Here is a 72,089-nt window from a genome sequence, read left to right on the forward strand (position 1 = left end):
TAAAATATGTCCTTTGCAAAATACATATCTGCGTTCTTTTGTGAATTTTCCTCTTGCTTAAGGTTTCTGTTAACCCACACACGAATTATATTTGAAAGTTCTAAGTTACAACTCACTTTTTAAACTTGTGGAATTGAATTAAAGTAAATGGTTTATTTTCAAAGTCTATAAACTCCTTAAGATGGTTTATATAATTTAAATAAAAATGTATACTTTTGGGGGGAAAGTTGTAATGTCTGAATTCTTCAAGTAATTATCTGCAAGAACAGCAACACCTTGAATTTATGTAAATTATCTTCCATACCTCACAAAGTAGTGGTTCAGTGGGAAAAACATTAATTAAGAATCATGAAAGCTAGGGGCGCCTGGGTGGCACAGCGGTTGGGCGTCTGCCTTCGGCTCAGGGCGTGATCCTGGCGTTATGGGATCAAGCCCCACATCAGGCTCCTCCGCTATGAGCCTGCTTCTTCCTCTCCCACTCCCTCTGCTTGTGTTCCCTCTCTCACTGGCTGTCTCTAGCTCTGTCAAATAAATAAATAAAAATCTTAAAAAAAAAAAAAAGAATCATGAAAGCTGGATTCAGGTTCTAATCTGGTAATCGACTTTAACTCGCTGTGTGACCATGGCAGGTCTTTGCCCCCCCCATTCCCCTCTACTCCCCTACTTCCCCACCCCCGCCCAGCTTCATTTTCTTCCTCCATGAAAAGGGGAAGGATGAAGGAGACTTTGTCTAAACTCCTAAAATTCCATTTTCAACTCTGGTCTCAAACTCACCATTTATGCAAGAAGAAGAGAGGTATTATTGCCTATCATTTTATAGAAGGCAACTACAAAGAAGGGTCCACTAGCTGTTGAGACGATCACGCAGCTCAGGTCTCCCAGTAGCTACCTGGCACTTTTTATAGGCATCGGGGACTTAATTAGAACTTCTGGCAATAATTACAATTATTGAATAGTGAGCCTGTGCATTGTGGAAGGATCAGATTCACTTTCACACCTGCAAACACAACTCATATTCTGACATCTACCTTAAGAGTCTCCTTTGTTGTCAGGGACTAAGGATAAAGTTACTGAATTATTCTCCCACTGAGATGTAGCCATTCCCTCCAGTGGTGGTGCTGAAACATGACAACAGGAAATTGCAGAGGGCCCTGGCACCACCACAGACCGAGGCTTTGTAATAGGAGTCTGGGCAGGGTGGGGCTAACCCTCCAAGCAGGACGCTCAGGGCTCCGAGGAAGCCAGCTCTGCCCAATGCCTTCTCAAACCCTTCGGAGGTCACGTTCTGCAACAAAAAACTGACCGACCCGTCTTCATTAGCCATGAAAGTTACTAGCAAGAGAAGTGAACACACACACGAATACGTATTGGGTGTTACTTAGAAGGATCATTCAAGTGCATGTTTACAAACTGCAGCCAAGTTTTGTAGAAATGGTTATTACTTCGACAGCGAAAAACCAGAAAGCGAATATGCCTAAAATTATTACAAGTTTGGCTTCTTTGACCATGATTAGTCACAAAGCCGCCCTGCGCTTTTGAGGTGATGAGTCAGCCCTGACGGGGTTAGCTGCAGTACTTGGTAGAATTTGCTCCAGCAGAGCTCAGAATAATTGCAAAATAACTGACCTGTGTGAACGATCGGCGTCGGGAGAGAGCCGGCAGAGGACAATGACATAATTAAACCGTGGAGACTCTTCAAGAGTCATTTCCTGTTTCTTTCTGTCCAACAGTCAATACTCATTCATCAGGATGTCTGGTCTTACAGGACGGCGGTGCGTGTTTGCTCACTCCATTAGAAGCGACTCTGGCAGGGTTTGAGAGAATGCAACATAACCGCATGGACTCTTTTTTCCCGTCTGCATTTCCGGAGTCTACCTAAACCGCAAATGCTCCAGGAGAATGCCCTGGCAGGGAACAAGCCACGCTCACATCGACCCCACCTCAGAGCAGTTCATGGTGACCATCAGGTAACAAAGTGGACGTCTCTATCCTCAGGTGCTAACAATCTCTTCAAATTACAGTCAGATGCCAAACAACCCTCAGACCACGGAGACCTGCCCGCATCCGCAATGCACCCACATCGTCTAAATCTCCAAAGTCCTCTGGCCCCCACCTGTGCCATCTTTGATAACCAGATTCACTCCGTAGGCGATCAAGGCCTGGGCTCTAGAACACTCACACCGTGATACTTACTTGCCTTTCTGTGTGCTGAGAGTTTCCAACAAGGTCTTTGAAAAAGAAGCAAAGCAAGTAAGAAGAACACCTTGTTCAATAGATTCATATGGCCAGTGAGCTCATTACTTGGGTGTTCCTCTGTCGGTAATTCCGAACAGTTGTAATGTTATACTCACATGATTCTTTCCTCTTTAATATAAATATAAATTTGGCTTAAATTCTATTTTAAAAAAAGACCAGAATTACTTGATGCTATTTTTTTAGTTGCAAAAACCTACTATTTCTTAAATCTGGCTTTTTTGGATTGGAATATACATATGTGTCTTATATACACATATGATATCTACAGGTATAATAGATATATAGATATAATATCTAATCCCTCTTAAAATAGTATCCAGATAGTAACAATGTTTTCACTTGCATGGTGTTTTGCCGTAAGTAGTTAAGTGGTAGCTCTGGGACTTGAACTCATGGAGATTTCACCACTGCTTCATGGGGTGTCCATACTATCTCCTCGAGAGCCGGGCTAGTATTCCCACTTACAAATGAGGAGACTAAGGCTCAGAGAGATTAAACGAACTGCCTAATGTCACAAAACTAAGCAGAGTCAGAACTAGAATCCAAGTCCCAGCTCTTTTCAATAGGAGGCATACGTGAAGATATTTACTGAAGCAGTATTGACAATAGCATAAAAACAGAAACTCACTGGATAATAATAGGAGAATCAATGAAAGAATATCCCAAAACAATGGGATATGATGTTGCCATAAGACTTTAAATAGTAATAGTTAGGATGATAGCTATCATATATTGAATGCATGCTTTGTGACGGGAACAGCGCCAGGCCTTTATGGAACTACCTAGTTTTGGGTTCACAATTCCATGAGACAGGTGCTAGCATTGTCTGCACTTTATACATGAAAACTGAAGTTAAAATACATCACTTGCCCAAGGAAACTCAGCTAACAAGAACAAGATTATCTGGCTCTAAAGCATGGTTTCTCAACTTTGGCACTATTGCCATTTGGACTAAATAATGTGAAGGTCTGTCTGTCCTGAGCATAGTAGGATATTGATCCCTGACCTCTCCCACCCCTGTGAAAACCGGAAGTGTCTCCAAACATTGTCAAATATCTCCTGGGGAACAAAACTGCTCCAGGTTGAGAGCTTCTACTCTAAAGCATAGGCTTAACCGTTATACTATATGCTGTGTCCAATACCGCCAGCCTTCCTACAGAGCATGGTGGTAGAAACAAATATTTATAAATATTAGATGTGTGTACATACAGAGGTATAAGTATGTATATTCATACATTCTCTCTAGATAGGTATTCATACACAGACGTAGTCATAGACAGGATTCCTTGAGAAAGAGGTCTGAGACTCTGATTTGGTTGCAGGAGGTTTGCGTGGGAAGGGGGGAGGAGGGTCAGGGTTCCTGGGAACCTTTCCTGTGAGGGAACAAGGGAAATAAGATTGGTCAGAGAGGGAGCTGAACTGCAGTGCAAATTTGCTGTTGAGACAGTTCTCTGGGGAGCTCTGGGAGCTGGGATGTCCCTTACACCTGTCGTGATTGACACAAGAGGGCCTGGTCTTTATCCACTCTCCACAGACCAGTTACTGGCCGTGGGCTATCCCCAAGGAGGGGTGCATCCTAGAGCAAGGTGGCTCTCCCTGAGACAAGGCTAAGGACAATTTCAGGGAAAGGACTCTCTGAGAGGACAAGAGCCACCAACACTCCCATACATGGGGATCCAAATCTCCTCCCTGTCCTGAAGTGGCAATCTGGGTGATTGCCTCTACGGATACATAGAAGAGTCTTTTTATTGTTTAACGGTAACTCGCTTAAAATACATAAGCATGTGGACCAAGATTGGAAAGTAATAAGCAAATGAAAATAGGAGCACTATGAATGATGATTGTTTCTCTTTTTCAAAGTTCAATACAAGGATATTGCCATCAAACTGGTCTTACCCTTTAAAAGAAGTGCTGAGATCTCGGAAAATACAATTCATAGCTTTAAAATGCCATCTATTATACATTCATACTGCTGTAATGATTCTTTTTTTTTTTTTTTTAAGATTTTATTTATTTGACAGAGAGAGCCAGCGAGAGAGGGAACACAAGCAGGGGGAGTGGGAGAGGAAGAAGCAGGCTCCCAGCAGAGGAGCCTGATGTGGGGCTCGATCCCATAACGCCGGGATCACGCCCTGAGCCGAAGGCAGATGCTTAATGACTGCGCCACCCAGGTGCCTCTGTAATGATTCTTGAGCCAGTTTATCTGCTGTATGCAGGTAGCTTCTAAGCACTTCGATGTGTGCTCACTTACTAAATCTTCTCAATAACCCTAAGGTAGAAATGTTTATTAACCATTTAACAGAGAAGGAAATTGAGTTTCCAAAAGGTTAAGACATGCAAGATGTACATATCTGGTAAGTGACAGAACGCAGACTTGAACCCATGTACTAGGACTCTGAGGCCCTTCCAACCCGGCTTTACCACCTGTTCACACGGTACCCCCCCTTGCAGCGGCAGTAACTTGTCTTCTCATTTTTCATTTCTTCTTTAAAAAACAAAGAGACGACAGAGTAAGAGAGCTATCACTGTAAGACTCTGCTAAAGGATAAAAAAAAATTGCCTTCAAATTCCCCATTTGAAAGTCTTTTGAGATGGAATGTCTTTTAGATGCCAGTGGAGATTGTAAGAGTAAAGTTATAGTATTTTCCTTTGACGAATCAAGTCTCTCTTCTGCTCTCAACACAAAACAGGAAGCTTTATAGATAACCTGTTTGAAGAATGATTCTCTCAGAGTCAAGGCTTCAGGGTCTCAAGAGACCGAGGACTCAAATCTGTCAGGAACTCAGAGGGAACTGCCTTCAAGCTAATCACTAGGGACCATTTCTCATTCTCTGGGGTGTTATGGAAAATTCAACTCAAATTCATTAGCATTCTGAAAGCTGATTATTTCACCGAAAGATCTTGGTGAATTTCTACATTCTTATTAAAAATTCCCAGGTAGGGGGGTGCCTGGGTGGCTCAGCCATTAAGCATCTGCCTCGGCTCAGGTCATGATCCCAGGGCCCGGGATCAAGCCCCACATCCAGCTACCTGCTCAGCAGAAAGGCTGCTTCTCCCTCTGGCACTCCCCTTGCTTGTGTTCCCTCTCTCACTGTCTCTCTCTGTCAAATAAGTAAATAAAATCTTTAAAAAAAAATAAAAAATTCCCAGGTAGGGGCGCCTGGATGGCTCAGTCGGTTAAGCACCCGACTCTTGATTTCGGCTCAGGTTGTGATCTTAGGGCTGTGAGATCGAGCCCCACATGGGGTTCCATGTTCAGCTCGGTTTCTGCTTGAGATTCTGTCTCTCCCTCTGCCCCACCCCCGCAAGGCCTCCCCCCAAATAAATAAATAAATAAGCCTTTAAAAAAAATTCCCAACCTCAAAAATGGTCCTTTTCTTCCCAGAATGGCCATGGCCTTTATGACAGCCAAGCCCTTAGAACCTGTCTCCCACTGGAATGCATATGGTACATGCCATGTGAACAAGGCCTCCAAAAGGGGCACAGGTTGGTCATCACAATGGATACTTTATTTGAAATGGAATGCATTTTGAAAATATGAAAAATAAATCACATCTCTCCAAAATCATTTGAGACATATTTACACAAATTACGACCACACTATTAAGTTCACAAATGTGACATTTTCTAAAGCATTTGGTACCTGGTGATGCTTGGTTTTTAGAAGCCGAGATTTGCTTATTCTAAAACTTTAAGCAGAAGACTGATGGTGGAATGTAGCGGACAATAGTTTTATATTTCTTCTCAAAATAAATACAGTGATCCAGAAGGACCACCTATTATCAACCTTCCCCAAGGCCTAACCGATCACCGACAGGTCACTTTAGAGCAGGTTTTGGTAGGTCTCACCAGCTTTTATGCTTTTATGCAGATGCTTCCAGAGTCCTTCTGCTGCCTTCACTGGACAGTCGTGCCCTCCCAGGAAAACCCTGTTGGATTCTATCCTCCATTTGGCAAATGTCCTGCCAACAAAGTCATAGACCCTTTTGCCATCCAGTCTTCCGTAAATCCAGATTGGCAGTTCAACACTGCAGATCAAAAAGTCACCCTTCGAACTGTGTCAAGCATTGAGAAAACAGATCTTTACAACCCCTTCGAAAGAATTCCACAATTAATACATCTTAGATTGCTTTAGGTCAACATGTGTATTTCTCTTGAAAGAATGGCTGATATACTCAATATCGAGCTCTATAATTCCCAAGTTTAAATTTCAGGCTGCGGCTGAGGGCAGTTTATTGGTAAAGCAAAAGCAAATTAGCTTGACATTTACAAAAGAGAAGAAGGAATGCTCCAGGGCCCATTTTCACCTACAAAGCTCTGAGCTCCATGGGATTGTTCCAGTCTCACTCAAGTCTCAAATCCTCTTCTCAGCCTGCCACTGCACAGGACACTGCAAACACTGGAGCCCAGCGAAAACCAGCTGGGACAGCGAAATCGGTCCCTTTCCCTGTGGACAGAAAACAAGCAATGTGCTTGAACTCACACACTGGCAACAAACTCATGTAGTGTCAGATTTAAAGTGTGGGGCCTTTAAGAGAAAGCGTTGGTGTATGAGAGCAGGAAAGAGTTAAAGCAGGCCTTTCAGCTTAAGCCAGACTTCCTCATGGTGTTTACAGGGGAAGGGAGCTCCCTGAAGCAATGAGTTGCTTTTCGTTTTTGTTTTTAACCTCCATCGGAAAAAACACGTGAAGTGAAATTATAAAGTCGGGTTGATTTCTACATGATGAGAGAATCCCAGCTTCCTCTATGACGGAAATGCTCACTTTGAAAGGGCCCTTTATAGCCATTTACTCTCTGACCTCAGCACTCCCTGTAGGGCACACGCAGATCTATGTGCATTTCTGCAAAGAAAGTCTGTCTAAGGAGCTTCATCTTGAGGCTTAGCTTGCCCAGTGGTACTTGTTCTCAGGAACAACATGAAAGCAAGGGAAGGAAGCACTGTGTGACGCAAGAGAAGCCACCTCCTGGATACTGGGAGTTACATATTTTTTTTCCTTCTTTCATTCATTTGTCCCAACGAACAGTGTCCGAGGCCTGGTGTCAACACAAGTTCAAGGACAAAAGTTCAGTTTCCAGATGGGGACATTTCTTTTCATGTCCTTGTCCATTCCTTTTCCAACTCTTTACATTGTGTTTATTTAGGGGGTGCATTTTCTATTGGACCTGCCCTTTCCTTTTTCCTTTTCTGGATTGAAATTATCATTTTTACCTTTTTCCATGAAGGTGATTTGTCAGGCCTCAAAATACCTTAGGTGGTTTGTATCATTTTCTTACAGAATATGGTAGAATTCGGCCACTGACACATTAAGTGATTTGCATTTATATTTTGTTTTGTTGAGTTTTGGTAAGCATGTTTTGTTTGTTCTGAAAAAAATGACTCAGCCATAATCATTTCAAAGGGTCAAACAACAAAAACACTTATTCCTCTCCTTTCCAATTTCTGAGATTTCACAGGTAAATACTAAGAAGGGTTCAGATTAGAGCGCCCCTAAGAGGGTCAACTCAATGTAAATATCACAACAGACCAAGGAATAAAGGCTGTGGAAAGACATGATAAGGAACCATGATTGGGGGGGGGGGGGGGAGGGCAGAAAAAAAATTCCAGCAGCCAGGAGGGAGCCTGGGCATATTTTTTTCAACAATACTACCTAGCCTATATATCAGCTTACAACATACAAATGCCTTTTAAAAGCCCACAAAATGCTAATTTTAAAAATATTTGGTATGGATTTTACTTTTTTTAATAGCACAAAAACTTGAAAGAAAAAACTATGGTTTAATCAGGGGTTATATGATCTGCATATATTAAAACAATAACACAAGAAGACATTATCTAAAAAGCACAGCAATTGTTCCAGAGAAGCCAAACCACACTCGACTTAAGAACTCTTCAGATTTGCTGTCGGAACTGCCCATCATGTGTGTGTGCCCATCCGTGTGTGTGTGTGTGTGTGTTTCTAACCTTTGCAGCATATTTTCATAACTGTGACTTAGCCACTGGAAGTGGGAGTCCCTTAAGTTTTGCTTGCCATTTGTCTGAGTTTTAGTTGTCCCCCACAACTTTTCAGATTAGAGTTGTGATCTCAAAATTTCATCATTTAAATATTGCACTAAAAAGTAATTTGATCTAAACTCCTTTCTAGGTCGAAGGAGAATAAAGACATCTCTCGCATGAAATTCCAGTTTCTTGACTACCTAATTTAGCAATAGCCTAATACCAACCATTCCAATTTGGATGCTGGAAAAATACTGATCAGGACTTTGTGAAACAGATAATGGAAAACAGAGATCATGAGTAAAGCCATGCAGATAGGAAGTGATTTTCAGCCCCAAGAGGATTTGGTATCAACTATGGTTCTTTTTAAGCTTAAGTAGCATCTGCCCTTGTGGACTTTGACCATCCTTTTGATTTGACACAGAAGAGGGTTTGTTCCACCTTTAAAAGCACATCCTTCCCCTCCCCCCCGCCCCTCAGAGGCCTGAACAAGTAGCTGCTAAGACAAGACTGGGTTGTTTTCTTACTGAAAATCCAGTGTTTATCCAGTCCTTCCTTTTTCAATTTCTGAGTTTAGCTAACCTAACTACAAAACATAGAACCCTCAAATTTCTCACAGAGCAATAAAAAGCAAAACAGTTTCTCTGACCAACATTATTTTCATATGAATACAAAAAAAGCTATGCGACTCCTAGTCCTTCGAAATATTTACAAACTGTATTTTAAACTATGAGATTCTAGAGTATATTTCTAGAATACAGTAAAGGGTCAGAAAATGTGGTTCAAGTAGAGTGTGCAAAGCTCCTGGAGAAGGGTAATCTCTAGTGTGGATAAGAGCACAAATGTTCTCTCAAACAAGCTGAATGGTTCTCTTTCCCCCCCACTGTGTTTTTTGAAATGCCTAATGCATTCATACTCAGAAATCACAGACATCTCCTTATTAGTCCCTTCAAACGGATGGTGTAAGCGAGGTTTTCCTGCACTACCCCAGCCCTACCATACGTTCATGCTATGCTCGTCCTGCCATCAGTTGGGTTATTATTAAATATTTGGAATTAGATATCATTACTATAAATTTCCTTTTAGAAAAGCAATTAGATTTTCATAGTTATACAACTCTGAACATTTAGCTTTTTTTAAACTTCTATTCTACAGAAGATATATCTCTAAGGAAAAAAAATCTCAAAAAAAGTAAGTAATATCACAGAGTTTAATTTCAACCACCTGGCATAACAATGAAAGTGTCAGACCTTCTGAAAATACCCTAGGAATAATGAATTCTTAATGCTTTCCCCTTCACCGCCCTTCTACTTTTTTTTCTTCTTTTCCAAGATTAGAATTTACTAGGGAATAGGTTTTTGAAAATAAAGTTTTTTGGAAAATGGCCTACATTCAGAAATGTCTTAAAATAAGCATTAAAAAAAACTAATAAATAATCATAAATCAAAATACATTAAAATAAAATTACAGTACATCATTGCTCCTAGAAGGTCCACCATACTGGAAGATCCTTTCAAAGGTTCATAAATAAAGCCTTCTGGACTGAAACCGTTTCCTGCATTGTGATGAAGAGTATGCAGAAAACTAAGAGGAATCTCAAGTTATCAGTAGGGTGATGTCCATACTACTCGATCTGGTGCGGGGTGGGGAGACTTTTGTTTTCGATTCAAGTGAAGACAATAGAAAGGTGCTCGTCCCACTTCCTCTAGTCCTCAAAACCTGGAAAGAAACGACAGACAATTAAGTCATTGGCTCAGAAGCCTCCAAAACCCAGCTCTCTTCGGGCCAGTCCGGCGGACAAAGCGTGCTCAGAAAGACACCGGGGTCGCTCCCTCGAGTGTCCAGACACAGTCGAGCGGCGCTGATGACACCGACAGAGCCAGCGGCGTTGCTGGGAAGCGCACCACCGGACCCGCGCGGGCCAGAGTGGGAGGGAGGCGGTCCGCGAGGCCTCCCAGCCTAACCCGAGTTCCCCCAACCTCCCCTGTCTGCCCGGCCTCTCCTAGCTCCAGCTTGCTTCCCTTCTTTCTACACCTCCAGAAACTTGTAACAACTGCTCGTTTTCCCTCCAAGCATCACACCCGTAAATTAGGCTTCCTACTCCTCCCAACAGCCTCCCGAGACCTACTCCTCAGAAAGGCCCTCGGTAGCCTGAGTTCCCGGGACCTTACCTTGTCTGGCCCGGGTGCTGCCCCCTTCAGGCAGAGTTGGAGGTGCTGCGGAGAAGCCGGTGGCCGTGCGGCTGCGAGAGCGGCTGTTGGTGCGAGTGCGGTAGTTGGTGTGGGTGCGGGTGCGGGTGCTGGTGCGGATGTGGATACGGGTGGAGCTGCTGAGGCTGGGGCTGGGGCTGGGGCTTGGGATGGGGCTGCGGCTGAGACTGTGACTGGGGCTGAAGCTGAGGCTGAGGCTGGGGTTGAGGCTGGGCTTGGGGTTGAAGCTGCGGCTGCGGGGGCTGCTGCTGGACCAGGTGCTGCTGCTTCTGCCGCGTGGACTTGACCGCCAGGATAGCCTGACGATTCTTGTACTGCACCATCTGAAGCGTGATCTCGGCGTTCCAGCCCTGGTCCTGCGGGCACCGAAAGTCGATCTCCTTGCCCTCGGCCATCACCACAGTGAAGTACATATACTTGCCCTTGCGCTCCACGCAGTCCACAGTCTTCATGTTGGAAAAGTGCAATTCCTTGAGCTTGACCGGCGGCTCGAGGCTGGCCACGGCTGGCCCTCCCGGTTGGGACGGTTCGGCCGGCCCCTGCCCAGGCTGTTGCTGCTGCTGCTGCTGCTGCTGCTGCTGCTGCTGCTGCTGCAGCTGCTTGGGCGGGATAAGCAGCAGCCCCTCCTCAGTAAGGATGCAGCACTTTTTCTTCCAGAGCTGCAGCAACCCGTCGCTGCGCTTCTCCAACACACCCTCCTTCAGCGCTTTGCAGCCACTGCTCTCCAACATCCTCCCGGCATAAGGAGGGGCGCCGCTCGGTTCGGCCTCTCCACTTCCAGCCGCCCGGGCCGGGGGCAGCAGCAGCAGCCGCGCGCCGTCCTCGCCCCAGCGGCTCCCGCGGCCGCCCGCCCGGAGCGCGCAGAGGAGGCTAACACGCAGGAAGCAGAGCGGCGGCGGCGGCTCGGGGTCCGGGCAAGCGGGCAGCCGCGTCCTGATGCGCCACAAGATCCCGGAGCTGCGAGCCTCCGGGCCTCTGCCGTCCTCTTGCGAGCGCTCACTGAAGGGCACTGGCCGGGCCCCCTCGCGGCGCTTTTGAATGGGCCATCCCCCCCACCCCCAAGTGACACCCAGCGGAAAAGGCGGCTCCTGGCGCCCGCACCGCGGGGAAAAGCCCAGCTCGGAAAGGCGCTCCGCCGCCGGCGCACGCCTCATTAACTTGGGGCCTTTCCAAAGCTGGCCGCGTCCACGCCCCCCACATCCCTTGCTCCGCCTCTCGCCGCCCACTCGCTTCCGCGCTCCTTCTCGGCGGTGGCTGCAGGGACCCGAGCCCCGGAAACTCCTCTCCTCCGCCCGCGGCGACAGCCGAGGGCGCCCCAGCTGCCCGGCGACAAATGCCGACGCCCAGAGGGCGCCGAGAGGCCATCCTACTGTGCCGCCTATCCCCGGCCCGCGGGACTCTCCGCTTAACAGCCTCAAAAAATGAGGACGGGGCTGCGAGGGTGGGTACGACTACCGTGCAGTGCCTGGAATGCCAAGCTGTCTCCGTGCCCTCGGGAAGCAGCCCCGGGGATTCGCGATGAGCTCCGAGACCCTATGGCCTCTCCCGGACCCTATGTAAACATCTCAAAGCACAAAGGCCTAGAGGACACAGTGCCTTTACACTCATGTTTGCTTCCAGTCATGAGCTCTTCTTGGAGCAGAGAGGGCGATTGTTAAATCAAGGCAATAGCGCTACCGTCTGTCCCGTTTGTAAGGGGTAGAGAAGGGTGACCCACTTCAGAGGACTTCTCGCCTTCCTTTTCTCGACCCCGGAGCTCTAGCACTAGCTTACCTTTACCCAGGACACAAGCTCTCTAGCCTCCTTCTGGACCCATCCACACAGCCTGCAACATCTCACCACAGTAAATCAACAGCAGTTACAGATCCCGGGAATGTCCAGTGAGACCTCACACTTTAGGCACAGCTTAGCCCTCCAGACAGCCGACTGGCCTCCGCGGGTCTCTCTTTGTAAACACCTAACAGGCCAGATGTTTTGTAATCTCATTTATCTGTGACCTGGATAAGGTAATGCTGTACTCGCCCCTTGCTCCCTCCTACTACTCTCGCATCTTAAAAAAAAATTCTATAGATATGCGGGGAAACAAGGCAGAATAGAGAGCACAAACCAAAACCAAACCTGTTGGTGGGGAAATTCATCAAGTAAACAGAGAGTCCCGACTGTGTACCGACCCTGAGGATACAAAGAAGAAACACACGAAGATATAAACCAGAGTTGGCCAAAGAAAAGACTGCTTCTCGTGCCCAAGAAAGAAGGGTGGACTTAGCTCGCCTGCTAGTTTCCTATGGCTGAAACACAGAATTCAACAAGCAAGGAAATGAGCAATGAGCTTGGGGAGGAACAGTCAAATCCTTTGTGTCATACTCAAAAATTCGAACTGAACTCTAAGGTAATTGGAAACACAGGAGAACTTTTAAACACAGAAGGGTCCTGAATCTTAAGAGACAATGTCTTAGCAAATGGGACAATTCCAGCACAGTCCTGAGTCCAACTGAATCGCACTTGGCAGGATCTCAGAGCCTTCAAATTATTAATGGATTATAAGTCTTTTATGGAGAAAGGCAATTATTAAAATCATATAAAGATTTCTGGTAAGATTAAGTTTTTTAAGTTGAGCAATTCTGTATACCAGTGACAAACATTGCACCTAACATCTCTGTTCTTTCCCTGCCTTCGTGGGACAAGTGAGCATTCCAGAGAATTTCTACATGACCAGCTGTTCATCTTTTTAACAGAATGCCATTCTTCAGCTCACGTGCAAAGGATAGTGTGCAACTCAGAGTCGCTGAGGGCAGGTGTAGTTGAGAAAGACATTTCACGTGGAAAAATGATACAATATAAACTTGACTGGGGAAAAAACTAAGATGTAATCTTGAAGCGCAAGACATTTTCTTAAGAGAAAATATGTCCAGTGTTATCTAGCCTTCTGCAGTTAATCAAGATGCAGAAGGCACATTCTAAATGACTTCAAAATGTCTGAAAACCAGCACGATTTTCAAAAGCATTTATTATAGATACTTAACCACTCGATTTCCAGCTGGATATTTCATAATGATTAAGTAACTTTGCGAGCAGCTCCGAAGTCAGTCTATAAGGTGCCTTCCCTGACCACAGTGCATCGATAATATTAGAGATCTCAGGTGTGTAGGAATCCTGTAGTTCACTGACAACTTTGCTCTTATTTCAAGTCACAACCAATTCACAAAAATGGTCCTGTTAGCCGTTTTTTAAAAAGACAATGAAATTCACACACACAAAAATGAATTACAGGAAATAACTGTTCTGCCCAAAATACCACAACTTTAGTTGTAGATACAATGAAACCGTACAAAATGTCACAAGTTAACAAAGCCTCAAAAACAAACTAGTGAAATCACTGCTTGGTAAACCAGTTTGAGAAGGCGGATTCAAATTCCGTATTATAGCGGTCTACGTCACTTAGTGTACCAGCAGCACCTGACAGGTGATTAGCTTCCCCTCTCGAGTACAGTTCTTCACTTGGGCTTCAGGGACATAGCTCTTCATTTTCCTTCTACCTCCCCAATCACTCTCAGGATCCTGTACAGGTTCCTCCTCTCCCCCCATCTTTTAGTATTAGTATGCCCCAGAGCGCAGTCCTCGGTTCTCCTCTTTATCTATACTCACTTGTTGGTCTCATCCACTCTCATTTTCAGGGACATGCCAGAGACTCCTCAATTTATATCCAACTGCTTGTTGCCGAAGAATAAAACAAAGGCTACCACATTTAATAATATTAACATGCCAGGCAAGAGAACACATACGGAGTAGTTCACTAAAGGGAAGAGTCTAAGGGGATTTTAGGCTGTGGAAAACAGGGTTCCTAGAGCTTTTGCTAATAAAAAATTGAAAAATATTGCTCTGGATAGCATGGAGTCCACCACAAGTTTATATATGATTGGTTAAAACAAATTTCTGTATTGAACTGGTTCAATAACGATCTGGAGATAAAGCCATGTTTTTAATGTTTTGGTTTTTTGTTTTTTAATAAAGTTTTTTCGTTTTAACAGCCTCCAATTGTTATGTTCAGGCCCGGGTTACTGTAAGTTGAAAATTTACTCTTCTCTACAGTACTATTTGGATATCTAATACAGAATTCAAGTATTATATGCTCCCAAACATAGCTGTTCACCCTGATCTGCTCTGCCTGCAGCTCCCTTCTGAGTTGATGGCAATTCCACCTGTACAATTGCTCAGGCCAAAAACCTTGGAGCAGTATTGCCCTTAAAACAAGAGGCCCTTGGGGCACCTGGGTGGCTCAGTCGTTAAGTATCTGTCTTCGGCTCAGGGCGTGATCCCAGACTCCTGGAATCGAGCCCCACATCAGGATCCTCTGCTGGGAGCCTGCTTCTTCCTCTCCCACTCCCCCTGCTTGTGTTCCCTCTCTCGCTGGCTGTCTCTGTCAAATAAATAAAATCTTAAAAAAAAAAAAAAAAAACCCAAGAGGCCCTTATCCAGAGCCCTGAGCTTTATTTGAGAGTAAAAATGACATGCCTACCTAGAGTTCATACTCATTCTAAACTGACTCTAGGTACTCAGGATTCCAATTACCCTGCCTAAATGGGTTCAACTGTTTAAGGAATGCATTACATCATCGATGTGTGCACTGGTGTATAAAGGGGGTGGACAGACTTTGAACATGCAAGCTAGCATATCCATATAGATGGGCAGGAGGCCCGCCTTGCCATACAATTCAGACAGGGATAGGAAGAGAAGGGCGGGCTGAGGGTCAGCTCTCCTCTTGTGCAATGTTCTTGCACTGGACTTTAAATCTGGCTTTTCAGGTGTTTATGAAGATATTATTTGTCAAGACAGGTGTACTGAACATATTTCAACAAAGCTTTTAAATATTTAACCATTTGTGTCTCCACTGCACTCCTGCCCCAGTACTGCAAATACTTATAAGCATACCTGCTCTCCTTTACTTATTTCTCTTGATACCCGATCCACAAATTGAGTCAGGAAATTCAATCAGTTAGGTCTTCAAACTATATATTCTATTGCTCTCCAATTCTTTCATTACCACCCTGATCCAAATCACCATCATCTCTCCCATGAATTATTGCAATGGACTCCTTCCTAACTTGCCCCCCCAATTCTACCCTTGTCTTATAATCTATTTTCAACGTCAGGGTCATCCCACTTTCTCCAAGTCTGCTCAAATGTCATCTCAATGAGGCCTATCTAATCACTCTAAAATTGCAACCACCCCATTCCCCTTAATTTCCCCATTGTACGTATTATCTTCTAGCATCTACTGAATAATTTATTATGCCTGTAATTTCAGTTCCTCTTCAAGAGGGAGGGCAAGAACCATTGTTTTGATGTGTTCCAATCACCTTGTACAATTCTTGGCACACGGGAGCTCAATATATGTAGAAACTTAAACTGAATCAGAAACTCATATCTGTCATAAAAAGAAAATCAATGTGTTCAAAGGCTTTAGACAGATTTTTCATAATGCATCCTTTCAAAATATAAGACTATGAAAAAACTCCCCAAACTTGCCATACCAGTATGTATTTGGTATAATCTTTTAAAATGAATACTACATGTTAGGCCTCTCTCTAGATCTTAAATGTTATGTCCTACAGATGCTATCTAAGTCCTATGAACTTTTCTGAGCAACACACAATTTAATATTATGAGAGGAATTTATACAAACTATCATTCTTTTGGTTTCTAATCAAAAGAATAGAGAAACAGTAACGGAACAGAGTTGACAGCAGTTTCTCCTACTTGGCAAATAGCCAAATACTTGTTTAAAAAGTCCACTAATCAATACTGGCTTAAAGACATTTGACTTAACAGAAGTTGGTAATTTATTAAGAACTGTTTACTTTTGTTTACAACTTGATTACAAGATTATAAAATCTATGAACTTCCTAATTCACAGTACACAGTAGACTCTCACAGCAATGTATTATTAAAGATCGGGATATAGCAAGGTTCAAATGTATTTCAAAAAATAGCTAAAACCCCAGTCATCTATGAAAATGTTTCGTCACTCTCACCAGCACACAAAGGTCCACAATCAGTCTGCAATTTAGACTTTTTAGCCATTCTGTTCGTTTTAAAATACTATTCAGCAGAAATACTTTAAGAAGATTCTAATCTCCAAAATGCCCAGTTGAAAAGGTTAAACACTAACTCAATTAGATACAGAACTATCCAGACTTCTTAGGTTCATCAGCCTAGCCGACTTTTTCACCTCACTAGCTGATGAAGTGATGCCTCCTAGTGATCAATTTGTATAACACAGCTTAAAACAAGTCAGAATAGTACATAGGCTGTTTGCTGCGCTCTATTCATGGGTTAAAAGTATTACGACCCAACTGTGGTTCAAACACTGCCAATCAGCTATCTCTGTTCTTTCTGCCAATAGCCTAATTCAGGTTTTTTCTCTTATGTACTCTAATAGGCTATCCACTTGAATCTATACTATTCCATACATTACACTGCTGCCAGTTCTATTCCTAGGACGATATAAAACTTAATTACCTCTCACAGTATAGAACATTCCAACTCCTTATCCTGGCATGGAAAGCCCTCCTCAGAATAAGCACCACTTGCCTTTACAATTTACTCTCCTTGCACTCGACCCTGTATTAGCTCGTCACTTTTTTGTACACTTTTCTTTACCAAATCTTTTCCTACCTTATCAAAACTTTTGTTCTCCAAAGTCCTATTCAAATACCATGGCTTAGCTTTCTTTTGGCTGAGCAGATTCCTTCCTAATCATAGCCCACTACTTCTAATCTGATCAGTAGTTAATATCTTAGATGAATGTTTTTATCATTGTACCTGGTAGGATGGTGGATCATGCTAGAGCTTGGTGATGGTGCTGACAGCACTTAAACCGAAGGAGTCTAAATGTTAGTTCTGGTTGAAAATATATTCAAAATAGAAAAGGCAGGTTAGAGACACCTTACTGAAGATGTCGAATAAGTAACTGAGTTCAGGAGAATTAAGGTAATACATTAAGGTAATTATTAGCTTTGAAGTGACAAATGAAAATATGAATGGATGAAATGGAGCTGGGGTCCAGCTCTCTTCTTTCTATCCTAAATTCAGAATGTAGGAGATACGTTTGAGCAGAGGAAAGTAGCCCAATGAAGGTAGGTTAAGAGGGTATGATAAACTTGCTTGGGTGCTGTAAATAGTCCCACAAAACTGCTACTACTCTGAAGTACTGATACTCTAGAAGCCTTTGGGGTGGTAGCAGAGAAGCATCAGGTACTCCAGTGACTGACCGTGGGAGCACTAGTGAACCTGTTTTAAATTTGAGCACTGCTCTGCATCCTCCACCGCCCCCCGCCCCCATCAAGAGCCCATGAGCCCTAATATCCTTTCCTAAGCCCACTTCTACTCAAACTAGGTAAATGCTCCTGTTGTTCACAACTCAAGTATCCGATAGCCACTTGGGCAGATCTCTTCAAGGGACCAGACTGCAAGATGACTCCCTCTTTTGCAGTCTTCTATTACAACACAGCACATAGTCTGAAAGGCTAGACTATTCGATTTGATCGTTATTATTCGTTTTTAAAAAATTCAGCAAATGAGCAAAGGCCTTTGTTAGGCATTAGAGGAAAGTAGAAGCAGTGTAGATAATGCTTTCCAAAAATACAAGGATGAAGGAAAATGGTAGGATAAACTTGCTTGAGTGCTGTAGATGGCAACGTTACTTTAGGAGAGGAATTCAGGCTGCAGGGCAAGAACTGGAGGGCAGAGGTTGTGCCACAGAGGACAGGACTGACAGGATAAAAGAGCAAAAGGGATGAAACGAACTCTGTGGGGTAGCCAAGCCCAAAAAGGTAGAGAGATGCTTTTACCAAAGACAGAACCTTATGGCAAGCTTCCACATTGCCAGTAAACCTATTAGGAAAATCAAATCTCACATTAAAGGGAACAAATTTGCCACACAACTCCTAACTACAAACCACCTGATTTAGGTAAATCAATTGAGTAACAATGACCATCTCTTAACAGATCAGAAACTAGAACACTGAGCAGTTGTCGTTCCTACTGAGATCCCATTTACACTTTTCATTTCATTGTCTCGACCTCATCTGTGTACCCAGCTTCCAAGGAAAGCATCATGCACGATCAAGTGAAAAGCCTCAGATGAAGGACAGGACTCTGCTCAGAACGCAATCCTTTGGGCTATATTCCTAAACCTTACTGGAGCCTGTTTACCTATTTCTGAAATGTAGTTATTTGCCTTTATGTTCCAGGATATCCTTGATGAAACAATCTTTTTCTAAACCTGAAGATCTTCAGTATATGTGACCAATGTGGTCTTCACCTTAACCTCTGTCCTCCCAACTCCTACCAAACTCAGCTTCAGCTTTAGATGTCTAGGTCTACCCTATTTACCAGTCTCCCTTTGTTGCTGTAACCAGGAATCACAGGCTCTTCTTTCAAGAGGACTGGATGCCAAGTCTTTTACCTCCTTCAGTACCACTGCTGCCTAAAAACCTGTACGTGATGGGTAAATGGGTAAGAGGGGCAGCAGCCATTTCAGCCAATGAAGCAGTTAAAAAAAAAAAGAGAAAAAGATGAAAGCCATATGCCATAGACAGCAAAGCAAAAGCCTGTTTGAGAACTATGACACTCCCAAACAATCCCAAGTTTAATTTACACCTAGAAGAAAACTCCTTCTAACCCACATTGCATTTGGTTTGTTCAGCCAACACGTGTATGCACACCAGGTGCAGGGGAGGGGGCAGCATATCTGAATCAATTACCTAAAATTGATTCAGATAAACTCTTATCTGCTCTAAAATATTTGATTTCCTGAAACCCCTAGCTTAATGGAAGTGCCTATTTAACCACTAGTGCACACAGGAATATCTGCAAGAAGCCAGTGAAGACTTCTCTCATGAGTAGATAGGAGCATAGGCAGAGGACATCACACTGGCTCCAACACAGACCAATGGTGAGGACGCATTCAAGTTATTCAACTTCTATCTTTATGTAAAAAGAGGGAGTAATTACCATCCTCAAGTATAAAGATTAAATAAAGCATTATTTCTATTATCTTAAATGGGTATACATTTGGATCTTTCAAAAATGATTAAGATCTATATTGCTATAAAAGCAAAGTTCCACCTAGTTTAAAATGGAAACAGTATGGCAATGGTTTTCTCTGAACTGCTCACAATGTTATGCCAACCCTTTAAAACTGAATCTATACTTAATGGTCATCTTATACTTACCATTTAAGGTTCCTTTACTAATCAATCTGGACATTTTTAGGATTAAGAATGAGCTAATTATGTGTACGTTTAGGAATCTCAATTGTCCAGAATAGTCAAATGACGAAAGTTTCTAATATGATGGGGTAAAACATTCTTTCTCCATTAACAGGCATACAATATTTTATTTAAACTTTCTATGTTTCTGGTCATTTTGAAAAACTGTTGTAGCCAACTTGTTTTCATAAAAATAAAAAAATTGTGGCCATTTTAAGACTTCAGTTCCTCTCATCCAAAATCTTATCATTCCTCCAGGAAGATGTAGTCCCCTTCTGTAATTAAACCAGGGTGGGTGTGTGACTGACTATGACCAGATTAGGTCATCATAAACAGGATGCACGCTACTCTAAGGCAGTGTCTAGGTAGAGATGTGGCTACATCCCAGCTGAGGTCTCATCCAACATCAACCACTTGCATGAAAACCCTTCAGATGATTCCAGTCCCTGTCCTTCAAAAGCTGCCCCTAATGATGCTCTCAGTACAGCAGAAATGAACTATAACCAAGCAGACTCAACAAAATAAATTTTGTCGATATTTTAAGTTTTAGAGTGGTTTTCTTATCCAGTACTAGGTAACTGCAACTATTGATACTTTCCATGGTCTCATAGAATCACTGGATTTACAGAACAATATACACAACCCAGCACTGTTGTACCATTTTTCTCAATATAAGCCAACAAGTACGTAAGATTTGACTACTACAAAGGACCTTAGACTATCTTGGTTGACTGAGATTGAACTAATGAGAATCCATCATCTATCTTGCAACAAGACCCCATAAGAATGGTTTGGTACAACGGTCCAGATAAATCCTAATTGATCTACACGTACAAAAGTTTGCTGTACACGTACCATCTTCCAGGGCCAAAGTTAGGAAATTCAACACTGAGTATGCAACCCTAAACTACCTCTTGAACTGGTTTAGAACTGAAGGACCAGAGTAGGTATTAAATCAAAGAAAAAAAGATTCTATGTTGAATAAGACATGCACAGACGACTAGTGGCAGGAAAAAGGTGAAAGAAAAGGCAGCCAAGCAAAGCTGAAACAATGCAAACGCGGGTTAGGCGGGGTTGCTGATACCGAAGTTGCTCTAAAGGTTGTAGGCCCATTCATCAAGTCAACTGAACAGCAGAGATCAGATCCAGCTTCTAGTTTTGAAACTTACATCAACTAGCCTAATCCAGTAACATCTTATTTCAGAACAGACCCCTATCTCATTGTCCACCTCTAGGTTACCCGTCACAATGAAGAGCTCCAGGTAAATGTTAAGATCTTTCCCATTTTTATTCATGTTTTTTTATTCCTACAGAGCAACCTCATCCACAATTCTCATTCCTGAGTCCACCTACTTGATGAAGGTAGTTACAAATATGGACTGGAGGAAGGCTAGGAAAAAAATCCTACTGTGTTGGATTAACTTCAAAGCGTTCAGTGTGTATTCAGTTTTTATTTTTACTGGTCAAAATAAATTTGATTGCACATTTAACATTACCTGTACTGTGATTCTGTAAGAATATCTTCATAATGAGAAAAAAAGCAGCATGAGGGTAAAAAGGTAGGATGCCTGCAACTTTATTGAATAGTTTAGGAAAAGTGTGTATGTATGCATAAGAATATAGGACTATGTAGCAAAATCAATAAATGGTGATGTAAGAATACACAAGAATTCTTTCAACTATATTTTCAGAGTTAGAGTTACACTATCTATCATGTCTTAGTTTAAAAATTGCCTTCATGGAAGGGTCATCCTCACTTTAAATACTCATCAGGTGGTTTTTAGTGTTTTAAATCCTTTAAAAGGACTTCTATGACTAAGTCTTCCATGGCTTGGCCCCTTGTATCTCCATCCATTCTTTCAACACCTTGCATATGCCTCAGATTGTCCTACTTCAGGACTTTTCACAGTCTGTTTCCTCCAGTACCTTCACCTGCTCTCTGCTCAAAGGATCCATCTTTCACTACACAAACTCCTACTCATCCTTGAAATCCCAGCTAAAAGCTGTCACGTTAAGTTTTGAGTTTTCTGGTAGAAACTACTTCACTGCTCCATGAAGAATTTATCGGAGCCACAACTGTTATGAGACTGTCAATAGCATTAACTCTTGAGAGGAGGTCTGTCAACTTCTGGCACTTTTCATCACTCATCCTCAAGTTCCTTCTTGGTTTTTTAAGTTTAAACCACACAAGGAACTAAAAACTACTGTTATCCTAAGCAACATTTTCTCCTGAGTTTCAAAATAATAAAACTCAAGACAAGTAATTAAGAGATCTACAAAAGGTTCAAACTCTCAATTTCCAACATGAAAATCAAGTAACTGGATTAATGACTTACTTCCCACTGGCAATTTATTATTTCTAAATTGTTATGCTCCATTTCTCATCTATTTTACACTTAAGATAGTCAATGCCTTAATTTTTTTAACTTAAAAACCTAAAAGTACATTAGTGATATCAAATGGAAGAAACACAAGATACAAAGTATATTGTATTTTTTGAAAATATAATTAATACATCAATTAAAAATTTCTCATGGATAAACACTCATCCTTTAAGTAATTTCACACTCCAACAAAGATGTTTCCATTTCTCAGAAGTCACATAAGTGATCCCTAATTAGTCCAAGAACTTGGTTTTTTAATCCAAGTTATATTGATACCTGGGTTTTTAAACCAGTATACAAAATCACCACTATACATCTGTAAGTTAGTTAATTCCACCATTATCATTTACATTTACTTTTCAGCTATTAGACTTAGTGCTTTAAGTAGCAAATTACCTAAATTATGAACACATATTTTTAAAAATAAAATCCAGTTCACAATTACCAGGTATATATACAGTGCAGAAGATTAAAAAAACAAACAAAAACTAAAGTAGCATAGGATTTCTCTTTCCTAAGGTTCCTATTAAGAACATATACTTCTTCTAAACTACCCATTTATTCTGTACATTTAAAATAACATTTGGCTTGACTTAAATAGTCAAAAAATATAAAGGCTAAAATTTTTATAAGACTAACCCATAAAAATGGACTATAATTCTAAACCAAGCCCTGAAACCAAGCATTCAAAGAATATCTGATTATTAGTTTAATATTTCTGTATTGTATAAGGTTTTCACAAACAATAATTTAAAGTTTTACTTTTAATAATGGTAATGGCCTACAACTCAGATAAACCCACAAATTCATACTGTCTTACAAACAGCAGTAATATGAACAGTTAATTCAGTTATCTTAGGGCCTTATAATACACTAATCAGTATCATTAGCCTATTCACATTATAATGAAAATATTTCTATCAAAGCTAATGTCCGCCTTTCAGGTTTGTTTTTATTACATGAGCTAAAAAGGAAACAGAGGTAGAATCCCATTTTTCTTAAGATTACTCTGTAAGCCAGTTCCACACAATTAAGATATTTTTATGTCACAGAAATATTAATACTACTTCAGTAAAGAATTCTGAAAATTACATAAACTTTCAGACACCCGTCTTAAACTAAAAAACTAAGTGATTTATGAAACTATTGTTCTGTTTACTTACCATATTTGAATGACCATAAAATGACAGAAAAAATTTTTCAAAGTATTAGCTCATATAGGTGATTATATGAGATTCTGCCATTTCTAGAGAGAAAAAATAGAACTTCTTGGTAATCTGTGCCTGAGTGAAGGGAAACTATAAACTGCAAATGTAAAGACAAAATTCAAAGTGTCTCAAAAACGTCTATAGTTAACTCAGTAAAAACCTTTCTAGTCTTCCAATAACAAGCTCCACTTAGCAGAGCTTGGGAGGTTGCTTTTAAAATTATACAGATTTACAGGCCATTCTGGCCTAAGCGCAGAAGAGCCTACTCTAACATCTCTACTCTCTGCTCTTCAAAAAAAAAGTGTGTATATATATATATATATTCATATTTTTAAAAAAACACCCAAAATATCACCAGTACATTTTATAAAATTAAATGCAAATTTTATTAAGGATTTCAAATTACATATTTCAAATTTCTAAAATGGAATAGAACCATTTTGGAACTGGAGAGATGGCAAAGATGAACACTGATATCCCTTACAATGCCAAATTTATTAAGAAAACAATTCCTCTGCAAACCACATCCCCTTTATGTAACAACATGAAACAGTATCTGCCCCTTCACTTTGGCAATAGCTATTACCTAAAGGAATGAAAAAAAAAAATAGTGGTTCTGCTACTTAAGTTCATTAAAAATGGGATTCTATCTTCAGATTAAAATTTTTTAAGTTCATAAAGGCTGTGATCAAATGAGCTATGGGTAGAAAAACAAAAATCAGCAAAGAATGTGTAATCAAAGCAACCAAAAGCACTTTGAAAATAAAGAGGAAAAACATAAGGTGTTTCATGGCATTTTTTCCCCTACAAACTAACGCAACTGGTTAAGGATTTCCAGTAGTTAATTAAAATCTCAGGAGAGGAATGAATAGTATTATACAAATAAGATGTGTTCACAGTCCAAGATCTTAACACTAAATTTTCAGAAAGGAAACTATCACCTCTAAAAACAATGTAATTTTATTAAGAGCAGGAAATCTAGGCGTCCTCTAATTATAATCCATTTAGTCCACCCTCACTGTCAAAGCTTTTAAGCTCATCACAAAAAATTAACAGTAATTAGCCTGAGGTATTTTAAATGTGGCTCTACAGTCTCAAATTTAATGGCGTTTCCCCCCACTAAAAATGATCTTCCTACTTTAGTCCCATGATCTCTGTAGTATTTTACTACAATATGGTCATATAAAAACAATCCTTGGACCTTTCCGAAGAGTTGCTCATCTATCAGCTTCTATTAAGATAGGAGCCACACAAAGATCTGCAAGAGTGTTGCCTGACCAGATCCTGAATGGAGGTACTTAAACCTTTGTTTTCCAGTTGAATTATCAAACCCTGGTATGAATAAAATGCTAAATATCATACTTGTACAAATACGTCCAAATTTTTGAGCTTTTAATGAGATCGAGAAACATTTCATAAAATTTAACTTAATATGCCTTAACATATCTGTGAGGTAGTTAGGTAAACAGTACTACCCATTTTAATACATAGTAAACAGAAGCATGGGTAAATGACATACTCATATTTTAAAAGCAGTAAGAATCAGAATTAACCATAGAGGCTTGGGGCCTTCTCTCTAGCTCTAATCAAAGGAAATAAAATTTCAACCTTTTAATCTTTCTTTTAAAAAAAATTACATCCTTTAAGATTTGCCTTTCTTTTCTATACTTTCTTCATTAACAGATGTAGTACCTCTCCCAAAGTTGACACACTTCTCTTCCGTAATATGGTAAACTGGGTACAATGCTTAATTCAAGCTAGGCCTCTGCTTCTACCTGAATTAGTACAAAATTAAGACATTATCTTGTGAGAACTAAAATTATATTTGACATTTTTATTTTAGGCTGCAAAAACAAAAACAAGCAAACAAACAGTAACAACAAAAAAACTTGAAATAGGCTTGTCAAATGATGTAAATTCATCCTTTCCAGGGAAGCAGAAGGTAGACCCTACCATAAAGAAAAGATGCTTAGTTAATGGAAGTTAAATTTAAAAGTACAGCTAAAATAATGAGGCTTAACTTCTGAAAAGGTTTTATTCACCTCCCTACAGTAACCAATAACCACACTATCAGTTAGGTTTCTTAACTACGGTTTCCTTATTAGGTTTCTAACTATGTCACTTAAAATACAAAAAATCCATTAATAATCTAAGTTATCAGTTGTGGTCTTACTGGAAATTCTTAACCATATATTTGTCTCAACAAGTTTTGTTTTTGTTTTTTAAATGAGGAATTATCTTAGTGTAAGTTGTTGCATTTCTGTAACAAAGTAATGAAAGGCACAGCTAGTGCAAGCAAATGTAAACCCAATTCAACTACCAGCTGAAAAAAATACTTTGGTTCTTCAGGAAAAAAATAGCAAAGCCAAAAAAAAAAAAAAAAGTTTAACAGTTCTGTTCGCTTTCATAGCTGTAATCTTAAATCTTTGTTACATGATAAAAATTACTCCGGAAGAACCAAACCATGTAGTGATGAATGAACATGCATGAAAGAATTTGTGCAATCAACAGATGTGGCAGAAAAACTAGAGTTAAAATGCTAAGTAGAACAAATTGGTCTTTAAAATTATTAGTTCCTTTCCTTTAAAAAAAATTACTGAGTCTACCAAGAAAATACAAAAACATAAGGCTGTAAGTAAATAATAGTTGTGTTTAGGCTATTACAGTGCAGGTTATCCTCAAGGCCACATACATCCTGCTTCACTGCTGCTTGCACTCTGCTGGGTTTTGATCCTTCTGTTAAAGGAAAACAACAAGTCAATCTATCTTTTTCTACCTGCTTCAGTTACTTTTCAACAGTAATTATTGTAATTAATTATCTCATTGTTCCATCAAAATTTTTGCCAAATTAAAGAAATGGTATAGCAAGGATGGTAAACTATTTATTCAAATACTACCAAGTCACAAAAACGCTAAAACGAGACCCAAATTTTACACTGCGGAATGAACTCCATAGAATAACACACCAAATCATAACCTTAAAAAATAAAATAACAAAGCATTTATGTTAGTCATATTACCAATTACTTTTGCCTTTTTATGGATCAATTATTCAAACATACTAATTCATACCCTTTAGAAAATTTAATTTGATTTTTAACTACCCCCTCTTACCTGCTCACTAGATTTTAAAATATCTTCTGGATATTTTACAGTATTTAGCAAATGAATGAATGCATTTAACAAAAACCAAAAGTTTCAAATGAATCCTGATAATATACTACATATTTTGGGGGAGACAAAGGGCTTTACTAACCCTGATATGACAAATACCCAAGAACAACAGACCGGGAGTCTCAAAGATAGAGAAGAGAGGTGGTTGGGAGAACCTAACAAACAGTACTGCTTCCCTATTCGCAGGCACTCCTGCAATCGGATTATTTAAAAACTGACCTTTATTTATAAAGCTATCCTTTAGAGGGAAAACCTAAGAACACAAGCAATAAAAATTTCAAATGCTCCTAGGGGCACCTGGGTGACTCAGCTCAACTCTGACTCTTGTTTCTGGCTCAGGTCATGATCTCAGGGTCCTGGGATCAAGCCCCGCGTCCCCGAGTCAGGCTCTTTGCTCTCAGGCAGGGAATCTGCTTGAGGATTCTCGCTGGCTCGCATTCCCTCTCTCCTTCCCCTTTCCCTCTGGCCCACCCCCACCCCACTTGTCCCCTCTCTCTAAAATAACTAAATAAATCTTTAAAAAATAAAAATAAAATGCTTCTTTATTAAAAAACCAAAAAAAAAAAAAAAAAAGCCCAGGACACCTGGGTGACTCAGTCAGTTAAGTGTCTGCCTTCAGCTCAGGTCATGATCCTAGGGTCCGGGGTAGAGCCAGGTATCTGACTCTCTGCTCAGTGGGGAAGGTGCTTCTCCCTCTTCCTCTCCCCCACTCCCATCTCGTGTGCAGTCTCTCTCAAATAAATAAAATCTTAAAAAAAATAAAAAAGCCCAAAATAATGTACATTAAAATAGAATCATAGGGTTTATTTAGCCTGAGACTAAGAAAAATACAAAGTCAGAACCAAAACTAAAATTTCTTAGGAAACGTGCATTGAAATTTCATGTACTGTTGAAATGCCAGTGGTGATTAAAGTGGACTATACATTATTTCCAGTCAATAGGATTTACTAAAGAGTTTAATGGACAAAAATAAACTTCGTATTAAGAAACATCAACTCTTACTTAACCTGCCTTAAACTTAATAGAAAGCAGCACTAATTTTGCTCACCTTTGAGTCATAGTCTGGATCATTTTCCTCATCTCCTTCTTCTTCCCCTTCCTATATTAAAGTTCAAAATGCATCCATGAAGTAGGTACACAGTAGGAAGAAATGGCTCATAATGTACGGAGAAATTTTAATACAAGTTACTCTATAAGTCAAAAGATTTTCATGATTACAGAGTATGGTGACAATGCAATTTAATTGAAAGCTTCTAATATGAAAAATTTCCCAACACAACTTGAGACATCCAGAGAGCTTTTATTGAAAAGATTTACTGCAGCCAACGTTGAAAAAGTTTACTGCAGCTTTTGACTTCTTCAAAGAGCTGATAACCCTGCAGCAGAACAGAATTATTTGAAATAAAAAAAATGTTCTGAGTTTTGCAATTTATTTATTGAAACCTCATACATACATTGTTTGGCTGTAGAATTCTAAAACCATATTTTTTTCCAAAAGGTTTATATCCCATATCACAGAATAATGATTATAGCAAAGGAATACATAAGTCACTCAATTTGCTTCTCAATGTGTTAAACAGAGAATTATTTGCTCATTTGGTAAACATTACCTCATCTGCTTCTTCACCTTCTTCATCATACTAAAAAGGGAAAAAAGGATGAAGTTTGAATGAAGCTAACAAACATTTGAAAACTGCATTAGTTACAGCCATTTTGTATCCACTAACAACTAAAAAAAGGAAAATATACTTTCCCTAAGGCAATTAATTATAAATTAAACAGCTGCAGGAATCACTCAATCTGACAATTTAAGAGTTAAAGAACACAGTACAATTGTGCATAAGTGTGATCAGACAACTATTACTATAAATATTACTTGCCTGTACTTATGTGAACACACAGCACAAAAAGGCCCTAAATCTATTTGAATGACTGACATTTAGAAATAAAGATAGCCAAAATATTTGAGGGCAGCCTAATTTCACCTTAATTGTTGCTTAATATTCCTTTGGATAAAAATTCTATGCTTCCTAGTATTTTTAAGTAATAAAAAATATCTTAGGCATGTTTTGTTTGGTCAAAGAGAAGAGCATAACACATCTACAACACTGAGCAAACAGGGTAAAGTTGCACTAATTCAGAGTAGTCTTCCTATTAGCAGGAAAACAAAAGCTACCAAAGATCCTAAGAGGACATATTTAAAACAATTCAGGAAAGTTATCTATAGGACATCAGTAATTAGCCTTTGAATTATTCTGTTTTTTAAAAAATTACATCTATTCATTTAACTGCTCACCAATTGTGACCATCATACCCTCACCAAATGATTTCACTGCAGGATTCAGATTCACTCACATCATCATCATCATCTTCAATAGCTTCTCCAGTAAAGTATAACACTGATCTTGGGATTATACGCTCACGTAAAAAGTGACCAATTTCAAAGTCTGCAGCGAGGATAGCTTCAGCATCATCATCCTGGTTGTTTTTTTTTTTTAAAGAAAAAAAAAGGGCACAAAAATTTAATAACTGTTATTTAATTAGGCACATGCAAGACTCTTGGGTTTAAATTCTATGAAACAACATTCAACTTCACTTTTAACTTTGTCATTTTAAAATTAGCTTATGTGTGTGATTAAACAGTCATCTGTATGTACCTTAAGTTCATTGGGTTTTAATAAAAAGAAAGTTACCAAGTCAGTGTACATACTCAGAAATTTGGGAAAATAAAAACTAGAACTGGTTATTGCTCAGTTTTTTGACTTAAAATATAAAAGCAACGTTCTATGTAACTATAATTTTCCTTATAAATATTCACTATTGAAAACACCAAATGGAATAATACTAAGAAAGAATCTCAGGATTTAAATAACATTAGGTATATGGCACATAGTGAAAGAACATGGAGGATTACTCCTGATTCCTTAAAGATAGTACAGAAGCAGTTTATGTATAATGCCAAATGAGGAGTTAGAATCCTACTTAATAAATCCTAAGTCAATCTAGGATTTCTACTTAATGACAAAGCACAACACAGAAATGGTGCTGACATTATTCAAAATTCAAATAATCCCATTTAAGTTCCATGATACCAAACAAGTAAACGTTCCATGAATGTTTGATTTATCAACATAATCCACTATAATAAACGCCAAAAAACACAAAAGTTGGCAGTGGACTTTTGAGGGAAAGACTTCTAATCACAGGTGCAGGTGTTCTAGCTTTAACTACTCAAGACTATTTTGTTACCATAAACATTTGACAACAGAATTTAAAAAATCACTTCAACACAAACTCCCAACCCACTCACGGACATGCAAATAGCATGAAACTCTCAATGTTCGTAAGTAGTTCTACCTAAAATTCAGGTGCTGTTTTATAGTCCCCTTTTTTGTCCCATGGAAGACATTTTGAACCAAGTCACTTACCACTCTTTACAGGCAGAAATACTTGCCTTTTACAGATCTGGTCTTAGCCTTAGCCGAAACTATTCCAACTCAAAAGTATTCAAAATAAACATACTTTCTAATTCTGTACGTATATAATTACGAAACTGAGTTAAAGTTTAAAAATCTGGCCAACAGACGAGCAAATTCAAAACATATGTAGCTTACACCCTGTCTGCACAGACCTCTCTTAGGCTGTTCCTCATTCCAGGCTATACACAGGCACTATCATAGCTCTTGGCTACATGGTCACATAAAACATGGCCACAACATGAAACCGTGTTTCCACTGAAATAACAAATACAGAAAGAGTTCTAACCAGAATGTGGTTAGGAGTTTCAGTAAATAAATAGTACAAATGATTTATTTAATACATCCTAGTTTCTTTCTTTCTTTCTTTTTTTAAAGATTTTGTTTATTTATTTGACAGAGAGAGGCAGTGAGGGAGGGAACACAAAGCAGCGGTAAAGGGAGAGGGAGGAGCAGGCTTCCCGCTGAGCTGGGAGCCCGATGTGGGGCTCGATCCCAGGACCCTGGGATCATGACCTAAGCCGAAGGCAGACGCTTAAAGACTGAGCCACCCAGGCTCCCCTAATACATCCTAGTTTCAATAAGAAAACTATCATCTTAAGAACTTGAATCCCCCACAATACTTCCAAGCCTCAAAAGAAAACTTTAGCCTTTCAGCATTTCTCAATGGAAGCACAACAGGCATTCTGAAATAATTTCAGATGCATAAAGGTCTTCTCCATGCACTGCAAGCCTCAGAACAAAATTCAAGTAGCAACTATGCAACTCCCCACTTTTGAGAACCAGTTCTTTAATTTCATAGTGAACAATTCAACAAATAAAGACCAATTTAACTTACCAGATCTCCACTCTCAGGAACTGCAAAATTGAGAAAAGAAGTTCAAATGAGTAAGAAACTAAAGAAACCTTAATAATAAAACAACCATTAATACCCAAACTAAAACACTATTTACCTTCAGGAGGGGCAAAAAAATTAAAGAAAGAGTCATTGGAAACTGTTTTGGTCACAGTACGAACTGTCCCACGTCCCTTATGTTTCTGCTTCTTCTTAATGGTTTTCAAAGTGACATTCTTTCCTTTTTTCCAATCTATCTGGCACCTTGCAAAACAAAGGGCAAGAATCTATCACAATTAACATACTATGCTTAATTGCTGGAAGAGCTAAGATTTATCTAATTAAATTTATTTTTTAAAAATATTTTCTTTATTATTTTATAGAGAACAAGGGAGAGGGAGAACAAGAGCGAGAGCACATGCACGTGAACAGGGGGAGGAGCAGAAGGGGAAAAAAATCTCAAGCAGATGCCAGGCTGGCACCAGGGGCTCGATCTCACAACCCTGAGATCATGACCTGAGCCGAAACCAAGAGTTGGAAGCTTAACTGACTGAGCCACCCACGTGCCCCAAATATTATTTTTAATTACAAATTTCAGGGGGAAAAATTGGCTCAAATGCTTTCGACAGCAATATAAAGAGAAAAATTTTATTTCTAAACACTTTTCAATAAATATATTGACTTAGCACAAATTCACAGTATAATGAATTTAAGTGTGTTTTCCTTTGAAGAAACGTTCTAATACTGTAAGCCAAGGAGAATTCTAGGAAAATAGGTGTGCTAATCTAAGAAAACACTTTTCTGAAATGTTTAGATATAAATTATGTATCAAGTACACACTAGGAAATACCAAATATCACAAATAACAAGTAAAACAAAAAGAGACAGAATATTCTGTGAAAGCAGTAAAATTAAACTCACCCCGTACAACCCATAATTTCTGGTCCATCAAAAGAAAAGGGATCAGAATCATCTGGTTCTGACCTCATCCTGTATGTCTTTGTCAACACTTCATTTGTGAAATATTCATTGGGTTCAAAGTGAAATTCTAAGACAAAACTCTTAAAAAAACAAAAAAATACTATTGAAATTCCTGCAACACAAATGTTAAGTGCTTTAAGTAAGAAAATTCAATCTGCTGATTTTTATAAATACATAAACTTCTAGGTGATAATGCCTTTCCTATTCTGGGACAGGGTCAGATAAACCCCAAATTATGTTAAAAAAGCAAAACAAGACACAAAATAAAACTGAATAAAACTCAGCTCAGCTTACAATTTCTATTTAGTAACATGTTTATAAAATAAGTTAGAACAACTGGATAAACTGACCTAGTACTCCTCCCTCCTTCCATCCTCACAAAGAGGACTTTAAATCATCTTCTAACCCGAATTTGACAGAGGAACAGCCCAACTTTACTACACACGAAAGAAGAATCTACAGTCTATGGTAGCTTTGCCCATACTTCACATAATACTGATGGTTTTTGGGAGAAACTAGTAGCTGATCTTTCATCATGGGAAAGTGGGGACCCTCTAACATCTTCTGTTTTATGTAATTCCCAGACACATGCCTTTTAAGACAGAGTAAGTATTTAGGGTGCTATTTTTTAATCTGTATTTATTCTAGGATCAAGGACTTACTATATTTCAAAAATAGTTTTATGTTCAGAGGGAGGAAAAGGAATAAATTCTGCATCACAATTACCAACATCCAAACATTTATTTGCTACCAACAAGAGTACCAGGTATGAGTTTTAACTTTTCTCACCCATCTCTAGGCTTAGAATATCACCTCTTTTTAGAAAGTTCCATATATCCACCTATAAACATCTAATACTACAAAACTGAAAATATTTCAAAGTTCTTTTACCATGGGCTGGCCAGCATCTGAGAACTTCACTTTAATATCTTTCAAGTGCTTCAAAATAGGTTCATCATGTTCCTGCAAATTAAGAAAATATTAAAATGAGTATCTAACATGGCATTTCAGGATTAGTGTGCTATTACTGGACAATAAACATTTAGCTGACTGAGACATTTATAGTGAGGCTTTATGTAACAATTATGAGCCACAAGACCTACTCTTATGTATATTATGGCTTATACTAAAGCAGTTTACTTATAAACTCTACTTATTTCTACTGGCAAAGGTAGAAAAAAAGTGACTTAACAGAGAATTACATTATCATCAGACTGAATGGACTGAAGAATATAAAACCAAGTCTAACTCAGGCATGTTTGCTTTAAAAACATTTCCTTTTCCAGCTCTTCTTGTTCCTTTCATTCTGCTAGGTCCTTTTCTACTTTGCCAAAGTAGAAATGCAATAAGCAGTCCCTGTTTTGAGATTTCTTTTTCTTGACTTTAACTTTCAAAAATCACACTATAAGGCAACAAGTACTATAATGCACATAGTAGTGGCTCAAGAAATGCTTCTGATGAGGACAGGAAGTTTCCCAGAGAAGGTGGTATCTGTGTTGGATTCCCAGAAAAAGTGACAACTGTAAGAGTTAAAGATCTTTATGTTATTCTTTTAAAATGTAAATGTCCCTCAGCATATTTGTTTCAGACTGAAAAAGTCTTTTGGGGTAACATAAGTGAAATTTTAAGTTTTCTTCCTTCAATCACTAATACCAAAAACACTTAAACACTGAAGACACAAGACTATGCAAAACATTGCTCAATGGATAAGAAACTGTCGAAGGGACCATTTCATTATCTAATTTCTGAAAATGAATTACAATTTATTTACTACATTAATCAAAGATACAATTTTCCTACTACAGGTAACAGGTTTCAAGAGACAGCGATCATTCTATAGAGGAGAGATTAGTCATCACAGCCATTTAAATTTCAAAGGTTTTTACCCTTTGAGGTAAACTGATGTTTTTATGAGTAAAATTACCTGAACCATATCACTGAGCAAGTCAACATTCTTAAAAACAGTCAACCAGAATTCAGGAATTCCCTTGGGGTCTTCTTTTTCTTCATCCTTTTTCTCATCTTCGATCTTGGCTTTTTCTTTCAGCTCCTCCTGGATAAATGATAGCATTAAGTTACTGAATTCCTAAACCAGACCACTTGATAAAATCTTAACCATCCCCTTAACTTACATCCAGCGAAGTACAGAAACCAACAAATCCTCAATCACCAATTGCAATTTTCAATCAAATAAGTTCTAGCCCAATTGTGTTATCATTGCTGTTACCCATAACAAACTTTACTTCTATAAATATTACTACCATACCCCTCCCGAAAGTGAGAACCACTAAGGGAGAACCTATGAACTATAGGAAAACAGTTTTAGAGAAAACCATTTTAAAGCTTCAGGAAAAAAATAAATATAAACTTTGCCCAATTCCTCACTCCTTGGTGTTCTTGATCAAAACATTACGTTCTCCTTATCAACCAACATTAAAATAGCAATGCTGGGGAAACAGAGTCATGTAACAGAACACTGTGTTTGTGTGACAACCCTGCCATTTATTAATTGTAGGCAAGTCACTTAGAAGCCTCCATTTCACCATGTGGAAAAACCAAGAACAATCCTTTGCATGTCATCATGTTCAAAGGAAAAGTTTACATAATCTATAAAATTTAAATACTAAAAAATGTAAGGGAAAAATGAATTTGGGTACAGATGGTACCAGCGTTAACAGTGGCTCATCTGTTCTGATTGTCGTTAACTCACCATCAATCTTATAATAAAATATTTCCAAAGTATAAAAACACACTAAAGTTGGTACCAACCGAAATTTCATCCTCCTCATCTGGTTTCCATTCACATTCTTCTTCTGTAGGTTCATAAATTGCATTAATGATCTCAAATCGCTAAAATGATTTAAAAAAAAAAAAGAAAAACTTGCATAAAAACAATGACATCCAAGCCAGAAACTGTTTCTCATTAAAGAGGTGTACAGATTTAATGAATGCATACCACAACCCAAATTGCTATTATTGATAGTTTTCCCGAATACCTCTAATAACCATTTTGCTTCGAGATCTAAAGACTAAACCACCTGCAAGTTTGTTCATATTTCCAGAGCTTTACTATAATCTCAAATTTCAGATAAAGAAAATGAAGTAGTGAAAGCATTACCTTATCAAATAGAGGCTGATAGAGAACAGCATACTTTCTTTCAAGATCATGAACTTCCTCATAGAATTTGGCTTCTATCTGTGCACATTTAACTTGAAGATTTTTGAGAGCATTCACTCGTCTTTTAACTACCCTAGGCAAGCTGAAAGGTTGGAACGCACCAGTTAAGCAGCATCACAGTAAAACACAAGTCACACTTCTAACATATTGAAAAGTAAAGCATAAAAATTAGTGAATGAGAGGTTTCCAATTTGAAGCAAAAGGTATACTCATTCAAATTAATTAAAATTCAAGAAACATAAATACATGGTCTTGACTATAAAATACTTCAAAAATGAACATGTAAACAGATACAGTAAGCTGTGATAAGAAAATGTAAATCATATCAACCCTAAATCTTTCATTATAATCAAGTTCAGCATTAGACTTGTCAGTGCTGGCATCTAAGCTGTAAAACAGTCTATCTTAGGGAGTTAAAAAGTCATGTACTGACCATCCTAACGGAGAATAAGGACAATAACCTTGATTTTAAAAAAAGTATGCATATCTAATCCAGTCCAGCTATTTTTAGGGAAAAGGATATTATATTAGAAAAAAGGATGGTATCCTACATTATTTCGTATTTTAGTCTCTATTTAGAATTTAAACTTTCATTTAAAAAAGAATATTGTATGTTATGAAGGGACTGTTAATAACAGCTTTGAGATATAATTCATAAATCATACAATTTACTATGGGGTATAAGCCCCTTGAAGTATGATTAAATTTATGAATCCCCCTACCACCCAAAACATGTTCGCTCAAAATTTATCTAACTTCAGGGACTCTGTACAAGAGATCCAGAATCCAGGTTAGAATTTCCTGCCCTAAGCAGATTGCTATAAATCAAATAATTCTCTTACTTAACCACTACTTTAGTTAAGATAATCAGAAGTAAAAAATTATCTACAGATACCAATTTTTTATTTCTTACAATTAAAAGTGAAAAGTTTAATGTTTTGTCAAGGTGATGAAATAGCACGAGGTGCTGCCCATCCCCAAAACTGTTATCTCAGAAAAACAGAAAGAATTCAACCCTAGAAACTTCAGAACCAAGAAGAAAACAACTATTTCAGGGACCCACACACACTCACAAGCATACACATACTACGAGCAACCTCTGAGTAAGACTAACTTAACAACTGTACAGGGTGAACTGCAACCTGGAAAAGGGAGGAAATGGGCAGGCTCGAAGAAAGCTTTTGCAATTCTCCACTTGCCTTACAACAGTCAGTGTCTGACTCCTTCACCGCCCCCAGAGACCAGTGCCAGCATTTTCAGTAGTTGATGAAAGCTGGACTGGCTGAGAGCCTACAAGCACTCATTCCTCCACCCCTCCAATCCAGGTACAATGGATTACAACCAAAGGAGACTGCCTCTTCCCCAAGCAGTCAAAAACAACTGCCTGGAGGGGCGCCTGGGTAGCGCAGTCGTTAAGCGTCTGCCTTCGGCTCAGGGCGTGATCCCGGCGTTCCGGGATGGAGCCCCACATCGGGCTCCTCTGCTGGGAGCCTGCTTCTTCCTCTCCTACTCCCCTGCTGTGCTCCCTCTCTTGCTGGCTGTCTCTCCGTCACATAAATAAATAATAATAAAATCTTAAAAAAAAAAAAAACAAAAAAAAAACACAACTGCCTGGAATTGACAGCAAACTTTGAGTCTGAAGTAACTGGAACTCTCCTTGGGTTCACTTCAATTGCTTTTCTTAAATTCCATGGGACTGGCACAAACCAGAGCCTGATCTTTATTCCTCCCTCAATAATCATTATTGGGAAATAACTGTTATCAACCAGTGAGCCTGAGCTCTATAGCCAAAAAACTAAACCCTCAAGGAATATAATTTTTAATGAAAGAATGAAATATTTATCATCTGAAGCCGTATTATTAGACAAAACAATGTAAATATATTTAAAAAGATGAGGGAAGAAACCCGACCAAGAAATCTAAAACAAAGTAGAAATATTAAAAGTGAAAAATACAGTAGCTAAAACAAATAACCAACAATAGGGTAAACAGGATAGGTTCAACTTAAGGAAGTCCATTAAAGTTGAAAAGCTCTCCAGAAAGGCAGCAGGAAAGACAGAAAGAAAATTTATGATTTGGACAACAAAAGTCGCAACAACTGAGACAGAAGGGAGGTGGATATCTGAAAAAATGGGAGGATATCTAAAGAAATGAATAATAAATTTCTCAGAGTTAAATATGCAAATCCTTACTCTAACCCCTAGACAGGTTAATGAGATTCATGAATATCAAAGACTAAAGAAAATTCTGAATGTGTTCAATGAAAAAACAAATAACCTACACAGGAAAAGGAATCCGACATCAGGCTTCAAACGAAAACACCATATACAGGAAGAAATGAACTTTTATTTAAGAACTTTGAACTTACAATTTTATAAGCCAGACTATTATTCAAATATGAAGACGAAATAAAAATTGTATGAGGCATATCAGGCTTCAGGAAATAGGCCAGAGATACTCATTACATTCATTAAAAATAATTTCTGAGGAAGTTAAAAAAATTTAAAAATTATATAAGTATAGGTGGCCAAATATCCTGGCAAATTTTACTTTGCCTTGATGAAAAAAAAGAGGACTAGAGAATGTATATTTATAAGTAATACAGACATTAGTAAATTTAAGAAATCAATAGGGGTAAATAAACTTAGGTATTAGGATATGAGCCCCTTTACCTTAATAACAAAAAAGAATGCAGGAACTTTGATACCAGCAGAAGACAACTTGATTTATTCAATGGAAAGCAAAAAAAGAGAAAAGAAACAAAGTAGAATAAATTATAAAATAATAGCAATTAAGTCCAAAAACAATACTGCTTTCAAGAAAGGCAAAGAGTTTAAAATTACTAATAAAGAAGCAAACTTCCCTACTAGAGATAAGATACAAGGATGGAAAAACACATGCCAGGTAAATAAAAACCAAAAGAAAGGTAAAATAGTACCTTAATATCAGACAAAACAATTTATAACACCACCACCACCACCACCAAATACAAAAGAGGACATTTTATACTGGTAAACTGGAACAAAAGGACAAGATCACAAACATATAACAAAAGGACAAACATCACAAACATATAACTAATAATACAGCTTCAAAATATATTAATCCAATCTATAACCAATAAAATTCTAGGAAGAAACAGATTAAGTGGAAATTTCTAACACATTCTTTCCAGAAACTATTAGATCAAGCCATCAATCAATAAGCAGAAATAAGAGAATGTGAACACCACAATAAATCTGAGCTACTAATTTCAGCATATAGATCTTCACACTTAACTTTCATAGAACATTTACAAAAACAAATATTAAGGCCATAAAAGATAATTAAAAAAAAAAAATCAAATGAACGAAGCCCTCAATTCAAGAACCTTGAAAGGGGAATGGAGCAAATCCAAGAAAGAAGGGTTCTCAAACTCCAAAGGCCAAAGTCCATTTTTAGAAGAGTTCTACCAACTGTTCAAAGAACAGTTAATTCCCATTTTATACAAGTTGTTTTGAAAACAGGGGGAAAAGTAAAAACATAAACCCTGTTTATGTCACTAAACAGCTGAAATCTTGACTCTAAAACCAGGGCATGGAATTACCATCCCATGAAAGTTTCTGTATTGTACATACATATATACATACATGCACACATGCATATAAATACACACACACACTCAAGTATATTTCACTAATGAATAAGGACCCTGAATAAAATATTAACTACCTGACTCAACAGTGTAATAATAATAATACATGATTAAATTTATTCCAGGAATGCAAGGCTAGTTTAGCATCTGAAATACAGGTTTCCAAAAATGTATTTAATATGTACCTCATAGATTCAAAGAAAAAGTCAAAAGACCATCTGAATACATACAGGGAAAAAGGTCACAAAAAAAAATCTAAGTAGACACCAAGTTTAATGGAGAGATTTTATATCCATTCCTGGTTAAAACTAGAAATAAGATAAAGATGCTCATGTTTAATGCTAATTGTTTAAAACAGTACTGAAAGTCCTAGCCAATGTTACAATGAAACAAAAAATAAACTTGGTGTGAGGTAATGTGAAAGATGAGAGCTAAAACTGCCATTATTTGCAGACAAGATCTTTTGCCTATGGGAGAAAAAAAAAAGAACAAATTACTATAGTAAGTGTAGCAAGATTTCTGGATACAAGATCAACAGCAAAGGAAATAAAAAATAAAAATAAATCAATAGCACTCTTCTCTACAACAGCAGCAGCCAACATGGAAATACAATAAAAAATAAGATATTATCCACAATAACAACACAACTAAAGTATATAGGAATTAATCAAGAACAGACTATGAGAAAAACTTTGTAATAAAAGAGTATGATTTCAATAAATACAAGGATATGGATGAGACAATTGTACATTAGAAGAATAATCCCCTACCATCACTATAACTCCTATCAAAATTTTAGTGGGGGGACTGTTTTGTGAAAACCCCTCTAAACTTCCTATCAACCAAGGCCAATCTTAAAGAGTGTATTCCATAGGGGATGGGGGGCGGAGGGTAGAAGTAAGCAAGATACTAAAGGGAGAAACAAATTAATAGAAAGATTAAATTATCACCCTGCTAGATATTATTAAGACATACTAAAAGGCCATATTAATTAAAAGAGTGCTGCTCAAAGAAACACAGGTGATTATAAGAAACTGATATGAAATAAAGGTGGTATCACAAATAAATGAGTAAATAATGAACTGTTTAGTGAAGTGTTACAGAAACAAGCTCACTAGGAAAAAAAACAGAAAAGAAAAGAAAAAAAACAAAAACAAAAAACAAAAACCCTGATGCATAGCTAAATACAAAGGTGGCCCTCAGAGGGTTTATTAAAGACCTAAAGATGGAAGGTAAAACTAGTCAACAGGAAATGCAGAAGAAACTAGGAAGGACTTCTTAACTTGAAAAGCAAAAGCCACAGGTCGAAAAACTTAAAACATAAAAATTAAGGATTTCTGTTTAATGGAGAATGCTATGGATAAAGTTAATACAAATGACAACAGATTATTTACGAAGTCTAAAACTGATAAGAAATTAACACCTCGAATATACAAAAACCCCTGCAAAACAAGATAGTAAACCCCAATAGGAAAATGGACAACGAAAGCAACCTAAAAGGCTCACAATCATGAAGAAAAGCTCAAAACTCATTAGACAACAAAAAGTACAAATGAAACAAAATAAGCCTGCACCGCTTAGATGGTAAAAAAAAAAAAAAAAAAAAAAAACCCATAAAGCTGAATGATGCCAACTGCTGGCAGAAACACAACGATGAAGGTTGCCTTCATGCACTGGATATACAGTCATTCTAGAAAACAAGCTGGGAAGGACTTAAAGCTTGCATACCCTATAACTAACAATTCCACTGGTAAGTACATATGCCCCCAAAATTCTTACACAATTCTTTAAAAGGGCATGCCAAAAGAGGACCATTACAATGGAATTTGTGTTGATGGAGCTTAGAAGCAATCAAGATATCCATCAAAGAAAAAGCTTATTTAAAAAAGCATGTAATCAAACATAGTGGACACAAATCACGGTAAGTAACAACATTCAGAAGCTAGGAACTACTGACGAGAGGTTACATACAGATATAGCAACATGGATGGATCTTAAAATCATAAAGCCAAGTAAAAAAACAATTATAAGCAGAATAAGATATATGGGCTATTGTTAATGATTTACAGAACCAGTGAAATAAATAAGAAATCTGTATTTCTCCTAATTCTGTGCATTTCTAGCAAACCTCTGAACAAATCTCAGAAATGGTTAAGAACAGTGTACTTCCTGTGGAGAGGAGTCAAACTTTAAAAGACCAACTCTAAATTGGTGGTATTCAACAAAATTTTAAACTCCCCAAAATCCTATACTAGAAACTAACGGACATTAGCTTTCCACTATTACATATCTAAGTACTAGATGGTCTTAAAAAGATACACCTGCAATGCTGATTATAGACGGATAGAAAAGGACTACGGAAAAGAAGAACTTGTACCTTTCAATGTATCCTGTTGGTGTTTCTACCAGACCATCAAGTCTTTCTTGAAGGGCTGCAAGAATCTGAGGATTTTGCATCATCTGAACAGTCAGCTGACGCGCTTTAAAAAAAAAGGCATCGAAAAAAGGATTTTATGAAAATGTATTAATGCTATTTTAATAGGACAATCCAATCATGAAGTTTTCCTGACTAGCCCATATTTCATTGGCCTGAGTAGAGATGGGCAGCAAGCTGAGGAAAATCCACTCTAGAAAAACCTGACGTTAGGAAAAGTTCAGATTCTGAATGATCTAACAACGCCATTTCTCAAGGCCACTGCCACAACTACTATTAATAATAAATATCCTTTCTCTTCATACCACCTTGTGTTTCATTCACCTTACATTTTTAAGAAGCTCAAAGCTTCATCCACATGCCTAACTATGACTCTAGATAACGCTTTGAAGGCAGACAACACATTATCGGAAAACTCCAAGTATAGTGACACTTTCGACCCTGGGAGGAAAGACTGTGGGGTGAGTAACCTAAATGTTTGTTTGATGCTTATAGTATAGTGTGCTTCTGTGTATCAATAGAGAAAGTTAACAGTTGGGATAATCAAGGTTGTAACTAAAACCAAACAAACTGTGGTTGTTAATGGTGTCTAAAAATAGTATCAATCCAAAAATAAACTAGATTTAGGCACAACGAATTATTCTATTACCATCTTTTCGTCAACAGACATTACACAAAATTGACATGCATTTTCCCAGTTATGTTTTTAAAGGTCAATTCCTAATATTAATTTGATTATTGGATGATGTACAGTTATGATAACCAACATGCCTTTAGAAATGTCAATATTGGCCACTAAGGATACCGATCTACGTATCTTTTAAGACAATGCTGCAGGATGAAAGCTGAAGCTGAAGTTCAGTAGTCTTTTCACAATTAACCTCCATCTGGCTCAACAATGAAAAGTTGAGTCACCTAGTACTTTAATATTCTTGGCCCATACCTATAGGGCATAACCTAAAGCAGTACAATTCCCCACTACCATCACTATCTCCTCCCTTTATAATATTTGCTAAAGAAAACTGTGTGATTTTTGTTTACATTTAATAAATGTCTTTTTCGTCGTTTGGCTGGAAAGGATTAAAAAAAAGGTTGAAATATACAACTTTATGTTTTCTACATATGAAATAACTGAACATTTCCAGTAACTCTAAGCTAGTGTTGTTTAGAACTACCACCAAAAACAACTCCCACCAACACATGTAACATTTCTGAATTCAAAAAAAAACCTCACGGGCAGCTGTTTGACACAACGATGCCGTGTCACTCCAGCAGCAGAGGGCACACAGAGTAACTTCTGATGGGTCACTAACTATATTCATACCTTCCTCCCTTATTACCACTCTATCTCCATCTCCCTCTTCCCCTCCGTTCTTCCCCCCACCGGGAACATACACACGAACTGTTACTCAACTAGAGGTATGGGCCAATGGGTAAAGCAGACAAGGATCCAAAAGTGAACAGTATTTGTTACTACCCTCTAGAAGACGTGTGCCAGCAATCACTGGCTCCTGAAGTAATTTAAAATAATACCTTTGATTTTTGTTTCTTCACCAGTTTCTTCCTCTTCTACTTCTTCAACATCATCCAAATCTTGATCAAGTTCAGACTGTTCTTTGCTACAATATCATAGTATCACACCAAGGTTCAAATGTACCAATTACCAAAAATAAATAAAAAAATTATAGAAAACTTCATTTCATTTTCTAGGTTAATATGCCTCTTTCAAAAATATGAAATAGGAAATTCAGAAGGTAATTCAGTTTTCTTTCTAACTTCATATATAAACAAGCACAAACTGGAAGTACATAAAATTTCATTTAAAAGCACATGATCGAATATAAAATTTATAGTTTAAGCTTTTTCTTCCCCCCCCAAGATTTTATTTTTAAGTAATCTCTACACACAATGTGGGGCTCGAACTAACAACCCAGAGATCAAGAGTTGCATGCTCCACCGACTGAGCCAGCAGGGGCCCCTCTACTCCAAGCTTTAAAAATGTGGTTTGATAGGGTTGGTTCCAGGAACGTGAGGTCAGGAAGTATGTGTTCTTTACCCAATATCCACTGATTTCACTCTTCTTAGTAACAGCACCCTGATTTTATATGAGATAGCAATACACCAAGTTTTTAAAAATCTATATTTCCCAGCCTACCTTTTATTTAGGTGTGGTTATGTAACTCCGGGCAATGAGTTAAAAAAACAAAATGTATAGAATTTTGAGTAAGCCTCCTTTATAGGACAGTAGACAGCTGGGAGGCCTTTTTGATCTTGCTCCCTTCATAGAACAGGGATGTGCTGACTAGAATTCCAACAGCCCTGCTAGACCATAAGGCATCCTAGAGAATGAAAGTCAACAGAATGAAGGAGTTTGAAAAAACAAGGATCCTGGATCCCTGATGGCTATGGGGCAATCACATTGGCCTGTACTGTATCTTTGGACTTTCCTCCTTTTTCTTTCCTTCATAGTGGAGATGGGCAAAAAGTTAAGAAGACCTGAGTCTACTTCATACTTAGAGCAAAGCCAGGAAGATGGCACCATTGAAAGAAAAGGAAAAAAGTAATAACATTCTCCCCACTTCATCTTAAAAATCTAGTTTTTGAACATGAAATTACAATGAGAATTAAAAAGGGAAATAAGGTTATCTAAGTCAACATGTAGGTCTTCCTATAATTCCTTCTGTGATTTTACATTTTAATATTTGGTTTACAGATTTAGTCACATTCATGTTTAGAAACAGCATTTGAAATATTAACTTTCATACAGAGACAAATACGATCTAATTTTCATATAAAAACAAATACAGAAAAGGTCAACTGTGTTCTGACAGCAAAATGTATGTCCCTTCAAACTGAGAAAAAAGTCAGCCATCCCATCAGAAACAATAGATTTCTGAAATTATGTTTGATTTAGTATAAACTTAAACATACTTAGATTTAAGGGCCATTAACTAAAGATCACATAGCACAGTTATTCCTCCAGTATGATTTTAATCATTTATTGAACATCTACATCTTATGGCTTTAAAACGGGTCCAGAGACTATGTCACAAGGTCAAATACAGCCCACTATTTTTGTAAATAAAACTTTACTAGAACACAGCCACTGAAGTTTGTTTACGTACTGTCTATGGCTGCGTTCACACTACAACAGCAGAGGTGAGTAATGCAACAGAGACCATATGGCCCAAAATGCCCAAAATATTTATAATTAGGTCATTTATACAAAACATTTGCTGGCTCCTGCTTTAAAGAACAAGAATCCTCCCTTCCACCCTCCTAGGGCTCACAGCCATCTAAAATTAAATAAGAGGATGGTGAGGAATCAGGCTGTCACAACCAATTTATTCTTTTTCTTTAAATTTTAAAACAAAATGAGGTTGCAAGGTTAAGATAGCAGATTGCACATACTCCTCTGATCTTAATCCTTCCAAAATCTCTACCAAAATTATGATAAAAGGGTTTTTTAAACAGACAAACATTGAAGGACAGGAAGACGAGAGCAGCAACAGCAACTTTACAGAGAACTGAAATCTAACTTAACAGTGGGAAAAGCTGAAAACTAGACCAAACACAGAATCAAAAAGGATGTTTCTGGAACTAGGGCTGGGGGAATGAAATTGGAGAAAATAGGGAGGACTAAACAAAAACTGATAAAGCAGTTAAATTCCCAGATTCTCTCCCTCAACCTAGCAGAAGCACAGCAGTTTCTTCTTTGGAAAGGGTTAAACTTAGAGCTCAGACTGTAAGACCACAGATAGAGCTAAGAGTCTCTCAGATACAGGACTGTATCACACTAGAATGTTCAATGTAGAGACCCTTCCCTAGCCACCTTTTCCCAATTTGCCACCTTTTCCCAATTTGGATTCCACACAACACCGAAACCCAGATCTTTACCCAGATAATCTTCCTTGGGGGTATCTGACCAGCCCAGGAAAAAAACATCATTCTGACAATAGGGATTCTCACAATAAACAACCACCCTGATGACTTACATTACAATCTAAATTAAAAGCCTCCCTCCACCCCACAACACTCAAAATTTCTAGCCAACTTTTTTAAAAAACATCTCTCAACTGCACCCCCACCCCGATCTTAGTGAGCAGACAACCAAGTATTACCTCCTATTTGAGAAAATGCTTTTACACGGAGATGAAAACAAATAGGGGAAAGAAAAATTTAAGAGCAAACATACTATACAGGGAAAAAACATCCAGAGAAAAGATATTACAATCCAGAGAAAAGATATTACAATCAATGAAATAGGAACAAGATGCTATAAAAAACAGGAACAGAGAATAAAGACACTCCTGAAAACTACACAACAGAAATTTAGAAACTCAATACAAGAGCTGAAAGATAAAATTTCTTCAGCTTTGCCCAGAAAGAAGAACGAAGAGATAAAGATGGAAAATAAGACAAAAGATAATTAGAAGAACAAGTTCAACATATAACATAATAGGAGGTCCAGAAAGAGAAAACGGAAATAAGACAATCAACAAAGTAAGTCAAGAATATTCTCCAGAACTGAAAGCCATCAAGTTGCAGATTGAAAGGCCCACCACTGAATGCCTCACACAAGAAATTTAAAAAATACATATACCAATGTGAAAATTTCAGAACTCTGAAGCCAGAGTGCTTCCAGAAATATATATGTTTAAAATAAAATGTCACAATGAATGATCAAGAATTATAATGACTTTGAACTTCAACACAGCAATATTGGAAGCCAAGTGATAATGGAGCAATGCCTTCAAAATTCTGAAGAAAGAGGATTCCCAAATGAGAATTCTACACTCAAACTATCAAACTTAAGGATAGAATCATCATTTTCAGTCATTTATCTCAAAATAATTTATTTCCCTGTACTCTTCCAATAAAGTATTAAAGAAGCAAAAAAGAAAACAACATGGGATACAGCAAAGAGCAAACCCAAGAGAAGAAACAGAAGGAAACCCCAGGAAGATAATAGAATAGATCCACAATGATGGCTAGATCACCAAGGTTAAGCAATCCAGATTGGAGCAGTAGAATACAGGAGGGCAATCACTTTGAAAGCCATTATCACTAAAGTACCTGCTGCCATTCTTTTTAAGCATGGAAGGATTGGCCAGATTCTTATATGTACTTGAATGTGATGCCCTTGTGCTAAATTTTCCCACCTCCATGCTCTGCAGCCTGTCAACTTCTGGATAGTCATATCACATCCCCATCCGTGTCCAAGTGTTGTTTTATCCTACTCCTAGGTTGTGTGACATCACAAGCAACAAATAGTGCAGCTCACTCATTCTCCCTTACCATATTTCTGCAAGACATCCATCCACACTAGAACTCTGCCAGAAGCCAACTTCATTAAACTGATGTTTCTAGAGTGCATGACCTTGCCCAATGAATTCTTCAGGAAAGTTGAAGCTGGACTATGACCCAGATAATCTCATTCTGTTTTTCATTTTCCTCCCTTGGAGACTTCAACTGATAGTGGTAATATTGCTTTTCTTTTTAAACACAGCTAAGTTTGTGACTGCTATTCAGATTTTCAAAATTAAACATCGATTAACAATGTGTAGGTTAAAACTAAAAAAAAAAAAAAAAAAAAAAAAAAAAAAAAAGAAGAAGAAATGAAAAGAAAAAGAAAGAAATGATTTAGACAAGTGCCAAGACAGTGCTTACACATCTGGAGAGGAAAGGTGGAGGGTGCAATTGAGAAGAGGGATACTGGGCTTCTAATAGTAATTTTTACTTATCCTATTGCTCTTTAAACTCTACATATACATTTCACACGCTTTTTATCTTGTATGTATAATGCGCTAAAATGGAAAAAGTCAAGTCTTTGGGAAATACATGTACGATAAAAATGAATTTTGAAAATATTTCTAATTCATTACTGTGCTCAGCACATTCCTAAGAATAAACACTAGCAAACGGTTTATTGTATTTAAGACTATGATTATATATACTATATTTTGTCTTGGATACACTGTACCCAACTATTATAACAGCAGGTACTAAGCATCAGTCTTCACCATACATTTTTATAATATGTTATTATTACTGCTATTAATTACATCACAGTACAAAGTAAAGCCAAATCTCTGGGAAAAGAAAAAAAAAAAACAAAAAAACCAACTATCTGGCACTTACTTGTCAATGTCTGCCATGTTGTAAGAACTCCAAATTATCTATGGAGAGAAATGTCAATGTTAACAAAAAATATATATATCTATATAATGTATTTAAAACCATTAAAAACATTTGATGCCCAAACCCTTTCAGTCAGTACCACACTGAGAACTATCCTGAGGAGGAATGTATACTGCCATTAAAAACACAACAATGTGAAGAAGAAAAATCACAGCACATATATATGGACTTTCATACTAGCCCCCCCAAGTATTTATGAAGAGGATACTGCTAAAAATAAGCTAGTTATTACTAGGCTTTTAGAATCTACCATGTAAGGACATTTTCGTAATAGCACTGCTGGTAAAGAATGTGATGTATGCTAATATCACAGAAAAGGAACAATACAAGAGGTCTTTACTCAAACTCCTTTAACAACTACAAATGGTCAATTTTTGCTTAAATTTTTAGACTACTTTGTACCTCACAGAATCCACTTCATTTTTAATAGTATTAATTCTTATCAAATTCATGTTAAAAAGCCAAAATCTACCACCATTATGCCCACAGAGATCTTTCTAAAAAGTTTAATAATCCTCGTATCAAATGTCAGCCCTTCAAACAACAACAGTTTTAAAGCTCTGGGTCCCAACCTATATCAAGTAAACCTTCCCCAACTCTTCAGATGTACCTCATGTCTTATCATGATAAAGACCACGCCCCCAGGCTACCCTGGATATGCTGGTATATTGTCAACAAACTCTTGGTTACCTGACATCAAAACTGTTAGAACTGATCGGAGAACACCCTAAATCCTTTCCCACTATAGATTTGTATTAACTTAGAGAATATTGCTTTTAGAAAAAGAAAACTGAAGGTAAAAAGAAACCTAAAGGTTATATTCAGGCAGGAAAATGGCTAATGCCACACTTAATGAATACAGAGACTACCAAAAAAAAATAATCTAAATCAAGCTTAGGATCCCACATTAAAGTCAACTTTTCATCTTTTAGTAATTAAAACCACAGCCTTTTAACTCTCAGAATGCTACAAGATGTGACACCTCATATCAACATGTTTTATATGATTATTACTTAAAGAGTTAAGAAGAGTTACTGATTTTAGCAGTCAAGTGCTAGTATGTGGAGTATTATTACTGATCCAACATCCATCCTTTGAAATTGTGAAGAAAATATTTCTTCCTAATAATGTAGCCTACTCTAAGTATTTTTTGCTTTAAATAATTTCTAAAAGTATTGATAAATTTCTCTAGTGATGCTGGGTAATAAGCCAACATTAACAAAATACTTAGCAAACAATTATGAATATTAATTCAAAAATAAGAAAAATATTGAATCTTAGTCATCAAAGAAATACAAGTGGGATTCTAGTTTGTCTATCAAATCAGCAAGGCTCTTCTCTAAATGCAGGGAAAATGGTGGTGAACATGCATTCTTAAATATGGCTTGTGTTCCTATGAACTATTTTCTTTCTGGAGAATAATTTGGCCACAGTAATATCAAAAACCTTAAATATGTCTATCTCCAGCTTTAGTTATTCACTTGTGAGACTCTAACATGAAAAAAATATTAAAGGCCTGAGCTTTTCATGTTTGCGTAGAAGGTTCTTCCAAAATTCAGTTAACACAACTCTGGCTCTTAGCTCAAAGTTTTACTTTTTCAGAGAGGCTTCTCCAACCTGTACATTCTGGCTGAATAAGATTTCTTGGTTGTACACACTCCTATAAAGCCCTATTTCTTTCCATCATAAGACGTCTCAAGTTTGTAATTACAAAGTAGTGCGATTATTTGACTAAGATCTATCTTTCTCAAGTAATGAGAGCACAGGACTCATATTATAGGGATTATATGTGCTTTTGCCAATCGCTGCATTGCACCCTTAAGAGTAGTAATACATAAAGCTTATATAGAAAGCAGCTACAATTACTTACCTCACCAAAAATAAACTTAGTATTAGCACGGAATGTGCATACAATGAAATGCTTTGCAGTCAAAAATGAAGCAGATATGGAAAGAGCACAGGGCATGTGGCAAAATCTGGACAGGAAAACATATATATTACTATATATTACATATGTAATATGTAATTACATATTCAGGCAGGAAAATGGCTAATGCCACACTTAATATGTAATTACATATGTAATATATATAATAATACATATATGTAATAATATATATATATATGAACATGCATACTCATGCACATACTTTATGAATAAAACATTTCTGTAAACATATACCAGAAACCTAATAGTAGTCACCTGTAAGAAAAGACTGGGAAAAAATGAGAACTTACATTTCATTCTGCATTATTTGGCTTTCCCACATACAAATACATTTCACTAATATTTTGGAACTTGCTGGGTTGAATATACAGCCTGGTAAGTCCAGCAATTATCAAAAACATAAAACACCCCCCCCAAACTTCTAATTTCAGATTTTTATAACATTTTAACATGTACTCAGAAAAATGGCTATACTGCTACCTTCCCTGTCCATTTCATGGGGGTCACATTTAGATCAAACTCTTGAAATGAAATTCTTTTGATTTTTTATTAAAGATGATTCAAGACAGAACAGGATGCCATTTACTTGTCATAAAAGACTTAACTTGTGTTTGATAACTACTGAACATTCGATAAACGCAAGTTTTTTAATTCTGTCCATTTTAAATTATCTTAGCACAGGATCAATATTTCTCAAAATAATTAGTTGAGATGATTGTTAAAATGTACAGACTAACCAGTAAACGTGCCATGGTGACATTAAGATGTTAACACTAAGGAAAACTGGGTAAGGGGCATATAGGAACTCTCTAGGAATACCTCTACAACTTTTCTATAAATCTAAAATTATAAATAAGTTCATTTAAAAGAGAAAGAGATTAATTCCCATGCCCAGATTCTGAACCAAGAGGTCTGAGAGAGCGGACCCAAAAATCTCCATTCTAAACAAGAAACCCAGCCTCTGAGGCAGGTGGTTCTCCGACAATCAGATCACACTGAGAAAACACAGGTTTCAGTTAATATACCTCCATTAGTTGTTTTTTTTTTTCTTAACTGCACTCAACATTAAATAAAATCAATGAGAATTTTTTATTTATCAGACATGAAATTGCTTTCTAAGAGATATGAAGAATTTCCATTTCTGGTAGTGACAAGCTAAATAAATTATACAGATCAACTCTGCATAAAATAACTTCAAGTCCAGAATAAATATTTGCTAAAATCGTAAAAGCAAGGTTTTAACTACTGAGAGGTAAAATCAAAAGCCCCAGACCTATCCAAGGTGGGAAATCTTTATAGCGACCCTCCACATTAAGCAGGAACCCCAAAGTGCAACACTCTCAGGGATGATAAACCAGTTCTCTTGGACAAATAAACTAGAATCACTTATCAGTGTTGTCCCAAAACCTCAAGCCATGAGCTTAAAGTGGTCTGCCTGATAGTGTTCCTAAGCACCTACATATCCAAATGTGAAAGGCAACTTCATCCTAGACCTCAAATAATTTATACAAGTAGTTTTCAAGAGCAATAAGGGCAACAGAAAGGAATACAACAGAAACCTGTCCCAAAGACTTAAATATTGTCAAAAGGATTATAAACTTATAAACAAAGACAAATGACAACCATGCTTACTGAGTTTGAAACTACAATGTCTGCAGAAGTATCTGCAAAGAACAGCCAATTAAAGGTGATACAGCAAATTTGGCAAAGAACTAAATAGAACTTTGAGAAATAAAAATAATGGAAATCAAACCAAATGGGCAGGTTTACCAGTAGACTAAACACAGCTAGAAAGATAATTGAGGGATGCAAGCTTAGAAGAAATCTTCCAAAATATGGCAGAGACTAAAGGATAGAAAACACCGATGTTAAAAGATATTTGAGGATACAATAGAGTCTAACGAAGATTTAATACAAGTTCTAAGCGTTAAGAGAAAAGAATGCAGAAAATATTTGAAAAAAACCAAAAGCTGAGAGTTTTCCAGAACTGATAGAAGATAGCCCTACAAATCCCACCAGAACTGATGGAAGTTAGCCCTACGAATCCCAATCACGATAAATAAAGAAGAGAGGCGCCTGGGTGGCTCAGTCATTAAGCATCTGCCTTCAGCTCAGGGTGTGGGATCGAGCCCCACATCAGGCTCCTCCTCTGGGAGCCTGCTTCTTCTTCTCCCACTCCCCCTGCTTGTGTTCCTTCTCTCACTGGCTCTCTGTCAAATAAATAAATAAAATCTTAAAAAAAAAAAAAGGATAAATAAAGAGGAAACCTACACTTAGATTTATCAATGAAAAGGCAAAACATTAAAGACAAAGACGTCATCTCAAAAACACAGAGAAAGACTCAGATTAAAGCCATAAAAGTCACAGCTATCTTTTCTTCAATAGACACCAAAAGACAACAGAGTCCTCAGTGTACTGAAAATAGCCAAGGATCTTAGAATATTATACCCAACTAAAACACCTTCTAAGAATGAATGTGAGGGGCACCTGGGTGGCACAGCGGTTAAGCGTCTGCCTTCGGCTCAGGGCGTGATCCCGGCGTTGTGGGATCGAGCCCCACATCAGGCTCCTCTGCTATGGGCCTGCTTCTTCCTCTCCCACTCCCCCTGCTTGTGTTCCCTCTCTCGCTGGCTGTCTCTATCTCTGTCGAATGAATAAATAAAATCTTAAAAAAAAAAGAATGAATGTGAAACAGGTATGTATTTTCTGGAAAAAATGCCTCCAGCACTCTAATAAGTATAGTATAATAAGTATATTCTTCAGGCCGAAGGAAAGTGAACCCAAATCGAAGAACTAATTTCCAAGAAGAAATGAAGGGGCAAAAAGGATAACTGCATACATATATCTAAATAAACATTTTTAAGTATCACTACTGTGTAGTGTATTAAAAATTAAAACTACCACAACATTAAGTCAGTGGTGAAGGTAAACATAATCTATAAGATAAAGATATAGTTTCCAAGTAAAATATAAACCTAACCAAAAGAAAGCTGGTATCCCTGTATTAACATCAAAAAATAAAGTTTAAGAAAAGCATTACCAGAAATAAAAAGGTCACTCTACAATAAAAGATTGAATTCACTACTCAATATATGGAATGTGCAGATCTCAATTCAAAGGCATGGTTCATAATAATGTGACTGAAGGCAAATCTTAACCTGAGAACTTGTACACAAAAAAAACCTTTCACTGAAGGGGGGAAATAAGCCACCGAATTAAACCACAAACTGATTATAATTTGTGGTCCTGTAGTAGTTAGATGTCCAGACATGTGTTATCAAATAATCTCTCACCACTCCAGAAAACCTGACTCTGAATGAGTTCTCCTTTCAATGAGGAGTAAAGAAAGCTAACATTTATGAAGCCTCCTCACAGTAAGGGACTATTATACGCTTTCCTCCTATCTGCAGATAAAAGCAACTTACTCAGCAACACATGAAGGGTAAGAACCTAGTAATTAAAATCTGACTTCCAAAACCCATGCGGAGTCCACTATTCCAAAAACCAAAGTACCTGCTCTATCAGCCTACTGTTAACAAAGATTATACAGTAATGCACTAGTTGATATTCCTTTACGTAAAATGACTACTTCATGGGGACACAACCAATCATTAAGAATTACAAATGTTTTAAAGCAAGAGTTCAAAGGAACCAGTAATAACCCAAAGATAAGATTTCCCTTTACCTGAGACCTCACATATCCCTCCAAATGCACTTTAAGCAAATCTATATTTAAGACACCGCTGTTCTATTAGTAACGTTCTCAGTGGCCGAGGGGCTCAATACTTTATTTGGCTCCAACACAGCCTCACAGTTAGAATATCCTATTCTTTAGGATCACTTTTTCAATTCTCCAGTGTCAATAGCCAACTTGGAACTGACCTCTGTCTTAAGAGGCGCAAGCAAAACGGACTCCCATTTTAGAACACTACGTATCTTCTTGTCCAAGGGAGCTCATTATCTAGATTATCATCTTATCCAACAGCACAGAAACATACCTGGGTTGGACTGAAAATCTGGTGAAAATGCACCCAGCAATAACAAAACCAATTTAATCACATGGCGGGGAGGAGAATTATACACACACACGCACACAGCAGACAAAAAGCTTAGGAGCCATCACTCAACTGTATGTAAACAAATTCCATGTTGGAAGACACCCTGACCATAAATACTGTTGCTTTTCCTTGGAGCACCGTGGAACCCAAGCAAGTGTGCTTCTGAATTCCAAGCTGATGTATAGCATACAGTTTAAATCAAGGGAACTCCCTTTAAAAACCAATACAAAAGCCTCATCGTTAAGTCGTCGTTCCTCGGTTATGTAACCCTGGAGAAGTCCTTTAACTGCTCTGTACTTCAGTTTCCGCATTAAAATGTTGATACTACCTACTTCTAGGAGCATTAAATTAGTTAATAATACGCAGTAATTTGTGCTCTTACATTATTTATCCCTGTTGTGTTCTTCTGTACCCTCTTTACCCTAGAAAATAATTAAGTGTAATTAATTAAATGTAATTAATAGGCTCCTCAACATTACAGCCCCCTTTCCCAGTAAAAATTAAAAGGTACAAAATTTCTGGGGCGCCTGGGTGGCTCAGTCATTAAGCGTCTGCCTTCGGCTCAGAGCGTGATCCCGGCATTCTGGAATCGAGCCCCACATCAGGCTCCTCCCCTAAGAGCCTGCTTCTTCCTCTCCCACTCCCCCTGCTTGTGTTCCCTCTCTCGCTGGCTGTCTCTGTCAAATAAATAAATAAAATCTTTAAAAAAAAAATACATAAAATAAAAAAAAAATAAAAGGTACAAAATTTCTGAACAAACAAAAATGTATCAAACCATGTAGTGTAAAAGGCAGAGTTGGTAACCAAAAGTACAAAGGCCACTTTGGAAGGCAAGTACAGCAATGTGATCTACTGGTCTGATACCAATGTACTAAACAATTTAGAATGGGCTTTGGAAAGCAACAACGCTCACCTTCTAAACCCTACTCTGCCCAACAAGGAGAACTTCTTATTCAGATGAAATTAGTACAGAAATGGCACTTAAAATCACTATTAAACAAGTCCTTCATGTAAAGAATGTTATAAATACTACTCTGTCCCCCACTTTTTCTTTATAGCATTCACCACAACTTAACATTTTGTATCTAGATAACCAATACACTTGCTTTGCTCATGTTTTAAGATGTCCAAATATTGATGCTAAAATATTTACTCAAAGAATCAAATAAAAATACAAATAATTACAGGTTTGATTAGACTTGAAGATCTGAATGGACCGATCATCAGTTTTCAAAACTGATCAGGAATCATCCTAATCTTATTTTCATTAACATTTCAAATTTACGACTAATCAAAAAAATGAGCGAAGATGTAGTATTTGATTTTGACATCTTCTTCATCCCTTGAAGTCAAACAGATTTTGCCTCGTTTAGCCCCTTTTCCTACAAAAGGGGTGTTTTTAATATAATTTGGGGGGTTTAGAATCCAGTCAGTCACCTGGAGACAATGTGGGCAAACTGAATAATAAAATGAGCAAACAGCATTTTGGATTAAATTAATTTTGGTACAAGTGTTGGGTTTGGTTGATTTTTAAGTCTCTAGAGGACAAGAACAGTCATGTGCCACATTTAGCATTAGCTTCATATTTTGTCAACAGGCCCAATATCAAAAATAGGTACTTTGCAACAGATAAAACTTACATTTTTTCAAAGTGGTATGATGAATTCTTTTAAAGCTGCATTTATCAAATTAACATAACGTTGACCAGATATGATAATCTATGAAGTCAAGGTTTCATGACCAATGTTTAATTCCATCTATTCTCCACAGGACCAGTCTTCTTAGAAGTAAATTGCACATTTTAGATTTGGACCATTAATTTGAACTCTTAATTTTTTTAAATTTTCATTTAATTTGAACAACTTCCGACAAGCATGAGACTTAGTCCCAGAAGATCACTGTAAACCTTATTTACCCAAACAATTTAAAATAAGTTAGTCTATACAGAAGATTTTCCCCTTATCCAAAGGTAATGTGTATTACTTCCTAAGTAAAGTAAGTACAGGAGTGTTAATGTAGGTTAACAAGAAAATAGGACTTAAATATTAATTTTAAAAGATATTTTGATGCTACCTATTTTCAAAAACAGCAAATTCCGTTTTACAGCTCTTCTGAAATCAGGCAAACAGTGTTATGAGATTTTAAAGTGCAGTCCTTACAGAACTAATTACTAATCATTTATCAGAGAGTGATGATCTAAAATAGGGGCTCCTTGAGGACATTGCGTGCCGGGTTCATTCTTTTTGTACTCTGAAAGCCTAGCCCTCCTAAGTAGGGCCACATTCCCCGACTCCCTTCACTGCCTCCTTTTATTAGTAGGGGCACCAACAAGACAGCAGGCAACAAACCTGGCCCATTAAGTTTACATTTATGCCTCATTTCCACCCATACTTCCTCCACTCAGCCCCCATTCATCTTAAAAACAAAACAACTAGTTAAGTAACCTGTTCTGGGAACTTCAATAAAGGAACTAATTTGTAAGAATGTGAAAGAACTCCTAACAGAATTAAAGACATTGCAGGCCAAATCGTTTATTTTCATCTTAGAACCGTTTACAGGATTATATTAATTCGGATCAATTCTCCCCAAATAATGAAATCCTGGTTAAGACACCCATCTAAAGTCTAACTGTACCGGAAGTGCACAAAAAAAAAAAATCATGGGTTAATAACAGCTAACACGACCCCTTTACAAGCGTCAATTCTTTACAATCCTAGCAGTGGAGGCCCTGCTTCATCACCCATCTCCTAACATCCATACTTTCCTCTGGTACCAATAAAAAGATTAAGACCAGAGAGAAGCAGGTAGGAGTTTGAAAGCCAAAGGCTGGACTTATTAACTATTAATTTCCATCCCACCACCCCCTACAACTCTCAGTAAAGTGAGGACAACCCAGACCCCGGTCTCCAGTCGAGCCCAGGCGGCGGCCACGTGTCTAGGGAAACCGCCGGGATTTCCCCTCCCAGCACCGTCGCCGCCTCCAGTGGGCGGAGAGCCCAGGAGCCTCGCAGCCTCCCCGCCCCCTCCGGGCCTCGTCCCTTCACATCCCCTCCCTCCCCTCGGAATTCGCAGCCTCTGCCGTTCTCTCCATCCCCCAGCGGCCTCCCTCCGAGGATTATTTTTGAGGAAGCGGGGGCGTCGAGGAAGCGGTGGGCTACGCACTCGAACCCGGCCCGCACCCCGGGCGCCCTGAGAAGCCAGCGGCCGTGCGGCTGGGGACCGGGAGGCGAGACCGTGGCCTCGCTCGGGCCCGCGCGCAGAAGCCGGTGGGGTTCAGGGAACCTCGGCGCACATCAGCACGGCCCTCGGGCCTCGCAGGCCTCACCGACCCCCCGCGTCTCCTCAGCCGTTCCCGAGTAAAGCGCCAGCCAATCCCGGAGGCCTTCTCAGCCTACGGGGACGAAACTCGGCGGACGGCTCAGGCTCCGGCCTCACTGGACGACCCGGGAGGCCCCGGAGGCCAGCGGCCCCGGGCCTCATCTCCCCGTCCCTTCCCTCCGCGCAGGCCGCCTGACCGACTCTACGTTACGTTCCCCTCTCCCTTTCAGACCCCCATCCGTTACCGGTGGCTAGCACGGGGAGCCAGGCGGTCGGAGCTGCGCAGGCAATGACTCAGGGCGGCGGCGGGAGGAGCAGGAGGCGGCGCCGAGAGCAGATGGCGCTAAAAAAGACCCGAGAGCCCGCCGCTCGCGCTCATATACAATTAGCGTCAGCACGTAGGGCCCGCTCCACCGCCCCCCCAGGCCTCGCCGTCCCCTAGCAACGCGAGCAGGAGGCGGGTCCAGGACGCGTTGCCTAGCAACAGAACTGTCCTTCTTCCCCGAAGACCTCCACACCCTCCGCGCGGTGCTTGGGGTCCTTGGGTTCCCGCCTCCGCCTCCTGCTACGCGCCGCGCCATCTCTATTCTCCCCGCAGTACGGGGAAAGAAATCACAACCCTTTGGTTCCCGGGAGGGTCCCTGACCCGCTCGCCTCGCCCCTGGCCCACCTTGTTCTCCTCGGCCTGGTGTAGGGAGGCGTGAGGGCGGTGGGGAGGGGGGACCGCTGCAGCTCGTCCCTATCCCGGCCTAATTCCTGCAACTCCCCGGTCCCCGGTAATCATTTTCCCTCGCCGCCCATATTTTCCCCAAAGAACAACAGTTCTTTCCTCCTGACCACCTTGGCGGCGTCTTCTGCCGATTTTGCGTCTCCTAACTCGGTGGGTCTCAGTGGCTTCCGGGGCTGCCTCCTCATCCCTACCCCTCCATCCTTTTACCTAACGTGCGATCCCTCATTTCTACTTCAGTTCTTTTTATGGATGAAAAGACAATGTTTGTTTATTCTCTGGATGCTTTATAATGAAGACCCTGTTGTTTCATCTTGGTGAAAAAATATATCTTGTTTAAATCCTCAGGCCTGTGGAAACATCATGGCTATTTTTCAACTGATGGTGGATTGACTAATGTTAACTCTTAAAACAGTGGTTCTCAAAGTGTGGTCCCCAGACCCTTTCAAGGGGGAAGTCGAAAGTATTTCCATAATAATACTAAAACGTCATTTGCCTTTTGCATTCTCATTCTCTCACAAGTGTAGAGTGGAGTTTTCCGGAGACTACATGACATGTGATACGGAAACACTGAAAAAGGAAACAGATAATAAAATCCAGTCATCTGCAGTTAAACCAGACATTAAGGACATTTGCAAAAACATAAGACAATGCCACTCTACTTAATTTTTTTTGCTTTGGAAAGTAGTTACTTTTCATATAAAAGATTCTTTTATGTTAATATTTAATTGATTTATTGTCTTTAGATGAAATAATGAATACTTTTTTAATTTCTTAATTTCCGATATAATAAATATCAGTATCTAGAATGCACAGGATAGTTCTCTGGCGTCCCTAAGTTTTAGAGTGTAAAAGGGTCCTGAGACCAAAAAGTTAGAGAACCTCTTCTCTAAATTCTCATTCCTTTAAATTTCAAACTGCCTGGAGTCATCTATTGTAATGCTCACGTTGAACAACTATATTCCATTTTAAAGGATATAGATTTTCTTCTGGCATCCCCAATCTCATTAAACTGTTGCCTTTTCCACTCTATGCTACAGATGCCTCAGTTTACCCATTCATTTTGGTTCTTCAAATGTGATTTTGTTTTTTTTAACCTTCTGTCTGTATTCGACAATGATGTGAGGTTAACAAGTAATTATAATAATATCAGTAATGACTCCTCGTGAAGAATCCACAATACATAAACTAGGTAGACCAGTGCCCAAAATGTACATACACTTGACACTAATTTCAATGGAAGCCTCAAGATTATTTTATTCTAATCAAAGCTATGCACAATGCAAGTTAATTAGCACACTAGAAATGACCTAAATTACTTTCACCTCCTTTCTTTAAATCTTTGTGGTTGTAGAACTTCTGAGATCAAATTGAGAAGTTAGCCTTCATGATGATTTCTATCCCGCTCCAGAAAGCCTCATCAATTTGAGTAACTGGCCTTAGGCTCCTAATTTCTGATGCTTCAACCTCACTCCCTTATTTAAAGGGCTTATCATGGGGCGCCTCGGTGGCTGGGTTGTTAAGCGTCTGCCTTCAGCTCGGGGCATGGTCCCAGAGTCCTGGAATCGAGTTCCGCAATAGGGTTCCTTGCTCAGCGATGAGCCCGCTTCTCGCTCTGCTGGCTGCTCCCCATGCTTGTGCTCTCGCTCTCTCTCTCTGACAAATAAATAAATAAAATCTTTTTTAAAAATAATAAATAAATACAAGTCCAATCAAATCTACTTGGTCATAAAACCTGCAATGGCTCTTTGATGTCTACATGACAAAATAATGCCTACAAAGTCCATCTGAATCTGAATCCATCCTGTTTTTCTGGCCATACCTCCCACTATCCACTGTCATGAACCCCATACATTATGACTTTGAACTACTCACCAAACCCTCAACACACCAAGTATTTTTACACCTTCTGCTCCCCCCTTCAACTTTTCTTTCAAAATCAAGCCCAAGTTTTTATCTTTCCTGGGGAATCTTCCCTAAGTCACCAAGGCAGATCTGGTTGCATACTCTTGTCTGTTTTCCAACAACTTTTTATGTATACATGTGTGTTCCCATGTTTCCTTCTTCCCAAACACACACTACACTAGATTATTAGTTACTACAGGGCAGTGTCCTTGTTTTTGTATTCTCCTGGCTTGGATAATGGCTAGCATTCAATAAATATTTGTTTGACAGAATGAAGTAAAAGGAAAGAAGCAAAAAAGTAAGCAAGTGAGAAAGGGAGAAAGGACATAAAAAAGTCATTGAAAACAAACTGGAAGTCATAATACTTTATTAAGTGATCCGTTTTTGAAGACAATTGCATCAATTCTACATTTGTCTATATGAGAAAATTTGACAATCTACTCAGTGCAAGAAGATTTTTGGCTATGGTTTAGATATTGTTTGGATATTTGGATATTATTTTTCCTCATCTATGAAGCAATTCGCTGGTAAAAATAAATACTGAAATCTGAGATCGTAAGAAATAAAGAAAATAAGTTATATGGTATTATTTGGAGATAATTGCAGTGTCCATTATTAGGAGAATAGTGAAATGTGGTGGATGCATATCATAGAATATTATGCAGCAGAATATCAAATGTAATATGGCAACAGGGATAGACCTGCAAAATGCAGTGCTTGCAAAATAAAACCACGATTAGATATTATTACACACCTATTAGAACTGCTCAAATTGAAACAAAACAAAACACCTGGCTGATGGTACAAAATGCTAGTAAAGATGTAGAACAGCAAGAATTCTCATTCATTGCTAATATGAATACAAAATGGTACAGTCATCTTGGAAGATAGTTTGGCAGTTCCTTATAAAGTTAAATATACACTTACCGTATGACCCAGGAGTCTCACTCCTGGCTGTTTACCCAAGTGAACTGGAAACTTATGTTCACACACACACACTCGTAGAGGTGAACATTTATGACAACTTTATTCCTAATTGCCAAAAACAGGAAGCAATGAAGATATTGTCCACAGGTGAATAAACAGTGCACAATGGGATACTACTCAGAAATAAGAAGGAACAAGCTACTAATATACTCAACGACATGGATGAATCTCAAATAACTTTTGCCAAGTGAAAGAAGTCATAATCAAAAGGCTATATATTATAAAATTTCATTTATATGACATAGGGGAGAGGCAACATTATAGGGATAGAAAACATACCAGTGCTTGCCGGGGGCTCAGGAGGGGTGAAGAGTTGACTCCAAAGGTGCTGTAGGGATTTTTTAGGGTAATAGAACTGTTCTATATCAGTAGTGAATACTTATAGACTTTATACATTTCTCAAAATAATTTATTGTATTCACATTTTAAAAAGTCATTCAGGATGTCGTGGGATCCTAGGATGGAATTCAGTCTGACAAATTAATCTAATTGCATTACAAATCTATAATATAACTCATTAAAGGTAGAAGTAAAAAAGGAACTTACTTTAGAAAATAGTATTTTGACTAAATACTATCAGGCTAAAGGCAAAAACAGCGGTACAGAAACCGTGTATTCTATTTGGTAAATTTGTTTCTCATAGAGGTAAGTATTAGAAGTTCTAAAATGAATCTATCTGTATACTAGGTATTTGTATTCATTTGCCAGGGCTGACAAAACAAAGTACCAAACTGGGTGGCTTAAGCAACAGAAATTCATTGTCTCACCGTTTGGGAGACTAGAAGTCTGAAATCAAGGTTTTGGTAGAGTTGGTCCCTTCTGAGTGCTATGAGGATCTGTTCCAGGCCTTTGTCTTTGGCTTGACGATGGCTTTCTTCTAACAGGATCCTCATACTCTCTTCCCTCTATGCATGTATTTGTGTCCAAATTCCCCCTTTTTATAAGGACACCAGTCACATTGGATGAGGGTTCATTCTAATGACCTCATTTTATCTTGCTTTCCTCTTACCTCTGTAAAGACTATCTCCAAATACAGTCACATTATGAGGTACTAGGGGCTAGGACTTCAACATATGAACTTTGGGAGGACACAATTCAACCTGCAGTACCAGGGTCCAACAAATAAGTAAATAATTGTAGATAATGGGAGCCAGGTCTCTCATTATTGGAGAAAAAAAATCACAAATAAGCAAGGAGAGAAGGCTAAAATGAGCCCTGTGATGCTGGATTGGGGCTAGAAATATCAGAATGAATTCATGTTGATAGATAGATACATAGATGATAGATAGATAGATAGATAGATAGATAGATAGATAGATAGACAGACAGACAGACGTGGGCATATATAGGTTTAGTATATATACATATATTCCCTAGCCATTGAGAGGGCCTAGAAGTAGTGACATTCTAGTAGCAATAAGCTTGCCCATCACCCAGATTTTTATTTCTAATTACCATTTTTCCAAGGGAAGGAGAGATAGCTGATTCTAGGACTGGGGAAAATACAAGATAAGTCTAGAACGTCTTTATGTTACTATAAGTTTGAATAAATATAAAATAAAAGTGATGGGGGCATATTGAAAGGACACAGAAGTCAATCTGAAAGAGCTGCCAATGGCCTCCAATGGCCAAAGCTGGAATAATTCAGTAACAAAATAATGATAGTATTGGAATATAATCCAAAGAATAAAATAAATATCCATGAGTTCATAATGACATAAAATTATTGAATGTGGGAGTGCCTGGGTGGCTTATCGGGTTAAGCATCTGACTCTTGGTTTCAGCTGAGGTCGTGATCTCAGGGTCTTGAGATCAAGCCCCACATGGGGCTCTGTGCTGGTTGTGGAGCCTGCTTAAGATTCTCTCTCTCCCTCCCTCTCTGCCACTCCCTCCCCTCAAAAAAAATTACTGAATGCCAAATAAATAGTGGAGAAGGGACAAATTCTCCTTATAGAAGAATCCAAAGAATATATGTAGATACTCCCCACTCCAGGCAGTGAAGATTAATTCCCTCTGGTTGAGGACTGGATATAATGATTCACCTCCAAAGAAGAGTAAGGAAAGGAAAAAATATTAACTTTATAGTAGAGAAATCTGACAAACATCACTTTAACTAAAATGATCACGGTTAACATCATCTGTTAGAAGTCATGTTAATATCAAGTACTCCCTGATAGGATGAAGCAAGAATTAGTATTAAACAGATTAATATTAAACACATTGTAATGGGCTTGGGAGGTAGAAGGGAATGAGAATGAAGTATAGAAGTAACAGGGAATCAATTTATTGATCTAGAAAGGTCTTATCTGGGAGTTAAGAGGAGTTACAAGTTTTAAAAAGAAAGACAGACCAAAAAAAAAAAAAAAGTGGAATGTGGCTATGCATCTTTGCCCATACTAGACATTCAATATTTTTCATTCCTCAATATTCTATCTCTGCAGAATCAAATTGTGATTCATATTTTGAAAAGTTAGTTCTTGAAGCTAGAAGAAGCAAAAAGCAGTAAAATTAGATTTGTCATCAGTTGTAGCAGAGTAAGTTTGAGCAACTGCAGGACACTAGAGATAAAATATGGAAATAAATTGAAGAAAAATCAAGTCAACAGTAACAATTATAGTAATCGCTAACATTTATTAAATGCCTTCCATGTGCCAGACACTGCTCTACAACGTTTTACAAATATTAGCTCATTTAATCCTCACAACAACCCTATGAGATACTACTATAATTAGCCTTCTGTTCTAGATGAGGAAACTGAGGTCCAGAGACATCCAGGATCTGTCTCTAGGCCACAGAGCCCATAGGTGGCAGGGTCTGGATCTACATCTGCAGAGCCTGGCACAAGAGTCCGAGGTTGTAACCACGTCTTTTCTAGTTAAATGCATAAGATGTCCCAGAATTCAAGGAATTGACTCTGAAAGAAACAGACATGTAACCAAGCAGCTACAATTCAATTATAAGTGCTAATAATATTGAAGTAGGCACCAGAGAAGACGTCCCAGAAGTGACATCTGAAACCAAATCTTGAAGGGGAGGGAAGAATCTGCTGTGTGATAAGAGCAGGGCAGTATTTCTGGCAAGAGAACAGCCATATAGAAGAAGTTTTGGTCTAGTTGTTCAAGGTCATGTGAGAAATACAGTACGGAATACAAATCACTCAAACAACGACTTCCACCTTTGAGCATGGATTTCATATACAGAAAAACTCTAGCCAAGTCATGTAATGTGTTGGTACCAAGTATTTGTCAATTCAGTTTGGGCCTATCACGCTTACATACTTCAGCTATCAAACTGAACCGCTATCGAACTCCAGAAATGTGACTTCTTGGTAATGAAGAAGGTGCCTTTACATAGTCTCACGCCATGAAGGTTGTATTCTTTACAGGTCACGAACCAGATTAAATCTATTTTCCAAAATCTTAGAACACAATCTCTTTTAAAAGCAATTTTGAAAAAGAGGTCACAAAAATCCAAGAGAGAGTGACAAACAGTCGGGGCTGAGGCAGCAAACACTATGGCTTCCTATGTGTTGGTCATTGTTCTCAGTCGCCTTCGTGTTTTAGCTCATTTACCTCTCCCAGCAGCTCTGTGAGGTCGCTACTTATTACCACTATTTTACAGATGAGGTCACTGAGCTATAGAGAGGTTGAGTAAATTAATGCAAAGTTGCAATTAGTTTTGTAACTGGTGGAGCCAGGATTCAATAAAATCAGGTAATTCCCACCTGAATAGAGATGGGAAGGATGCTATTTGGTTCTTGAATTCATTTCTTAAGATAACAAATGGTCTAGTCTGACCAGATCTGTGGTCACAAACTCGAACATCCACCGTTGCCAGGCCAGGGATGGATTCTGTGCAGTCGGGCAGGTGCAGGACAGCAAGGAGCGGAGCGAACGGTGCTAACGGGAGCCCACAGGCCTCATGCAGAGCAGGCAGCTACTCCTCGGTTCCAGCCAGTTGTTGCCCCATGGCTTCGGTATTATCAAATTTTCCAATTTGTCCAGAGAAACTGACTTTCATATGAAATCTGCCAATTCGGGAGGAGGAGTGCATAAACTGAGTTTACTTCTGGACACGCTGTGTTTGAACTGGCTCTGAGGCCTCCTGCAGGTAGAAATTCGAATGGGCAGTTCCGGAGAATCATGTGGGAGGCAAGTATGGATTTAGAAATCTTCAACACAAGGGGTACAGATGAGGAGGGCCATGGAAAAGGTAAGAAAAAAATAAGAGGACCAGGAACTCCAGCATTTAGAAAGTTGGCAGAAGATAAAGAGTCAGCAAGAAAGACCTGTAATAGAAGGAAAGGCAGAGGAGATGCCAAAGGAGGAAGGGGAATCAGATAATATCTATCAGTCTAATCTTGTGAAGAGTCAGTGTACTGATTTCCTTGGGTAGAAGGTATCTCTGACATCAGTAAGAAGAAATATTATTACTAAGTTCAAAGAAAAATTTTCTTAAGGCCCAAGTGGGCTATGGCTTTCTTGCATCAAAAAGCACTAGAGGAACATCCCAGCACTTTCCTACTGCTGACCACTTCGATGGCTCTAATTTAAAAGGCAGATGTATTTTACTTCCACTTTTTCCAATTTCTGTAATATTATTAGCGCAATAATTATAGTTCTGTTTCTTTGGGTATTCTTTGTGTCTGGTATGCTCTTAAGACATTTTGAAATTTCTGAAATGCCAGATTTCAGCAGAACCACCCATAACAAAAATTGTGATTTTGTGGGAAACCAATAGCCATTTAGATTTAACAATTACATAAAAGCATTTTCCACACCTACAAGTTAAAACTTGGTTCACACATCACATATTATTTATAACTTTGCTCAGACATAATCTTACAGTGAATTTGGGACCCCTTTGTCTACGAACACGGAAGGTAAAGGAACCTATCTACTTGGGTTTCCAGGGAGTCATTTTCCCTGCCTGAGTTAGAACCAATTGAAAGGGAGACGGAAGAGGTGAGCAAGTGGACATCAAAATAGTTCCCTTCTTACAGAGAAGGTAGGCTGGAGAACATAGTTTTATATCTACAGCAGATTGGCTCTGCTCATACTTCACCTCTGACTAACACAGGCCTCCCCAGCAGGCACAGGCCCTTCCATATCTTTAGCAAGGCAGAATGCAGACCTGGATGGATAAGTTCTACAGAAAATGGAGCCCAAAAGGAGACTGGGCTTCTCTTACCCAGTTTTTCTCCCAAACTCCCCAGTCAGATACATAACTCCTTCTGCCCTGGGGATAAACAATCCAGAGGAAAGAGCAAAGCAGGTTTTTCTGGTGAAGGTTTTTCCACACTGAAGCCTGAGGCCAGAGAAATGGAAACCACTCCTAATACACCCTACTGCCTTACCTCCTTTCAAGTTCATCCTACAACGCGTCTCCTATTATCCTCACACAGCTAGCAAATGACTAAACCTGGACTCAGACCCAGATCATATGATCTCAGAACAGCGACCTTCATTTATCCTGGGAGGCTATGCCTCAGAGGTCTGTGGTTAAAAGGAACGATCCCATTTAAATTCATTGGGTGGGAAGCTAGGGAAGAGACAATAATGAAATAGCCCCCAAAAAGGCACTGTGTGGGGATTCAGAAGACCTCAAATATGGTTACAACAATGTTACCAACAGGTTGCTTGGCCATGGTCAAGTCACTACATTCTTTATAAGCTTAGATTCTTTGTCTGTAAAACCAGTTTAGCAAGTCCTGCCTTTCTACCAACCTAGAGGATCAAATAAGGTATCTCATAAAAATACTTTGAACAAGCATCATGCTATGTTAAAAGATATCGTAGTTACTTGGGGTGACGTTATTATTTCAATAATATTAAATAGAATAGGAAAACCAGACTGTTTTTCTGAACGTTTACATTTGAAAAGCAGATGCTGTAGAGGCAAGCAGAGGTAGATTTAAATTCCAGAGTCCTCCACACACTAACTGAGTAAACCTGGACAAGTAATTTAATCTTTCTGAATCTGGATGGGGATCAGAATATGCTACCCCCAAATATTTCACTTTGATATAAGGATTATTTTGAGCCAAAGGCAATTGAAAGCCAACAGATGCAGGAAGAGTTCTCTGCCCTTCCTCATTGCCTAAAATCCAGGATATAAATTTCCCTTTGAGGACAGTGCCCCTCCCGTATCAATGAGAGAAGAACGGCTCCTATCATCAAAGATGGAGAGCCAATACCAAGATGGGTTTGCATAAACAGACCTTACTGAAATAGCCCTTATCTTCCATTATTTTCCTTACGTATTTCCCCACAATTTATCACCCTTTGAAGCCCAAATTCTCTTTCCTTAGTTAAGAAGGGTATAAAAGTTCTCAAGTATAGGGGCGCCTGGGTGGCTCAGTCGTTAAGCGTCTGCCTTCGGCTCAGGGCGTGATCCCGGCGTACCGGGATCGAGCCCCACATCAGGCTCCTCCGCTGGGAGCCTGCTTCTTCCTCTCCCACTCCCCCTGCTGTGTTCCCTCTCTCGCTGGCTGTCTCTCTGTCACATAAATAAATAAAATCTTTAAAAAAAAAAAAAAGAAAGAAAGATTTGGTTGCAATCCAAACTCTTAAAAAAAAAAAAAGTTCTCAAGTATAGCTTCTTCTTTGAGTTTTGCTGTAAACTCCTGTGCATGTAAATATTAATAAAAATTGTCTGCATTTTCACCTGTTAATCTGTCTTTTGTTAGTTTAATTCACAGGCCACCGCATGCTGAACCTAAGAGAGTAGAGGGAAAGTTTTTCCTCCTGGACAAAAGTTTTTCCTCTCTGTCTACATATATGAATGCTTATATCCTTTTTACTTAATAGGGTTTTGTGAGGATTATATAAAGGGCCGATCACATAATTCATTCGATAAGTGTTAGTTTTCTTCCTTTTTTCTTGTTCTAATCTAAAGATCGACCTTACCTACAACACACTTTACTTTTTAATCAAGTGAATTTTATGTGTATAAATCATTTGAACCGTTAAAAAATTCACCTTTTGAGTAGTTTTTTTTTAATATTGGATGGATGGGCTAATTAAATAAACATGATTCCATGACTCAGCATTGTAGAAGAAATTAGCAGCCATCCTTGATACTCCTAAGTAGTTTTCTTAAGTATTTGAATTTTAAAATATTAGTGCTTATCAAAATAATTTACTTGTGTAGCAAGAAGTCTGCTTCTATTAGTTTCTAATGTCAGCACATAAATATACATTCATCATTAATTCAGTTACTCAATTAGCAAAGCTTTATTATGCAACTGCTATGTCTAGATGTTGGATTTTGTAATGTTGGGAATTATGATCTAGTTAGGGATAGAGCCCAAATAAACATAATAAAAGGAAGAACATACTACAACAAGGAACAATAATCTATGAAAGCTGCATAACCTAATGCATTAATTCTCTCATCTGTAAAATGGAAATAACAATTTTTGATTCCACAGGACTGTTGAAATCATTATATAAGATAATGAAGTTGGAATTAGAAGAATGATCCCTACACTCACAGGCCAGTCAGTCTGGGAAGGAAAATATCTCTTGGTGGAGACTATTATTTACCCACTAAAATTCATTCTCCTTTCCTTTCTAGGTACATGGCTGCCCTCCTAGACTAAATTCCTTAGCCTTCTGCACAAGACGAGACATAGTAAGAGACACAGTAAGACCAAGACAGAGAGAGAGAGAGAAAGAGATACACAGAGAAAGAGGAGAGAGAGACAGAGAGACTCCAGATCCAATAATTACTTTCTGGATAATTGGACAAAAAAGTAAAGAGGAGGATCTAGAATTCATTCTGATGGGAAACCTCACAAGGTAATAGCTTCAGAGCATGCACACATATCCTGGCTGTCCTTCAGAACTTGGGTCGCTGGGTGATTCTCTGGGGACACAACTATAGGCTGAATGTTTGCATCCCTTTGAAATTTATATGTTGAAACCTAACCCCTAATGTGATGGTGTTTGGATGTGGGGGCCTTTGGGAGGTGATTAGGTCATGAGGGTGGAGCTCTCATGAATGAGATTAATGCCCTTACGAAAGAAACTCCAGAGAGATCCCTCATCCCCTTGGCCATGTGAGGACACAGAAATAAGATGGCCGTCTATGAACCAGCAAGCTAGTTCTCATCAGACACCGAATCTGGTGGCACCCTCTCTTGGACTTCTCAGTCTCCAGAACTGCAAGAAATGGTTGTTTAAGCCACATGGTCTATGGTATTTTTGTTGTAGCAGCCTAGCCAGACTAAGACAGACACCGACCCCACCCCACAGACATACACACAGTTCTGTGGGACTTGGAGTGACAAAGGTTACTATGGGCAGCCCGGAGGCAATGCCTGAATGCTACTCTATCATAAAGAAGTCAAACTCAGGGGACAGATTAAGGATGCTGGGGCAGGCTGTGTGGATAAAGAAAGAGTATGTAGATAGACAAACCTAAGAAAAGGGAAACCAGGTGAGGAACTAGAGATACCTACAGAGTCTTGAGCTGCCCCATCCAATGCAGCAGCTACTACCTGCATGCAGCTATTGAGCACCAGAATGCGGCTAGGCTCAATTAAGATGTGCTGTAAATGTGAAAATACACATCAGATTCCAAAGACGGCAATGAAGAAAGAATTGAAGATACTTCATTAATATTTTTGAATGTTAATTACATGTTGAAATGATCATGTTTGGGCTATATTGGGTTGAATAAAATGTATCATTAAAATTAATTTCACCTGTTTCTTTTTGCTTTTTAAAATGTCACTACTGAGAACTTTAAAATCACGGTTGTGGTTTGCACTGCATTTCTCTTGGGCAGTACGGCACTACACCATGGATCAGCAAATTTTAGCTCCCAGGCCAAACCTAGCCCAAACCCTATTTTTGTAAATAAAGTTTTATTGGAACACCGCCAAGTCTGTTTGCATAACATTCATGGTTGTTTTCCCTGCAATAGCAGGGTTGAATTGTTGCAAAAGAGACAAACTGTTCAAAGCCTCAACTATTTACTATATGGCCATTTATGGAAAAAGTTCTCCAACCTCTGGTCTAGACTATGGGAACAGTTTTACTTAGCATACAGTTTAAAATTATTTTCTCTTGACTCCTATAATTTCCTGTCATAACCCCAACTTTAAGTAAAACCTGAGAAACTCGACAGGCTGCAATGGAATGTAGGGAAGAAATAAAGCCAAGACAATAGAAAATGTGATTCCCACCCCCTATTCATCTTTCTGCAGCCGGTTGTGCAGAGGCAGCTGTACCCTATCGAGGAATTTTAGGTGGAGACCAAGATCAAAGTGTGTGTGTGTGTGTGTGTGTGTGTGTGTGTCCAGATGGTGTGAGTCCTGTTTGAACTGAAAATGATAGGGAGTGACCCCATGCCGACAAAGAGTTCAAAAGAAAAACCTCAAAAGCAAACTTTTCCATTCTTTATAGTTGAGGGCCTCAGCGTGGCTCGTAATCAGGGGTGGGGGGGCCGATGTGCTCTTTGCTAGGATTACCCACTATACACAACGCAGAATAGTATACCAATGCAGCACCTGTTTAAAGGGGGGAGAAATGTGCGTTTGTAATCCTGGTTCCACCACTTACTAGCAATCCTGCTCAAGGGCTGTGAAGATGAAACGAAATCCTGCTTAAGTGGTGTGCACATATCAAACATTTAGAAGCTTATCATTGTTTTATAAACAAAACACAGGTCAATTTAGAGAAAAAGCAGAAATAATCTTAATTTTAAAAAGTGATAGGAGTTTTAGAGAAAACTGGAAAGACAATAAGGAGAAAACACAATTTGGATTTTGTTCCTAAATTCTGACTTAAATTAAATGAAGCTGTTTAATAATAAATGGTTTCTTTGCTAATGGCCAGTGCTTTTGATCCTGTGTTCCTGTCCTCTTGCCTGCAATACCTAGGTCTGCAGAAGGGACAGTATGATGAGGACTGNNNNGAAAATGAAATGCTGCTTTAGATTTGCCGAAAGATTTCCACTCGTGACATTCTCTGTCTCCTCCACCAGTCTATGGCAAGAGGCTATTCTATTTTGCTGAGCCTGACTGAAATCTACCACCATCCCCCATCCCTAGAATTACTCTAAGAGTTGAACCATATAATTGACTCCAGAAGGTCACAGCTACAGTACTTCTAAGGAAAAGAAAAGGAGGAGGCCCGGATATTTATTTTGGTGGGTGTGTTTTGGATTTTGGGAGAGGTCGTTTTCCTGCTATCGGAACTTCATTTGTTCCCTCTTCCCTGAGACTTGGGCTATTGCTATTGCCTCTGTGTGTGTGTGTGTGTGTGTGTGTGTGTGTGTGTCCACCGCCGTTAGAACGGTGAGGCCATAGTTTGTTCAATCTTCTAGGCAGGCATAAAACGCAGTCTTCTGTCCTGAGTGGTAAAGGGGTGCTCAGCACTGACATTCTGTTTTTCTGCCCCAGTTTATGAAAAATATTGCCCCTAAAACCCATCAGGTTCCCTATGTTTATGAATTCTGAATCCTACCTATCAGGAGCCAATGAGAAAAGCTCTCCTAGAATCTTCTGAGATTCAAAACTGCAAAATTAATACCTTAAGTAAGCTTTGCATTTGACCGCAGTACTCACATGGTCCCTTACCTGACAATATTCTTTCTTCTTTCTTTTTTTCTTTCCTTCCTTCTTTCTTTCTTTCTTTCTTTCTTTCTTTCTTTCTTTCTTTAAGATTTTATTTATTACTTTGAGAGAGGGAGAGAGAGAACACAAGTGGGGGGAGAGGCATAGAGAGAAGCAGACTCCCCGCTAAGCAGGAAGCCCGACACAGGGCTTGATCCCAGGACCCTGGGATCATGAACTGAGTTGAAGGCAGATGCTTAACTGACTGGGCCACCCAGGTGCCCTGACAATATTCTTTCCACCCAAAGTTCCCAATCCTGTGTCCCTTTCTTGCATTCTCCAAAAATAAGGTTAAATGAAAATAGACTCTGTCTAGGTTTTGGTTAAACTCCTGAGCTTTAAGGATTTTCTGCTATTATGCTCAGGCTTTTTGGAGAAGGTTCCCTTTTTTGTGATACCTCAGTATATTGGCTGAAGACAGCCCACCTTTTCAGGGTGGACATGAGGGAAATCCTGGCCATACAATCTCTTTGTTGGAGAACCTGAAAAACAGATACCATTAAAAAGAGTTTTTCAACCTTGTTATAAATAATTAGCAATTGAAACTATTAAAACCTTTTTCTCAATCTCTTTTTTAAAAACACCGCATTAGATAATAGTGGCAAACGTCTATTGAGCTTACCACGTGCCAGGCACTGTTACAAATACTTCATATGTGCCTACCTGATTTCCACAGCCCCTAGAGCTGGCTACTGTTATTTTCACTGTCCCTTCACAGATGAAGAAACTGAGGCATAAAGAGGTTAAGTTGTTTGCTCAAGGTCACACAGCTACTAAGTGTGAGAATCTGGCTCAAGCATCCAAAGTGGCTAAGCACAGGGCTTGAATTCTTATTTTCCCCTTACCAGCCAAATCATTTGGGAAAAGTCAATTAGTCACTCTTAGCTTCATACCTGCATTTTGAAAATGATACCGATCCCATAGAACTGTTATGTAGATTAAAAAAAATTAAACCTATTCTTCATAGAGACACTGGTAACATAGCATTGTTTTTGGAATGAGAAACTATTCTCAGCTGTCCAGACAGAATTATTTGTGGCACGACATCTGCAAGAGGAATTACAAAAGTATGCATTTACATTGATAGCTGGACAAATGACTTCCTTCAACTCTACCACCTTAGAATGATCTTGGTGCTTTGTAAAGTTCTAGGCACCATCCAAATTTACAGCCAGTGATTTTAATCATTCTAGAGCAGTACCGTTCAATAAAACTTCCTGCAATGATGGGAATGTTCCATATCTGTACTGTTCAATATGGCAGCCACTAGCCACAGAGTAGTTC

General features: G+C 38.6%; 2 protein-coding genes across 7 annotated transcripts; both read right to left on the reverse strand.

Moving 5' to 3' along the window:
* Positions 1–9,447: 9,447 nt before the first annotated feature.
* PHLDA1 (pleckstrin homology like domain family A member 1) lies at positions 9,448–11,621 on the reverse strand. Its single transcript, XM_008684393.2, has 2 exons — positions 10,423–11,621; positions 9,448–9,970 (listed from the first exon to the last, which is right to left on the reverse strand). The coding sequence occupies exon 1, from the start codon at positions 11,613–11,615 to the stop codon at positions 10,449–10,451; it is 1,167 nt and encodes a 388-aa protein (XP_008682615.2). The 5' UTR covers positions 11,616–11,621; the 3' UTR covers positions 9,448–9,970; positions 10,423–10,448.
* A 13,079-nt stretch (positions 11,622–24,700) lies between these two features.
* NAP1L1 (nucleosome assembly protein 1 like 1) lies at positions 24,701–56,945 on the reverse strand. Of its 6 annotated transcripts, none has more exons than XM_040637275.1 (17): positions 56,808–56,915; positions 49,109–49,214; positions 47,179–47,216; positions 42,571–42,656; positions 40,981–41,083; positions 34,910–35,051; positions 34,561–34,641; positions 33,716–33,844; positions 32,683–32,754; positions 31,732–31,871; positions 30,929–31,074; positions 30,814–30,833; positions 28,855–28,977; positions 28,110–28,139; positions 27,548–27,598; positions 26,018–26,061; positions 24,701–25,274 (listed from the first exon to the last, which is right to left on the reverse strand). In XM_040637275.1, the coding sequence occupies exons 2-16, from the start codon at positions 49,202–49,204 to the stop codon at positions 26,026–26,028; spliced, it is 1,293 nt and encodes a 430-aa protein (XP_040493209.1). In that variant the 5' UTR covers positions 49,205–49,214; positions 56,808–56,915; the 3' UTR covers positions 24,701–25,274; positions 26,018–26,025. The 6 variants fall into 6 exon arrangements, with proteins under 6 accessions (XP_040493209.1, XP_040493208.1, XP_040493211.1 ...); XM_040637274.1 differs by having other exon boundaries at positions 25,990–26,061; positions 56,808–56,914; XM_040637277.1 differs by lacking the exon at positions 49,109–49,214 and having other exon boundaries at positions 25,990–26,061; positions 56,808–56,945.
* Positions 56,946–72,089: the final 15,144 nt, after the last annotated feature.

Source organism: Ursus maritimus, unplaced genomic scaffold, assembly GCF_017311325.1.
Source record: "Ursus maritimus isolate PB19 unplaced genomic scaffold, ASM1731132v1 scaffold_21, whole genome shotgun sequence".
Classification (NCBI taxonomy): Eukaryota; Metazoa; Chordata; class Mammalia; order Carnivora; family Ursidae; genus Ursus; species Ursus maritimus.

Coding starts and splice junctions, on each gene's coding strand:
- PHLDA1 (XM_008684393.2), bottom strand. CDS start 11,615: ATGAGGCGTGCGCCGGCGGCGGAGCGCCTTTCCGAGCTGGGCTTTTCC.
- NAP1L1 (XM_040637275.1), bottom strand. CDS start 49,204: ATGCCCTGTGCTCTTTCCATATCTGCTTCATTTTTGACTGCAAAGCAT. Junction 31,872..32,682: donor CAGATGCTGGCCAGCCCATG/GTAAAAGAACTT, acceptor TGTTTTTTTAAG/AGTTTTGTCTTAGAATTTCA. Junction 31,075..31,731: donor GAAATTATGGGTTGTACGGG/GTGAGTTTAATT, acceptor TTGTTTTGCAAG/GTGCCAGATAGATTGGAAAA.